Below are 72,089 nucleotides of genomic sequence, written 5' to 3' on the forward strand. Positions count from 1 at the left end.
ATTGATGGGATACAGAGATGGATCACTCTCAGATCTAATATTTATTGGGTGGCAGTTTACTGCCCGCACACTTAATGTTTACATTGTGGTCCATGATACTCTAAAAATGGAGATTGATATAAATTATTTTTATTTAAACCGAGTGATTTATGATAAAAAAAATTCATCTCTTGAATTGTTGAAATTAGAAGCTTCAGACAGTGGTGTTTATGCGATAATTCTAGAATTTACAAATAAAACTCGCTTAATTCATTATCAGACCCATATTGTGGAAGTTCAAGGTAAGGACAATTGATTTCTGTTAAGCCATATTTGAGAAACAGAACTTTCCATGTCTTCATGCTTGTAATTTATAACCTCATTACTATTTTCCCTTATTATTTGCTTTTTACTTGCCACTGTCCTGGATATCAGGTGAATCATTACTTGGGAATCACTTTCTAGTACCTGTGCCATTATGTTGGGTGATGGGTTTTATGTCAGTATGCTGGTATGACAAAATATGGAAATCGGCAGGTGCTGAAATTAGCAGCCTGCCAGCCATTTAAAACAAAAATAAGCAGTTAAGGTTCTTAAGGCTATTGACCTAATTTTATGCTGCCTATGCCATAATGCAGTAGATACGCAGAAAGCATGGACAGAAGGAGTTGATATTTCTTAACTTAAGTGCTGCAAAGGTGCAAATGGGGCTGTGCCTGATTTGAGCAGGACTGGGAAACCATGCTAGTGCTCATAATTTGGACTTCCATTAATTTCAGCATTTTGTATTCATTCTTTCGTGGAAATTAGATCGACTTGACTCAAATGTTTGCAAGAACAAAGAAAAAGTTTATTTCAGTCTTTTGCAAAGGGACCCAATACATTGGCAAGATGCTTCATGTATGGGGCACTTGATAGCTTTCACATACTCCCTTTATAGTATAATTCGCTTCCCCTTATCAACACCTGCATAACTAGAGGCCTGGAATATTCAATTTCCTTTCTATATATGGAGTTGTTTTTCTCATTTCTTGACTGCAGATATGGCAGTTTAACTTGCCTTGTGTAAGCCTGCTGTTAGATCGGTTTGCCTTTACATTTTCTGTTCGTTTTCAGTACCCCTTGTTTCAGTCAGTCCCAACTCCTTTGTTCCCCAGTGCTTTTTAGATTTCACAATAAATGTTAACTTTGCTTTACACATTCCCAAGATGATTTCATCACTGGCTAGGCCAGCATTTATTGCCCATTCCTAATTGCTCCTGAGAAAGTGCTGGTGAACTGTTGTAATCCACATGGTGTAGATATACCCAGAAAAATGTCTGACCTTCCCGCAGAATTTGGCAAGTTAGGTGGTGCAACAATCTACATTTTGCAGTACAGGATTTGTGCTGAGCATCACTGTTTGAAAGTGGGTTTACTTCAGCCAGTGACAGGCTCATTGTTCAGTCAGGAGGGAAAGGAGGAAAGCAGCTGCCTTAGATGAGCCCTAAAGTCCAGCAAGGTGAGCAACCTGATGCAGAAGAAGAGCCTGTAGAGGGGAGGTAACAGCAGGGAGACAGATAGAGGGGAAGGCTGTATCTTCCTGCTGATAATGTTTAACTAGACAAGGCAGACATACAGATGACAGAATACTGGTACCTTCCAAGACTGGCTGTCAAGGGAGACCATCATGATAATCTGTGATGTGCTGGCTGTTAACATTGCATCCAATTGTGTAGATGGACACATGGTAACAGAGAATAGAAACATAGAATCCCTTCAAGATTTTTGACCCAGAGTCCCTATAGGTCTTATCTTGGGATTTGATGGAATTTCACAGTCAGCGACCCATCACTGCACCAGGGTTGTGACTGATACTCTGTTCAGGTGTGCACATGGATTTATTTCATATACTGATGACTATGCCAATCAGGCAGAGAGAGCCAGAGGCTTCGACAGTATTTCTGATTTTGCAAGGATGCAGGGCGTAAGAGCTTGTGCTTATGTGTCCATTTAAAGTGCCTTCTAGCCAGGATATTTATAAACAGGAAGGGATGACATTCCCTTAAAGTACAGTTGGTGTATTCGTAAAGAAACATTAATTAGGAGAAAATCCTATCTGTATTTGTCTGTCAGCCATGTTGCTGTGAATGGTTATGTGGAGTCAATAAAAAATGCTATACAGAGGGACAAATCATGAAACACAATCTCCTTTTGTACAATCTAGTCCAATTAAATCAAAATATTCCTGCTTTTGAAGGGCAGCTGATAATGCACTTTCATCCAATTAGATAGCATTCTTGGAATACCAGCCAACAGCAGTGAGGAATCCATTGTAAGGAGAGACATCCAGGAGCAGAACAGAAAGGCTGTGAACTAGAAATTGGTCACAGTCATCATTTAAAGGTAATCCTAGGATGGCAGTATAGTACCTGCAGCACAGTTCAATTGGTTTAAATCTATATGACACAAATGTTACCTTCCACTTCACTGACACAGCCTGGAAACTGTCCATGTCTAACTGCATTTGGATGTGGACTACTCAATATTTGAGCAGTTGTGAATGATGTTGAACATTGAACAACCATTAGTGAACATCCTCCTTTCTGGCTTTATGACAGGGTTAAGAGGGCAGAATCAGTGAACCAAGTGTTGGCTAATCAGTTAATGGCTGCTCAGTGGCAAGGCGAGCTGATCAGTGCTGGTTAGAAGGTTTCTGTGTCCATTTGCGAATGCAATGTGGTACATTCAATGATAAAGCTAGAACAACAAGTCCCTTGTGGGATTCCCCATGTTGGGGGAGGTGATGGCCTCATGGTATTATCGCTGGACTGTTAGCCCAGAGACCTAGGTTTGAATCCTGCTATGGCAGATGATGAAATTTGAACTTAATATAAGTCTGGAATTAAGAGTTTAATGGTGGCCACGAATCCATTGCTGATTGTCAGGAAAAACCCATCTGGTTCACTAATGTCCTTTGGGAAAGAAACTGCCACCCGTACATGGTCTGGCCTACATGTGACTCCAGACCGAAGGCAGTGTGGGTGACTCTTATTTGCCCTCAGGGCAAATTAGGGATGGGCAATAAATGTTGGCCTAGCCAGTGACACCCTCACCCTGAGAATGAAAAGAAAGTCCACACACAGTTGTTTAATACCGAGTTTCATTTGTTTAGCTTGTGGTGTATTGTTTTGGATTTAGAATATTTGACATCTATTGAATGAGCTTTTCTCATGTGGACCCATCTTAGATTATGTCCTACATCCTATAAAATGAAGTGAGTGTGGCAAAAATATTTTTGTTCGAATTCCAAGTACCTCAGTAAAAATCACATTATGAGAGGCTTCCATAGCTCTCTGCCTTCAAAAGCCTGGTGTATAACATGTTTCACTTTTCCCTCCCCCTTGTTCCCATACTTCTGCTGACACTTATGATCAGATGATTTAGTTTCTTCCATTACATGATCCTCTGCAATAGCATACCCCATCTCTGGCTCACCAGATTACAGAAGGTGTAGTAGACTATGAATGATGATAAAAAAATTAATTTAATGAATTTTCTAAATTCACCTGTTTAGAGATATTATTACACACCTCTGGAGCAGGTGGGACTTGAACCTGGCCCTCCTGGTCCAAGGACTCTACCTCTGCCTCACAACAGCCCTATGATTGGTGATGCATGAGCTGGATAATACTGGAGACAGCTGCCTCCATCATCCGAGCATCACTATCTTATTTGAATGAGCCAAACAGTGGTCAGCTCAATAATGGACTTGTTCGATGTATGGTTCACATTGTAATGCATCTTAGCCTCTGGTGACAGATTTCTCACTAGAAGCATGAAGCAATACATTCAGTAGATATTCCTTCGCTCCAAGAAACCAGCCCTCCAATGGTCTTGATGGATAGAACATCTGGTAGTGCCTAAAGATGTAAGAGTTATGACTACCTAAGGTGGTAGTTGGCATACACCTTGTTAGTCATGCCTAAGTTGAACATTGATGGAAGAAAATATTTTCTGATTGACAAATGTCTTTGGCTAGTTAGTTGGAGTCTTGAGAGCCATGTGAGTATAATATATCAAACTTTGACTGTTGGGGAATCTAGCAAAAATATGAAACACCTGGATTGTTCAGCTTGACTGATATTAACATCCTCAGAGGCAAATGAGATGAAGCAATTAGCTTGCCTAACCATGACTACCTTTTAATGCAGTAATGAGCCAAAGCTCAAGGTTTACCTCTTGAGGCTTATGCCTGGAATGACCCTGATGCAAATAAGTTAGAGGCCAGCCATTGAGAATGGCAGGCATAGATTTGCTATCATTGCAAGTTGAACTGCTCTCCTCAGTCAGCAATACACAAAAGGAGGTCACTATCTCCCTCAAGAGACACCATGTGTGAAGCTCTGAAAGCCAAAGTCAATAGACTGTAGAATAGTGTTTTCCCCTCCAATTGATTGACTATTGCTGTTGCCTGTCTTGTTTTGAGCACGGTGCAGCAGCAGGGGCCTCACTTAACTCACTTATTCCTGGACAGCTAGCATTTTGTCTTCTCCTCATTTCCTCTTCATTGAGGACCTTCATCCACAGTGCTCATTTTTAATGAGAAGAATGGGTTCCAGTTTCTCATCCACCAAGGCAATCCAGCCACCAGGCTTCCTTTCCTCTCACTCTTTTCTACTTCGTAACGTCAGTCTATAAAAACTGAATAAAGTCTAAGAATAACATGTCTAACCACATTCAACAGCAGACTGTACTGCTGCAAGTATCCACAGTCTCATTTGAAGGCCTTTGTATCAACTCTTGTGTCACCTTTTTCTGGTGTGAATTGCTTCCCATGTTTTTCTCATGTGACTACTGATGTGGTGGGTGATGTAAAATTGCAGTTAATTGCTTCTTTAACAAGCTCAATAGCCTGCTGAGTTCTGCTGAGCTTTTCTGGCAATTTCTGTTTTTGCTTCAATAGCCTACTGATTATGTTTTCTTTTCAAAATAGTGAGTGGTTTCAAATTTCAGACATTGTGACAGACTTCTGCTTTACATCAGAAGAGATTGTGAGATGAAAGGGCAGTAGGATGTGAAGAGGAATTTTGGGTGTGTGCACATATACTGTCATCTTTAACAGTTTCAGCCTTACACTTCCCAAAGCCTGAGTCTTGGCCACCCGAATCGTGATGATGACCGTTGCATCTGGGAAATACAAACATGAACCTATGACTGACACTGCCTGTTAGGCTCCTAGGAAATTGATTACATCTTTTCAAATTTCCATATTCTATATCGGTGTCTCTATTACAGCATCAGAACATCTTGGAAGTCTGGTCCCTGCCATATTGTGCACTTTCACATCTTTCTCAAGTTTGCTGATAGATGTTTAGCACCTGCTCCAGCAAAAGTCCACCACATCGTCTAGAGGTCTTTATGATGTCCAGGCTGATTTTAATTTGCACTAACCTCTCATAATTTTGTTTCCTTGCTTAAGCATGCGACCATGTACTTGCATGGTGTTTGTTGTATCAGAAGCAATGTGTATGGTTTGATTGTCATCACTTTTCCTATGTTCATTTTTAAGGATTCTCAAATTTCGTACTTTTTTTGTTTATAAATTGATGTAGCATTCAATACAAGCTAGAAATCTAGCCTTGATTATCTCCCATAATTTATCTTTGCAAATATGTCCTGCGATTTCCATTCCTGGTTATTAATTGAATTTTGCTCCTGATATTTTTCATGTTGTTACAAGATAAACACTCAGTGTTCATTGCTTTCAAGTAATTTTTCTTTTTGAAACAGAAGTTTTGAAACAGCCAATAATAATTCAACATGTTGATGATGATCTGAGTACTGTTTATCTTAATTGTCATGTGGAAAGTGGGGGCGCAATAGCAGTTTGGTGGCTTAAAGAAGGTAATCGAATTCAAAGTAATGAAATACATAAACTGTCAGATGGCAACAGAACACTGATCGTGAACATTCAACAACAAATCAATTGCGAGCTATATACTTGTGTGATGAGGAATGGGATCAGCCAAAAAGAGAAGTCACATTTGATCATCGTTGATGGTATGTTTTATGTGATCCGAATTCATTTTCATGAGTTACATGCAATAGTTCCTCAGTTTTATTTTGACGTGCATAGCCAATTCGTTTCGGTGTGTGGTGCCCTTGTTTTGTTTGTGCAGTCACATGCAAATGAGGACTGTGTAATGGGTACCTTCTGCATTCATCTGCAGCTGCACATATGCAGCATAAATGGAAGATTGCTGAGGGTTGGATTTTAAGACCAATGCAAATCAGTAGTGCTTACACCAAATCCTCATCGTCCATGGGGTATAAGGTCACAAAAGTCCGATAGATAATAAAAAAATGCAAATACCCCTCCTTTTTGTCGAGCATAAAGAACTGCACAATCAAATCGGTTCAGACAATGGGTAAAAGAAATGGGATCTGGGGTTACCCTCTTGATTACACTCATCTGCTGGTACCAAATAACAGGGAGTAAGTGTATGTTTCTGAAGGGTTAAGTCCACTTTTGTGGATTCATGTATATTCCAAAATTGAGCCAGCACAACTGAAAAAAAGAACAGAGGCCGTTATGTCTGGAGATATAATCGACTTATCATGAGAAGCGTTATAGCAGCCATTAATCTCTTATTTTGCATGTCATATTAGGTTATAGTATATGAATAAAATGTTTTGCTTCGAGTCTGATATTTTGACCAATCAAATTGCATCTACAAGTCAATGTCTGGCACTCGCTTAAAATAGGAAAAGGTCGGGGTTAGGCTATCTCCTTGACTTGAGGGCTCTTGGTCTGGCCCAAAACATTTGCTTGCATTGAACTCCATCTGCCACAGCTGTAACAATTCATTTAGTCTGTCAATATCCCTTTGTAATTTTATGCTATCATCTACACTGCCTACCATGCTGTCTGACTTTGATGACGTAGATTTGGATATATGACTTTCTATGCCATTATCTAAATCATTTAATAAATATGTGAATAATTGAACCCCAACACACAACCTGTGGGACACCACTGGTCATGCTTTGCCTAGTTGAGTACTTACCCTTTATTCCGACTTATGTCACCTGCTACTCAACTAATTTTTCAGCTATGTCCATAATTTTCGCTCAACTCCATGGTCTTCCACCTTAGTTAACCGACTCTTACGTGGAAATCTATCAAATGCTTTCTGGAGGTCCATATAAACAATATCCATAGACATTCTCCTATTCAATCCCTTAGGCAGACCTTTAAAAAGAATTCAGTGATGTTTGTGAGGCATGATTTACCTGTCATGAATCCATGTGTTCTCTCTGTGATCAACTGAAAATTTGATGTGTTCAGTTATCTCATCCTTGATTTTCTCACCACAGATGTTAGAGTAACTTGCTTGTAATTCTTGGTTCTCCTCTTTTGCCTTTCTTAAAAAGTGGAGTAATGTGTGCAATTTTCTAAGCCAGAGGAATGACTCCTGTATCTGGTGAACTCTGAACGATTATAGTTAGAATGTCTACAATGTGAACCCCTAGTTCCTTTAACAGCTTCGAATGTAAATTGTCAGGTCCTAGGGATTGGTCACTCTTTAATTTCATTAATTTCCTCATCCCCTTGTTTTACTTATTTAATCACTGTTCCCAAACCAATATTAATTTCCTTGGAACATTTACTTCTGTAAATACTGAGGCAAAGTAATTTAACATGTCCGCTATTTCTTCATTAAAAATAGACAGGCAGAAGGCTGGAAGAACACAGCAAGCCAGGCAGCATCAGGAGGCGGAGAAGTCAATGTTTCGGGTATAACCCATCTTCAGGGCTGTTACAGTATTTCACTTTCAGTCTTTAGTGGGCCAACATTGCTTACAATCCTTCTTCATCTTTTTTAACATCTGATCTGTAAAAACAGTCTGTAGAGCATCACAGCTGTAACTATACAACAAAGTGTTTCCATTATAGCCTCTGAATTTTGCTACACTGTTGAAATGACTCCTTAAGAAAGTGAGGACTGCACATGCTGGAGAATCAGCGTCTAAAAGGGTGGCATTGGAAAAGCACAGCAGGTCAGGCAGCATCCGAGGTGCAGGAGAGTTGATGTTTTGGGTATGAGCCCTTCATCAGGAGTGCCTACCCCAAAACATCGAGTCTCCTGCTCCATGAATTCTGCCTAACCTGCTGTGCTTTTCCAGCACCACCCTTTTTGACTCTGAAATGACTCTTTGCTGATCAGAATACCTAGGCCATTTTGTTTTCCTTCAACCACACAAAATAGTCCCTCCATTATACTTATACCTTCCGAGGAGATTAGTTCCTTGTATCTGTGCTTAAAGAATGCAGAATATCCACACGTACCCAGAACAACACAATGTTGAAAATTCAATTGTAATCAGATCAAATCCTAAAAAACAACAACAAAAGGGTAGGAAGAATATTTCAAGTGAAAAACTGGTTTGAAGAATCTCAGGTAGTTTCTGCAGGTTTGTGATTACCTTGTTTGTAACCTATAATTTCCATGATTTATATTGAAACTGACTAATTTTTGGTTTCCTGTTTCAGAGTTAGTTTTACTCCATGAAGACTCTCTCATGGCATCTGTTATGGCTGTGGTTAGCACAACAACAACTTTCATTGCAGAAAATTTCTTAGTCTTTTTTGCCTTGCGGAAATACAGAGGTAATAAATGCACCTTCTCTGGATTCTATGATATGACAATTTTGTGCACTTAACAATATTCTTAAACTCTTTGATTTTTCAATAATCTGAGATATATCCCATCCACTTGTATTTCTAGTTCACAAGCGGCACACACAACTTACTGCTGTTTTTATGTTACTCCAAATGCTCACCTTTATCATTCTGTCGATTGCAGCCCTCTTCTGTATCTTAGATCCAGGTAGGTTTTTTCCTCTTATGTTTACACAGCAGCCCACATTTCTGATACAAACCGAAGTTTGAAGGCTGGATGAGACTGCAATGTAAGTCTTTGCAGTCCCAAGAATTATAAAGAAAAGTTTAACAATTTGTAGCTTTATAGTATCTTATAAGGTCATCAGGACATCAAACACATGTGATGTAGCCTCTGAATTTATACAAAAGTTGCAGCAAACAGAAAAATGTGTGAATGATGTTGTCATCTGTTTTAATGTCAGTTGAGAGAAGAATCTTTAGTGGTAGAAACAAACACAGAAAATGCTAGAGAAACTCTAAGTCTGGCAGCCTCTGTCAAGAAGGAAATAAATGTAATGTTTCAAGCCCAATATGACTCCTCTTCAGATTTGCTGAGTTTAGCAAATCTAATACTTGTGCCAATCTGGCATAATCTGACAGCAGGAAAACACACCCATTGGTCATGGTGAAGCGCAAGCAACAAGATGCTAAAGAGGCAAGTCACCGTGAATGATGTCCATTACACAAAAAATATAAATCTCCCCTTTGGAGCAAAAAGCGAGTTAATTTAAATGATTTTCATCAACACTAATTTTCCTAACTCGATCTAGGTCAATATAAGTCAGAGATCCAGTAAGACACCCACTTTATTATGTCACACCACACAATGCATTATCCACTAATTGTGGAATTATACGTGATTGGTATTAGAAATGTTATATAGACCTTATTAACAGTGGTCTTTTGCACTGTTTTGCTGTAGTTTGATTTCCTCTGAATGTAATTCTTTTTAACAGTACCATTCACTTATAGCAAGTCATTGAGTCATGGAGATGTACAGCATAGACACACATCCTTCGGTTCAACTCATCCATGCTGGCCAGATATCCTAAATTAATCTAGTTCCATTTGCCAGCACTTGGCCCACCGCCTTCTAAACCCTTCCTATTCATGTATCCATCCAGATGTCTTTTAAATGTTGTAATTGTACCACCCTCCTCCGCTACCTCTGGCAGCTCATTCCATACATGCACGACCTTTTGCGTGAAAAAGTTGCCTCTTTGGTCCCTTTTAAATCTTTCCCCTCTCACACTAAACCTATGCCCTCTACTTCTGGACTCCCCCAACTGAGGGAAAATACCTTAACTATTTACCCTGTCCAAGCCCCTCAAGATTTTATATACCTGAAGAAAGTCACCCCTCAGCCTCCGACGCTCCAGGGAAAACAGCCCCAGCCTATGCAGCCTCTCTGAATTGCAGAAATCCTCCAACCCTGGCAACATCCTTGTAAATCTTTTCTGAACCCTTTCAAGTTTCACAACATCCTTCCTATAAGGGGGCAACTAGAATTGTGCACAATATTCCAAAAGTGGCCTAACGAATGTCCTGTACAGCTGCACATGACCTCCCAACTCCTATATTCAGTGCTCTCACCAATAAAGGAAAGCATACGATACACCTTCTTCACTATCCTATCTACCCCTGACTCCACTTTCAAGCAACTATGAACCTGCACTTCAGCAACACTCCGCAGTGCTTTAGTTTACAGAACATCTTTCATATCAGCAGGATGTGTCAAAGTGCTTTAGAGCCAATTGGTTACTTTTTTTATTATAGTTACCGTTGTTGCGTAGTCAAAAACATCACCCAATTTATTGGATCCTTCATGTCCAGCAAAAGATGCAGATTGTCATCGGTTTTATACTTCTGAAAATCAATGTATAGAGCAACCCCTGAAGCATAACTCTGGATTGTATGTTCAGGTTCTGGAAATGGGGAATGCACAAACCTGTGACTGTGAAGAAATTAAAGGCTCACATTAATCTGAAGGTTTCCATTTCCCATTCTTAGTTTCACCTGTTCTTTATTTTGCCAATTTTCAGTGTACCCTATTGGATACAGAATTGTTGAAGGAATTGGATTTGTATTTGTTTGTACCACAAGCATTTATTTGCTCTTCCATTTTCTGAAACCTGAAAGATTTATAAGAAGATCATTTTTGATGAAGAAGGGTAAGTTTGAACAGCAATACTTCATTTGTGACTATTTTTCCAATATTTTTCCTCTCGTTAACTCATATTCTGTTCCTGAAACATTGGAAAAAGCAACCTTTCCATTCAGTGGTACTCCAGATATATGAGCCAGTCATTTATAATCAAATAATTTGGTCTGAGTCCTCATTGCAGACAATAATGATCCTGGAGTCAAGTGTTTGAAAGTGATTACAGCTTAGTAAATTTGTATTTGCTGGCCTCAAATGTATTGTCTTACAGGTTATGATAGATCAAACCTTGCTACTTATTTTCAAATGTTTCCCAAGAGCTCTCTTTACTCCTTCTATTCAACCAACTTGGTACCCTCCCTTCTGATGCCAGCTCTTCCAAGGAGACCAGTTTTGGGGTACACACAAGGGATGCTTAATTAGAGGAGAGGGGATGTGATAAACAAAAAGCCAAAAATGTAATTCCATGAATGTAGGGAATGATTGGATGCCGTGGAATTAAAGGTATAAGTATGTAATAAAATTCAGAAGCTCACAACTTGCCAAGGCTCCTTCAATAAACACCTTTCAATTCTGAGATCTCTACCACCTTGAAAGCCAAAGGTAGTAAATGGATGCGAATACCATCACTTGTATGTTCCTCTCCAACTACAACCCACGCAGATTTGAAACTCTATTCCTGTACCTTTATTGTTGCTGTGTCAAAAACCTGGAACTCCCTTCAAACATCCCTTATCTAGTTGGGCATTGAGATCCTGGAGTTCAGGGAGAAAATAACCCAGGATGGAAGAGAAGACCTGCATCACTCCCACCACCTGTAGCTTGTCATCCACAACAAGGAATTCAACAGGGTTTTGGCAGAAGACCCCACAGCCCAAGGTACTTTATCCCCAACAGCCTGCCCATGAAGACTGGAAATCTTACATAAAAGGTAAAGTGAAGATAAAGGATCCATCTACCACACAATATATGATTCAGAATCACAATGTTGCAGGTCATCTCACCCATAAAATCTCCAACAAATCCCTTTTCCATGCTGGGACTTGACATCCGATATTCAAGGCTGCCCTTGAACATTGCTGAAAACGTTCTGGCCTGAGGCTGTTTTCCATCCTGCTGGTCATGTGACTTCCCAATCCCACTTACCTCACTGCCTCCTTCCTTTATCATAAACCTCAGTGGCTCCCATGCTGAGTGAACTAGAATCCACTTTTTCAAGGCAACCTCTGGTTTGTTCATCACCTCGCCTGAGCAGGGCTCAAGATGAGGGTTGCTGGAGTATAAGGAAAGAGAGGAAGGTTGGCCAGTTGAGGAGGGAGGTATGTTGAGGGGATTAAGGAGGAGTGAGAGGGCAATGGGGTTTGAATGCGAGAGAGAGGCTGGCTGAAAAAGGACAAGAAACTGTGCAGGGAGTAAGTGGGGAGATAGTAAGAGAGCAGAGAGGGAGGTGAGAAATAATGGGGAATTGTTTTTGGTAGGATGAAAGGTTAAGTGGGGAAATAGGAACTGGGTGGAGACATTAAGGGAAAATAGAGGGGAGGAATAAAATATATTGTAAACATTAATTATAGTATCTCTAACCAATGTATTCAATATTAGTAACACAATAATAATCTCTAATTATTTGCTTAAAATAATCAGACACATCATGCAGATCTTAGAAAGAGTTCTAAGATTTGTTTTCTTGAACTAAAGAGTTTTTTTCCTTCATTGCTTCGAAGCTGAGGAATTCCTTTGTGCTTTTGTTTCAAGCTTCATTTCTTGTTAGGTGGTTTCTGATGATTACATGCCCTGCTATTTCATGACCTGTCACAGATAAGAAATATAGACGTTTAATCACTAGGCACAGTGGCTCAGTGGTTAGCAATGCTGCCTCTTAGCACCAGGGACCAGAGTTTGATTCCAACCTTGGGCGACTGTGTGGAGTTTGCACATTTTCCCTGCGTCTATGTGGGTTTCCTCCAGGTGCTCCAGTTTCCTCCTACAATCCATAAATGCGTAGGTTAGGTGAATTGGCCATGCTAAATTGTCCATAGTTGTGTAAGTTAGGTGCATTAGTCAGAGGTAAACATAGAGGAGTAGAGTTGGGGAATGGGTCTGGGTGGGTTACTCTTCAGGGGGTCGGTGTGAACTTGTTGGGCTGAAGAGCCTGTTTCCATACTTTAGGGATTCGAAAAAACACCCACCTATGACGACCATCTATCAGCTTTCAATGAAAAAGTTAACAGACATAACAAGCTCATTCTATAACATTTGGCAAAATGGATTATTAAACACAAACATGTAAACATAAGCTATTACCCCCCCACCCTTTCAATCCAAACATGGGCATGCTCATTGACAAATAAGAATGGACAAGCCAGATAATACAAACAGATTTTCAGGACTATCTGGGTAGAAAATATAGTCAGAAAGGAACAAAGTCTGTGAATTAAGAATTTAATCTATGGGGAGTGAGGGAATTGAGGTGACTATCTCACAGTTTTTTTTACTTTTTGGTGGTACCTTCATGCTGTCGTCAACTATGGTGATCTTCAATGTAGCCAGTTAATTAGACCTAGGTCTTGGAATGAGTTAGAAGTTTTCATTTTTTTTGTTTTTTTGTGTGTTATTTCTCTTCCAGTCACCGCAGAGAAAGTACACAGTTCCACTTTTTCTTAGAGTTGTTAAAAAAAACATTTCTTTTTCTTGAAGCATAGCAATTCAAACTTCAACCTTGCAGTTTATCTTTCAAATAAACTATAAATGTACTTCTTGCACACTGTTGAATGTTGTAAATGCAAGTAAATGTTTGCAGTTAATGTGGTTTGAACACTGTGAGATGTAATTTCAAGGTCATCGATTTCAGTAGCTCACTATAAGATGTCAAGCAATGACTGAGTGAACACTTTGGAATGCAGATGGTTGTAAATCAGTGCAAACAAACACTGAACTTAGAATTATGTCAACATTTTCTGCAGGGAGTTTAGGATTGAGCAGAGGTTGACTATATGTACATTCTGAAGAAATGTATGCCTGAAGTAGAGTGAAATTTATGCATAAAGGTTTAAAAATGTCAGTCCTCTGAAGTTTTGCTGCTGTTCAGCTGACGAATATAGGACTGGATGACATCACCTGTTGTGAAGCTACCTATAATGCACCAATATCTGCAGTGATTGGAACAAGGTCAGTCAGGTGGACCTCGTAGAATGAGTTCCCTGACTGGTCCAGGTTAACAGCCCAAAATAGAGCGTCCTAGCTGAGAGATATAAACAGGAATGGCAGGGATTCTGTTCATTCTAGGAACTGGCTCTGAGCTAGCTGTGTCAGTCATGTATAGTTGGTTTGGCTATAACACGTGTTTCTTCAACACGAATTGGCTTTAATAAGATTGAGAAATTTAGCCCGTTATTTGTAGAATGTGAACTTTCCTTTTCTGTATTGGCTATAATGTGATTCTGGTCCCATTAGTTTGAATGGCATGGATATTGCATGATTTTCTTGTCGAGCGAGATTGCATGAGAATTGAAATATCACATTACTATCAGAACTGACTACTATGCACATGTCAATAAAGGGTGACTTGATTAAGGGATACTGCCCTTTGGCAATGAGAGAAAAACATTCACTCACAACATAAAAGCAAATTACTGTGGATGCTGGAATCTGAAACCAAAAGAGAAAATGCTGGAAAACCTCAGCAGGTCTGGCAGCATCTGTAAGGAGAGAAAAGAGCTGAAGTTTTTAGTCTAACTGACCGTTTGTCAAAGCTGGGCTGTTGTTGGATATGAGCTATGCATAATTGCAATTGCAATTAGATGAGAATTCCCAGAAATATGCAATTAATACCATAAGGATTTTATCAATAGAGAAGACTACCTTTTGAGGTATAATCAGCCTGTGATCATCGTCCCTTGGACAATGGAGAACATTTTACAAGGTCTACCTCAGGTCGCCATTTATCTGGATGATGGGCTAATAGCCAGGAAGACTAATAAAGAGCACTTAGAGAACTTCATAGTGCTTAAATGTTTCTCCAAGGTGGGTGTCTGCCTTAGGAGGGAAAAATATGTTCCAGACACCCCAAGCCACCTATTTGGGTTGCTGAGTCAACAAGACTGGACTACACCCTTTGGAAGATTATGTGAAGGTGATCAAAGGTTCCCTGGCTCCCACATCTGTATGAAAGCTGAGGTCTTTCCTTGTGTTGGTGAATTATTACGGAAAATTGATATGTAACAAGGCCTCCATCCTGGCATCCTAACATCTGCTATTGAAAAAGGGTGAGGTTGGAAATGATCTTGTAGCTAAGATGTAACCTTTAGGGAATTGAAAAAGCAACTGTCGTCCAAGGTGTTGGCATACTTCGATCCCAGGCAAGCTGTGGTGCTAACAAGTGATGCCTCCCGTACAGTATTCAGATGGCCCAATGGAGAGGAATGCCCAATTACTTGTGGTTCCTGGACTTTAGCTGAAAATAAATAAAGCTACCCCCAGATAGTGAATGAAGGTTTGGCAGACATCTTTGATGTGAGAAATTTGCACCAATAATTTTACAGTTTTAAATTTGTGATAATAACAGACCACAAACTCTTGCTTAAAGAGGACAGAGGTGTCCCAGCCATAATTTCAGGTTGTATTTCATGGTAAGCTCTTACTTTGAGTGCATACAATTGCAAGTTGGAACAGCATCTGGGAGTCCAATTGACAAGTGTGGATGACTTGAGGCATCTCCTGCTGGCAAATACACCACCGTTCTGATTTTAAACTTTCTGGGCATACTTCTGGTCACTGCTGACAATATCAGACTGGGCACAAAAAGATCCAGTCCTGGCAAAACTAAAACAGCTGGTGGTGATGGGGGAAACAAAAGGGTTATCACAACCAGAATAGAAATCTTCTGGACCTGTTTAGACCAGATCACCATAGAGGACAGCATGTTATTATAGAGAGCTACAATGATTGTCCTGAAAAAAGGACACTGCCAGTTACTGGCTGAACTCCACCAGGGTCACCCAGGGATTTCCAAAATGAGGATGTTGGCGAAAGGTTATGTCTAGTGACTAAGGTTGGATACCAACATAGCCGTGTTGGTGGGGCAGTGCTCAGAGTGCCAAGAAGAACAAAAATTGCTGCCAACATTTATGGGAATGGCTGGGTAAACCCTGAACTCGGTTATACATCAATAATACAGGTTCTTTGATGGGCTCTGCTTTTAGTCAGCTGAACGCCCATTCAAAGTGGTTGGACATTCACGGGTTCATTTGTCAAACAAGGGGATGACGATTGAAAATTTGTAAACATCTTTTACAATACACGGACTCCCAGTGGTGTTGGTCATAGACAACAGGCCATCACTTACCAGAAGGGAATTAGAGTATTGCCTAAAATTGTGTGGCATTCAGCATGTAAGGACAGCTCCATATCATTCATCATCCTGTGATCTGGTGGAAACAGCCTACAACTTCACTCGATACCAAACATTCCCAGTTCCTGTTCAATTAACGGACCACACACCACACAACTATAGGGACAGATCTAACAGAGTTGGTAATGGGGAGAAGACTGCACCAGATTAAATCAGATATTTCCAGACCTCGGGAAGGTGAAAGGCATCAGGAATGCCATTACCGAACATAAGACTCCTATAAGTGAAAGGCAACTTACTTTGTTGGATGATGTTTGATGCCAACCACTGGAAGGGCCCTCCACGTGTGAGAGACCTTGTCAACTTGAGGTCAGGTCCTATGATATACAAAGTTTGTGTAAGAGAGGCAGTCCTAAACAAGCACGTGTACCACATGAAAGTTGCAATCTCGCAAACCGGGCAGAGCAAACATACCAAGCCCCTCATAACATCTGGCAAGACTGTCAGGACACAAGGCTTCTCCCCCTCCATCTCACCGCAAAGAAACCCCTGAGGATGAGATGGACATGGCAGATGTCCCAGTCTCGATGCCGTTACTGCCTGAAGATGATGATGAATTTTGCCTAAGAGAGAGGCTAGAATCTGATACACACCATCAGTATCTAAGGCAGTCAGAGGAACTGCACCTGGTGTAAAAACTTACCAGGAGAAGTTACAGTAAAAGAGAACAGGTCTACATTGCAGGACTTTAAAGGAGGGGGATGTAGTGATTGGAACGAGGTCACCCAGGTGGACCTTATGGAATGGGTTCCATGTTTGGGGCTGTTTACCTGGACCAGTGAGGAAGATCTGACTGCCAGACGTAAACAGGAGCTTTGAGGATGGCATGGTGGCTCAGTGGTTAGCACTGCTGCCTCACAGCACCAGAGACCCAGGTTTGATTCCAGCCTTGGGTGACTGTTTGGAGTTTGCACATGCTCCCCTGCGTCTGCTTGGGTTTCCTCCCACAATCCAAAGGTGTGCAAGTTAGATGAATTGGCCATGCTAAATTGTCAATAATGTTAGGTGCACTAGTCAGAGGGAAATGGCTCTGGGTGGGTTACTCTTCAGAGGATTGGTGTCGACTTGTTGGGCTGAAGGACTGTTTCCACACTGTAGGGAATCGAATTTAATCTAAAAAAAACTTAGTTTGGGTATAAACCAATACTTTTCAAAAAATATGAAAGAAAAATAAACGGAAGTTTTCAACAACCAGCTTGTAGCAAAGTGGCCTGGGGTAGTCCATCAGTACGCAAGGCGACTGGGACCTGGGTGGTCAACGACCAGCCTGGAGGAAAGCAGGCCTAACGAGGGTCGGTCAGTAGTATGCAGGGTGGCCAGAGACCAGAAGACCGATGACTGTCCTGCAGGAAGGCTAGCCAAAGACCGTCTGATCCGTTTGTGGTGTGGATAGGTGTCAGGTGTCTTTTCTATAGCTGTATTGGGTTTGTGTTTTATGCACTGGTTCTCATTTGATTGCACTGTCTTGTGTTTGCTACTGTTATCTTTGTGATGAATGGAAGTGACATTTGAGGTTTGTGCTCATCTCCCTGAAAACTGATTGAATGGAGGGGTTTGGTTTTGGTGCCCTTTCCCCTGCATATAGTGTTTTTTTGTGAACTGCTGCTTCTGTTTATTGTTAACTGTATTTTGTGCTGTTTAATAAAGTAACGACAAAAAACAGGAACTCAGGGGTTCTATTCACTCTAACGGTAGGTTCTGAGTGAGCTGAGTCAGTGTCATGTGTTATGTACATGCATATGCATGGTGATTTGGTGATGGGATACCAGCCTTCGCTGAGTTATTTCAGGACCTTTGGCTTTGCCACACCCTGATGATCATGTCAGAATAGTTCCTTCGTGTCCTACAGTCCTCTTGTTTTAACTTCTTTTTGTTTGGTGATTTTGTAAATTTGATCCAAGGTTGCACTTAAGCCTCAGACCTTAGTTTGTAATATTCTGTGGAATAACAAATACAATTTTTTTTTAGATTCCCTACAGTGTGGAAACAGGCCCTTCGGCCCAACCAGTCCACACTGACCCTCCGAAGAGTAACCCACCCAGAACCATTTCCCTCTGACTAATGCACCTAACACTATGGGCAATTTAGCATGGCCAATCCACCTGACCACATCTTTGGAACTGTATTTAATACAATATTTAATTCTTCTGGAAATGTCATCAAAAAATAAAGCAGGAAATTCTCAAATGGAAATTCTAGTGTTAACTTTTATGCTGTAGGAAAAAAAAGGTGATTGTGCAAGCTAGGATCAAAATGAAGCCAGCAGAATCAGTCATATCCGGAGACAAGCCAAACTCTCATGAATATACATCAGAGGCTTGTTTGCAGGTACCACTGTTTCTTTTCAATCTCTTGCTCATACTTATAATTCTAGTATTGTGGAGCAGACCACATCCTCTCAATATATTTTAAGAAGATAGCCGAGACCCTACCTTTTGTTAAAAGGCAAATATGTTCCAGATGCAATTCAACTAGTCTACTGTCATGGAAATTAAATCAACTCGACGCAAATGCTTGCAAGAGCAAAGAAAAAGTTTATTTCAGACCTTTGCAAAGGGACCCAATACATTGGCAAGACGCCTCATGTAAGGGGCGCTTGTTAGCTTTCAAGTATTCTCTTTATACTATAATTCACTTCTTTTTATCAACACCCACAAGGTTAGGGGCCTGGAACATTCGAGTTCCTTTCCATATATGGAGTTGTTTTTCTCATTCCTTGACTGTTGATATGGTAGTTCAACTGGCCTTGTAAGTCTGCTGTTAGGTCAGTTTGCCTTTACATTTTTCAGTCTGTTTGTTTGCAATACTTGCCCCTAGTTTCAGTCAGGCCCTTACTTCTTTGTTTCTCTATGCCTTTATAGATTTCACAATAAATGTTAATTTTCCGTTACATCTAAGTTGAGCAAAACACAATTTATTCAAACACTACAGGTAAAAGACAACAAAAGAGAGAAGAACTTGGAATAACTTAACTCCGTTGGAAAACTTAACAGAATAATAGATACAGTGACTATTACTAATAAACTTCCAATTTAGTAGCATCTCATAGACACACCCTGCAGTCGAGGAAGAGAATCCCCAGCTTTTGGCTGTAATCGAGAAAAGGAAAAATAGCTTCCACTTCAACACCCCAGCAGCAACTGCTGAAAGCTAACTAGAAAATCCTTGAACTATGAGAGCTTGAGCACACCCACACAGGCAACTTCTGTTGTTCCAACTTTTAAAAGAAAACCCAAATGTCTCATCTTCTCATGCACTGCTCGGCACCTGCCCCCCAATCTTTCTCTCAGAAACTAGGACAAAACACACCTCTTCTAGCCACAGTATTGTCACACTAGAAACTTAATTTTGCACACTCCTATTGGACAATATTCAGATTGGTCAGTGTTTCCTTTAGACAAGTCACTAATCTGTTTGGAATTCTATTCCTCCTTTAAGATATGTTCTGGTACTTTCTTCTTGAATTCAATTCACTTCTATGTTACCAACCATATACATAAGAACAAACGGAACAGGATGCTGTTTAGGCCCAGCATGCTGCACCATTCAAAAGGTCAAGGCCCACCTTCATTCTGACACTGTCCCCTATCATTTGGTTCCCAAAACTATATCACTGTTATTTCTGAATATATTCAGTATTTGAGCACCTACAACCCTATGGGATAGGAAAATCCGAAGATTCTCAATTCTCTGAATGAAGAAATATTTCCTCATCTCACTTGTGAATGTCCAGCTTCTGTCTTGATGTTATGACTTTAAGTTCCAGACTCTCCCACCAATGGAAACACTCCTTTAGATGCATAGAGTCATAGAGATGTACAGCATGGAAACAGAACCTTCGGTCCAACCCATCCATTCCGACCAGATATCCAAACCCAATCTAGTCTCACCTGCCAGCACCCGGCCCATATCCTTCCAAACCCTTCCTATTCATATATCCATCCAAATGCCTCTTAAATGTTGCAATTGTACCAGCCTCCACCACTTCCTCTGGTAGCTCATTCCATACACATACCACCCTCTGTGTGAAAACGTTGCCTCGTAGGTCTCTTTTATATCTTTCCCTTCTCACCCTAAACCTATGCCCTCTAGTTCTGGACTCCCTGACCCCAGGGAAATGACTTTGCCTATTTTACCCTATCCATGTCCCTCATAATTTTGTAAACCTCTATAAGGTCACCCTTCAGCCTCCAACGCTCCAGGGAAAACAGCCCCAGCCTGTTCAGCCTCTCCCTATAGCTCAAATCCCCAACCCTGGCAACATGCTTGTAAATCTTTTCTGACTCCTTTCAGGTTTCACAACATCTTTCTGAGGAGACCAGAATTGCATGCAATATTCCAACAGTGGCCAAACCAATGTTCTGTACAACTGCATTATGACCTCCCAACTCTTGTACTCCATACTCTGACCAATAAAGGAAAGCATACCAAATGCCTTCACTACCCTGTCTAGCTGTGACTCCACTTTCAAGAAGCTATTAACCTACACTCCAAGGTCTCTATGTTCAGCAATACTTCCTAGGACCTTGCCAATAAGTGTATAAGTCCTTCTAACATTTGCTTTTCCAAAATGCAGCACTTTGCATTTATCTGAATTAAATTCCACCTGTCACTTATCAGCCCATTGGCCCATCTGGTCAAGATCTTGTTGTAATCTGAGGTAACCCTCTTCACTGTCCACTACACCTCCAATTTTCGTGTCATCTGCAAACTTACTAACTGTACCTCTTATGCTCGCATCCAAATCATTATATAAATGTCAAAAAATAGAGGACCCAGCACCGATCCTTGTGGCACTCCACTGGTCCAGGCCTCCAGTCTGAAGAACAACCCTCCACCACCACCCTCTGTCTTCTACCTTTGAGCCAGCTCTGTATCCAAATGGCTAGTTCTCCCTGTATTCCATGAGATCTAACCTTGCTAATCAGTCTCCCATGGGGAACCTTGTCAAACGCCTTACTAAGTCCATATAGATCACATCTACCACGGTGCCCTGATCAATCCTCTTTGTTACTTCCTCAAAAAACTCAATCAAGTTTGTGAGACATGATTTCCCATGCACACAACTATGTTGACTGTCCCTAATCAGTCCTTGCCTTTCCAAATACATGTACATCCTGTCCCTCTGGATTCCGTCCAACAACTTGCCCACCACTGATGTCAGGCTCACTGGTCTATAGTTCCCTGGTTTGTCCTTACCAGCCTTCTTAAACAGTGGTACCACATTAGCCAACCTCCAGTCTTCCGGCACCTCACCTGTGACTATCGATGATACAGATATCTCAGCAAGAGGCCCAGCAATCATCTTCTCTAGCTTCCCACAGTTATAGGGTACACCTGATCAGGTCCTGGGGCTTTATGCACTTTTATGCGTTTCAAGACGTCCAGCACTTCCTACTCTGTAATATGGTCATTTTGCAAGATGTCACCATCTATTTCCCTACAGTCTATATCTTCCATATCCTTTTCTACAGTAAATACTGATGCAAAATACTCATTTAGTATCTCCCCCATTTTCTGCGGCTCCACACAAAGGTCGCCCTTGCTGATCTTTGAGGGGTCCTATTCTCTCCCTAGTTACCCTTTTGTCCTTAATGTATTTGTAAAAACTCTTTGGAATCTCCATATTTATATTTGCCAAAGCTATCTCATGTCCCCTTTTTGCCCTCCTGATTTCCCTCTTAAGTATACTCCTACTTCCTTTATACTCTTCTAAGGATTCACTCGGTCTATCCTGTCAATACCTTCCATATGCTTTTTCTCTTTCTTAACGAAACCCTCAAATTTCTTTAATCATCCAGCATTCCCTAAACCTATCAGCCTTTCCTTTCACCCTAACAGGAATATACTTTCTCTGGATTCTCGTTATCTCATTTCTGAAGGCTTCCCATTTTCCAGCCGTCCCTTTACTGCGAACATCAGCCCCCAATCAGCTTTCGAAATTTCTTGCCTCATACTATCAAAATTGGCCTTTTTCCAATTTAGAACTTCAACTTTTAGATCTGGCCTCTCCTTTCCATCATTATTTTAATTCTGATAGAATTATGGTCGCTGGCCCCAAAGTGCTCCCCCACTGACACCTCAGTCACCTGACCTGCTTATTTCCCAAGAGTAAGTCAAGTTTTGCACCTTCTCTAGTAGGTACATCCACATATGAAATCAGAAAATTTTCTTGTCCACACTTAACAAATTCCTCTCCATCTAAACCCTTAACACTATGGCAGTCCTAGTCTATGTTTGGAAAGTTCAAATCCCCTGCCATAATCACCCTATTTTTCTTACAGATAGATGAGATCAAACCTTATTCTTTGAAATTCCAAAAAAAATTGTTTTGAACTGTAGAGCTCTCTAAACATTTGTGAGTTGCTTCGTTATTCTATTTCATTTTAAACTTCATATATTTTGTTACCAAGGAATTTTGAGCCTGACGTCCTTCCTCTCTCCTTTGTAGAAACATACCTTTTTGATAACTAGATTTTTTAAAAGAGTCATAGAGATGTACAGCATAGAAACAGACCCTTCGGTCCAAGTCATCCATGCCAACCAGATATCCTAACCTAATCTAGTCCCATTTTCCACCACTTGGCCCATATCCCTCTAAACCCTTCCTATTCATATACCCACCCAAATGCATTTTAAATGCTGTAACTGTACCAGCTTCCACCATTTCCTCTGGCAGCTCATTCCATACACGCACCATCTTCTGCGTGAAAACGTTGCCCATTTGATGCCTTTTATATCTTTCCCCTCTCACCCTAGAGGGCATAGGGTGTCCTCAACCTCTGGACTCCCCCACCCCAGGGAAAAGACCTTATCTGTTTATCCTATCCATGCTGCTTATGATTTTATAAACCTCTATAAGGTCGCCACTCAGCCTCTGACACCCCAGGAAACCAGCCCCAGTCTTTTCAGCCTCTTCCTTCTAGCTCAAATCCTCTGACCCTGGCAACATCCTTCAGTCTTTTCTGAACCTTTCAAATTTGACAAAATCTTTCCAATAGGAAGGAGACCAGAATTGCACACAATATTCCAAACGTGGCCTAACCAATGTCCTGTTTAGCTGCAACATGACCTCCCAACTCCTTTCTTCAGTGTTCTGACCAATAAAGGAAAGCATACTAAATGCCTTCTTCACTATCCTATCTACCTGTGATTCTACATTTCAAGGAGCTATGAACCTGCACTCCAAGGTCTTTTTGTTCTGCAACACTGCCTAGGACCTTACATTAAGTGTATCGGTCCTGCTCTGATTTGCTTTTCCACAATGCAACATGTCACATTTATCTAAATTAATCTCCCATCTGCCACTCCTCAGCCCATTGGCCCATCTGATCAAGGTCCTGTTGTAATCTGAGGTAACCTTCTTCGCTGTCCACTATACCTCCAATTTTGGTGTCATCTGCAAACTTAGTAACTATACCTCCTATGTTCATATCCAAATCATTTATGTAAATTATGAAAAGTAGTGGACCCAACACCGATCCTTGTGGCAAACCACTGGTCCCAGGCCTCCAGTCTGAAAAGCAACCCTCTATCACCACCCTCTGTCTTCTACCTTCGAGCCAGTTCTGAATCCAAATGTCTAGTTCTCTCTGTATTCCATGAGATCTAACCTTGCTAACCAATATCCCATGAGGATCCTTGTCGAATCCCTCACTGAAGTCCATGTAGGTCATGTCTACCGCTCTGACCTCATCAATCCTCTTTTTTACTTCAAAAAACTCAATCAAGTTAGTGAGACACTACTTCAAATGCACAAAGCCATGTTGACCATCCCTAATCAGTCCTTGCTTTTCCAAATACATGTAAATCCTGTTCGTCAAGATTCCCTCCAACAACCTGCCCAACATCAATTTCAGGCTCACTGGTCTATTTTTCCCTGGCTTTTCCTTACCACCTTTCCTAAGTAGTGGTACTACATTAGCCACCCTCCAGTCTTCCGGCACCTCTTCTGTGACTATTGACGATACAAATATCTCAGCAAGGGGCCCAGCAATCACTTCGCTAGCCTCCCACAGAGTCCTAGGGTACACTTGATCAGGTCCTGGGGCTTGATCCAATCTTATGCGTTTCAAGGCAAGCATCACCATCACCTCTGTAATACAGACATTTTTCAAGATTTTACCATCTATTTCCCCAAATTCTATATCTTCCATGTTATTCTCCACAGTAAACACTGAGGCAAAGTACTTATTTAGTATTTCCCCCATCTCCTGCGGCTCCACACATCGGCTGCTTTGCTGATCTTTGAGGGGGTGAAAGTGAGGTCGGCAGACGCTGGAGATCAGAGTCAAGATCAGAGTAGTGTTGGAAAAGCACTGGTCAGGCAGCAACCGACAAGCAGGAAAATCGACGTTTCGGGCAGGACCCACTCATCAGGAACGAGCCTGGAAGCCTCCGGGGTGGAGAGATAAATGGGAGGGGTGATGGGGCTGAGGAGAAGGTAGCTAAGAGTGCAATAGGTGGATGGGGGAGATACTAAATGAGTATTTTGCATTACTGTGGAAAAGGATATGGAAGATGTAGACTGTAAGAAAATAGATGGGGACATCTTGCAGAATGTCCAAATTACAGAGGAGGAAGTGCTGGATGTCTTGAAATGGGTAAGGTGGATAAATCCCCAGGACCTGATCAGGAATACCCTAGAACTCTGTGGGAAGCTAGAGAAGTGATTGCTGGGCCCCTTGCTGAGACATTTGTATCATCGATAGTCACAGGTGAGGTGCTAGAAGACTGGAGGTTGGCTAATGTGGTGCCACTGTTTAAGAAGGGTGGTAAGGACAAGCTAGGGAACTATGGACCAATTAGCCTGATGTTGGTGGTAGACAAGCTGTTGGAGGAAATCCTGAGGGACAGGATATACATGTATTTGGAAAGGCAAGGCCTGCTTAGGGATAGTCAACATTGCTTTGTGCATGGGAATTCATGTCTCTCAAACTTGATTGAGTTTTTTGAGGAAGTAACAAACAGGATTGATGAGGGTAGAGTGGAAGATGTGATCCAAATGGACTTAGTAAGGCGTTCGACAAGGTTCCCCATGGGAGACTGATTAGCAAGGTTAGATCTCACGGAATACAGGGAGAACTAGCAATTTGGACACAGAACTGGCTCAAAGGTAGAAGACAGTGGGCGGTGGTAGAGGGTTGTTTTTCAGACTGGAGGCCTGTGACCAGTGGAGTGCCACAAGGATCGGTGCTGGGTCCTCTACTTTTTGTCATTTACATAAATGATTTGGATGCGAGCATAAGAGGTACAGTTAGTAAGTTTGCAGATGACACGAAAATTGGAGGTGTAGTGGACAGCGAAGAGGGTTACCTCAGATTACAACATGATCTTGACCAGATAGGCCAATGGACTCAGAAGTGGAAGATGGAGTTTAATTCAGATAAATGAGAGGAGGTCATGTTGCAGCTGTACAGGACATTGGTCAGGCCACTGTTGGAATATTGCGTGCAATTCTGGTCTCCTTCCTATCGGAAAGATGTTGTGAAATTTGAAAGGATTCAGAAAAGATTTACAAGGATGTTACAAGGGATTGGAGGATTTGAGCTATTGGGAGAGGCTGAACAGGCTGGGGCTGTTTTCCCTGGAACGTCGGAGGCTGAGGGGTGACCTTGTAGAGGTTTACAAAATTGAGGGGCATGGAGAGGGTAAATAGGCAAAGTCTTTTCCCTGGGGTCGGGGAGTCCAGAACTAGAGGGCTGAGATTTAGGGTGAGAGGGGAAAGATATAAAAGAGATCTACAGGGCAACCTTTTCACACAGAGAGTGGTATGTGTATGGAATAAGCTGCCAGAGGAAGTGGTGGAGGCTGGTACAATTGCAACATTTAAGAGGCATTTGGATGGATATATGAATAGGAAGGGTTTGGAGGGATATGGGCCAGGTGCTGGCAGGTGGGATGAGATTGGGTTGGGATATCTGGTCGGCATGGATGGGTTGGACTGAAGGGTCTGTTTCCATGCTGTACATCTCTATGACTATGAACTCCAAGTGACTCTTGGATAAGCACATGGAAGAAAGTACAATGAAAGGTATGTTGGTTAATCTGATCTCAGAGAAGGATAAAAGGCCTGCACAATATTGAGGGCTGAAGGGCCTGTACTATGCTATGTTCTATGTTAACTGTTTTTGTAGAATTTCTACTTTTGACAAAGTGTTCCTGAGAAAATTGTGATTCACAGTGATCCTGGGAAATGATTAATGATTGTTAACATCATAAATTGGAACGCCAACAAAAGAGGCCATCTGCATTCAAATAGCCTACATGTGTGCTCCAGTGTGTGCCCCACACCACTTGATAGTACTAAGTATATCTTATTCCTTCACATTAGTATAAATACTAACTGCTATGCCTGGACAGAGAAAGTAAGCAGGTGAATTTGGCTTGACATGGTATCAAATTACAATAGGAGAAGAAACTGTCCTAGGCTAAGATAACCCTCAGCCAGCTATATTCAGCCAATGTATTTATGCTGTCCTCACTTTTAATTCACAGGTCATTACATTTTTTTTCTGGTGTATGGAAGTGTTTCTATTATTATTTCAGCCATACCAATTCACAATGGACTGAAAAACAGTGAGTATTGATGATATGAAGAGCAAAATTATTAGGATTTCTTTTGTGCTGATTAGTCCTATGTGGCATTGAAAAATGCACAGCACGCAAATGATATGTAGCATCTCCTGCTTCCTTCTGCTCAGCGTAGTGCAAGTCCCAGTTGTACCCAGCGAGTTATTTCACTACCTTCAGATATTTTCCCATCTAGTTCATTGCTCAGTCTGTCTCCTTCATAGTTCATTTGGAACCTCCCTCAGCTTTCCCCTTGGTTCATGCAAAACATTCAGGCCATCTTTATCTGTATTGACAGGAAATTCATCCCCATTGTCCTTGTTTCACGCATATATTTTCCCAACTGTCCCCTTCACACCTTTACATTCGGATAGTTTTCACAGGCTCCATGTGAAGAACCACAGTTTGGGAAAGTAGCAAGACACTGTTGGCACCTATCATATTATATGTGTGATTTGTCTCCACTGTTTTATGGGTTGGAGTGATGGCTGACAATTCCCATTACCACTACAGAGTCAGAGAATAAGAATAATTGGCCTTAATATGGCCCATGATTCCTTCGCTCCAGAATTGCTGCATGTTCTGGTGTTTCAGAAAGAACCTCAGTCAAAACAGAGGTATTAGTTCCTGGTGTTTTACTCCCCATTATGCAAAGAATATCCTATTTGTATAGTATGTGTTGTGAATGATAATTTCTATTAGCATCAATTAGCCAGTTTCATGTATATTATAGACCAATTATGATTGTACTGACTAAAAAGCACACAATAACCTGTTGACAGGGCATGTTTTTGTTAGTTTCCCAATGTGTTTCATTTTACATTTAAATTTGAGACCACAATGTAACAGGCAAACTATGAAGTGAGACCATAAGGTGTAGAAGCAAAGATAAGCTCTTTAGCCCATCGAATCTGTTCTGCTGATCACAGCTGATCTCATAATCCTTAAATCCACTTTTCTGTCTTTTGCCCATAACCCTGGATTCCCTTACTGATTTAAAAATTTATTTATCTCAGCCTTGAATATACTTAACAGCCAAGCCTTTACAGTCCTCTGCTGTAAAGAATTCTACAGATCTATTCCCCTTTGAGAGGGGAAATTTCTCCTCATCTCTCTCATGAATCTCCTTACTGTGAGATTGTGTCCTCTGGTCCTTGACTCTCCCTCATGGAAACCACCTTCCTGCATCTAAGCTGTCAAATCCCCTAAGAATTTTATTTGCTTCTATAAGGTCCCTCTCATTCTTCCAAATTACAATAAGTACAGAGCCAACCTACTCAACCTTTCCTCATAACAAAATCTCTCAATGCCCATGATTACCCTAGTGAACCTTCTCTGGATTGTGTCTTATGTCAGTACATCTTTCCTTGGAGAAGGAGACTAAAACTATTCACAGTATTCTGTGTGGTCTGACTAAGTTCCTTTTATAGTTTTAGCAAGGCTTCTCTATTTTTATGCTTAATTCCCTTTGAAATAAAGTATAACATTGCATTTTCCTTCTGCATTACGTACTGAGCTTAGATACTAACTTTTTCAGATTAATGCCAGATCTTCAATAATTTGATAAACAATATTCATTTTCTATCTATAGTTACAGATTGCCAGGTTCCTGTCCATCATCTTTTAGGAACTATCATGGTTATAGTGGTAATTTATGTATTTGCTGTAGGGGTACCATTTTTCATCCTTTTCAAGTCCAGTAAGTGCTGATTTGTTTGATATTATCAATAATAGAATGAGGAATTTTGATGCTTATGTTCATTATTTTATTCTTACTGTTACAATTCTTTTCAATTTGTATCTGCTTTTTTTCTAATATAAAATCGACTGTGTTTTCAGTAAGAAAATTAATTCATGTGTGCTTTTCATCCATTAAATATTTATCCATTTACTCCTTACCCTGTAATTTTGTCATGAAGCAAGCTTCCATCTGTCGAACCACCAAAGTTAAACTTTCTCCGTCACTTTCCAGCAATTAATTCTAATAGTTCAAATTCCTGAATCAAATCAGTTACCATTCCAGTTAAACCTTCATAGTTATTTATAAACATAGAAAATAGACACAGAGCAGGCTCTTCAAGCCTGCTCTGCCATTCAACATGATCATGACTGATCATGCAACTCATTTGTAACCTGTCCCTGCTACCTCCCCATACTCTTTTATCCTATTAGCCTTAAAAACTGTATCTAACTCCATTTTGAAAACATTCAGTGTTCTGTCTCAAATGCTTTCTGTGGCAGAGAATTCCACATTCTCTGGGTGAAGAAATCTTTCCTCATGTCAGTCCTAAATGGCGCTTCCCATTTCATTAAATCATGACACCTGATTCTGGACTCCCTGGTTATTGGAAACATTCTTTTTATATTTATCCTGTTTTGTCCTGTTCAAATTTTAAAGGATCATATTAAATCCTTCTCATTCTTCTAAATGTAGTGCCAACCAATCCAATGTCTGTTCACAAGTCAGTCTTACCTTCCTATGTGTCAGACTTGTTGCACTATCTCCATAACCAAAAGATCCTGCTTTGGATAAGGAGACCAAAAGTGCACATGATGCTCCAGGTGTGGTCATACTAAGGCCCTGTACATTTGCAGGAAGACATTCCTGCTCCTTACACAAATATTCTCACTATGAAGGCCAAAGCATCATTTGCCACCGTCACCATTTTCTGTGTCTGTATGCTTGCTTTCAGTGGTGTACAAGAATACTCAGGTATCATTACACCTTTCCTAATCAGATAATAATCTGCTTTCTGGTTTATGCTAACATAGTGGATACCCTCACATTTATCCATATTATATTTCATCTGTCATACATTTGTTCATTCACTCAACCTATACAAATCACATTGAAGCATCGCTGCATCCTTCTCTTAGTTCACTCTCCCATCCATCTTTGTACCAACTGTAACTTCGGCATACTACATTTCGTTCCTCCTACAAAATCATTACTATATATTGTGAATAGCTGGGGTCCTAATACTGACCCCACTGGTTACTGGCTGCACCTCAAAATTTCCATTTATTCCTACTTTTTGTTACGCATCTGCCAACCAATTCCTCATTTATGTCAGTATGTTACCTCATCCTTACGTGGGATCTTATTGGAAGCCTTCTGAAAGTCCAAATAACCCACATCCACTGGTCCCTCCTGGTCAACTCTACTAGTTACGTTCTTCAAAAATTCCAGTGCATTTGCTAAGCATGAATTCCCTTTCATAAACAATACTGATTTTTTCAGATCTTATCCATGATTTCAACATGCTTTACTATTATATCTTTTATAATGGTCTCCATCTTTTCTACCAATTGTCAGGCTAACCAATTTTTAATTCCTGCATTTCTCTATTTTTCTTTAAATAGAGGGGTGACATTAGCTACCCTCCAATCCATAGGAACTGTTCCAGAGTCTATAAAATCTTGAAAGTTGACCATCAGTGCATCTACCATTCTTTGGGTCACTTCCTTACGTACTCTGGGATGTAGATTATTGGTCTTTAATCACATCACTTCCCCCCACACCATTTCCATCCTAATACTTCTTTGTTAAACCTGATCAATTATTAAACTTTGAAGACTGTCCATGATGAGAAGAACCATTGTATAGATTTTCTGCGACCAGGCGAGCTGATCATGGATAGAGTGAGTGTAGGAGGGAAACTGTCTTAGAGTCCTCTTTAGGGAATGCAATGCTTTAACAGTAGAGGCATCACCAGCCCGGAAGGAGCGTGATGAATTTTTGTTTTCGTGACTGGTCGGATGTGGGCACTGCTGGCTGGGCCAGCATTTTATTGCCCATCACTAGTTACTGTTGAGAATGTAGTGATGAGTTTCCGCCTTGAAGCCCGTGTGCTGTATATGGACTCACAATGTAGTTTGGAAGGGAATTCTAGGATTTTAACCCGTTGACAGCAAAGGAACAACAATTCTATTTAAAATCGGGATGCTGTGTTTGTCCTTATAAATGGTAGTGGTTGTGGGCTTGGAAGGTACTGTGTAAGGATCTTTGAATTTTTGCAGTGTATCATAAAATTATAGAGCTGTACAGCATGGAAACAGGCCCTTCGGCCCAACTCAGTCATGCCAACCAAATATCTTAAATTCATCTAGTCCCACTTACCAGAATTTGGCCCATATCCCTCTAAATCCTTTCTATTCATATTCTCATCGAGATCCTTTTAATGTTTTAACTATACAAGCCTACACCACTTCCTCTGGCAGCTCATTCCATACACGCAATAATCTCTGCATGAAAAGGTTGCCCCTCAAGTCTCTTCTTAAGTCTTTCTTCTGTCATCTTAAACTTATGCCTTCCAGTCTTAGATTCAGTTACCCTGGGGAAAAGACCTTGTCTATTGCCCCATCCATACCCGTCAGGATTTTACAAACTTCTAGAAGGTCACCCCTCAGCCTTTGAAACGCCAGGGAAAATAGCCCAGCCCATTCAGCCTCTCCGACATCTCAAACCCTCCAACACTGGCACCATTCTTGTAAATCTTTTCTGAACCCTTTCAAGTTTCACAACTTCCTTCCTATTAGTAGGGAGACCAGAACTGCATGCAGTATTCCAAAAGTGGCCTAATCAATATCCTGTACAGCAACAACATGACCTTCCAACTCCTACACGCAATGCAGTGACAAATAAAGGCAAGCATACCAAATACCACCTTCACTATCCTGACTACCTGCTACTATATTTGCAAGAAACAATGAACCTGCACTCCCAGGTCTCTTTGTTCAGCTACACTCCCCACGACCTGACCATTATGTGTAAAAGTACTACCCTGACTTACTTTTCCAAAATGCATGACCTCACGTTTATCAAACTTCCATCTGCCACTCCTCGGCTCACCAGCCCATCTGATCCAAGTCCCATTGTACTCTGAGCTATACCAGCAATTTTGGTGTCATCTGCAAACTTACTAACACTATCTCCTAAGTTTACATCTAAATTATTTACATAAATGAAAAAAAGCAGTGGAGTTCTCCCTGTATTCCATTTGATCTTACCTTGCTAACCAGTCTACCATGTGGAACCTTGTTGAACACTGAAGTCCACCACTCTGCTTTCACCAAGTCTAATTATGACTTCTTCAAAAAACTCAATTAGGTTAGTGAGATATGATTTCCCACATACAAAGCCATGTTGCCTATCCCTAATCAGTTTTGCCTTTCCAAATATATTGAAATACTATACCTCCGGATCCCCTCCAACAACTTACCCACCACTGACATCAGGTCTATAGTTCCTTGGCTTATCCTTACCACTGTTGTTAAATAGTTGTAGACACTGTACACAGCTCCTACTGAATGTCCATGTTGGAATGACTGAAATGTTTATGGATGTGGTACCAATCAAGCAAGCTTTTTGCTCCCAGATGTTGAAGACAGGCATCTGTGATGCTGGAGATCTCTGGAAGAGGCTGAGATGAATCATCCTCTTGGCACTTCCGGTTGACTATTGTTGTGAATACCTCAGCGTTATCTTTACACTGATCTGTTGGGCTCTTCCATCATTGAGGATGGGGGCTATTGTGGACCCTACTCCAGCAAGATGCTAAATGTCTACCGATATTTAAGACTGGATATGGTAGGACTTAGATGCAAATCATTAGTTGTGGGATCACTTGGCTCTATCCGTCACTTGCTGCCAGTGCTGTTTGACATGCAAGTGTCCTAATGTAGTAACTTAAATGTAGAAAATCGGCAGAAATATGCCATTTGCCCCTTCGAGCCTGCTCTGCCATTTATTATGACTTTAGCTGATCATCCAACTCCTGTTCCTCATTTTCCCCTCCATCCTTTGATCTCTTTAGCCCCAAGTGTTACATCCAATTCCTTAACACTAATTGTAGTGTTTTGGCCTCCATTGCTTTCTGTGCTAACAAATTCCATAGGCTTACCACTCCCTAGTGAAGAAGTCTCTCCTTACTATCAGTCCTAAATGGTTTATCCTGTATGCTTTGCTGGTAACTCCTGATTCCCAGACTACTTATGGGGCCTGCACTTTAGGACCAGAGCTGAGCAGGAGCAAGTGGAGAGCAGCCTGGGAAGGTAAGAGCTTCTAAGGAGAAATTGAGAAGTGATGTTACAGGAGGGTTGTGATTTGGTTGGCTAATAAGGAGTCTGCTAAATTTGAATCTGTTAAATTGAATCTTGTTAATTTATTGGTTACAACTTACATGGGCAGAGATACAAAAACATTTAAAATTTAAAAAAGCAAATTCAAAACTAATAAAATAAAATAAAAATGAAGGGTCAGGTGATGTGTTGTTTCTGCATGACGTGGAAGCTGATGGATCCCATTGTGGTTCCCAGTGACCATGTCTGTAGTAAATGCTGTTGCTGGGAACTTCAGCTCAGAGTCGATGAACTGGAGTCTGAGCTTCAAGCACTGTGATGCATCAGAGATTGGAAGAGTTAGCTGGATGATGTTTTCCAGGAGACGGTCACACCCCTTAGACTGACTAACTCAAATTCAGTCAGCGGTCAGGGACAGGAGTGGTGGCTATGGGTGAGGCAGGTAGAGGATTCAGGAGGTAGAGTTGTAGTAGCCTCAGCCCCTGTCCTTGTCCAACAGGTTCAAGAGCTTTGCTCCCTGTATGGATGCGAATGGGGACTGCAGGGAGGATAAGCTGACTGACTGCAGCACCGTGGTGCAGGGAGCCATTCAAGTGGGGGAGAGAAGACAAATATTAAAACCATAAGACATGGGAGTGGAACTAAGGGCATTCGGCCCATCGAGTCCACTCTGCCATTTAATCATGGCTGATGGGCATTTCAACTCCACTTGCCCACACTCTCCCTGTAGCTGTTAATTCCTCGCAAGATCAAGAATTTATCAATCTCTGTCTTGAAAACATTTAACATCCCAGCCTCCACTGCGCTCCGTGGCAATGAATTCCACAGGCCCACCATTCTCTGGCTGAAGAAATGTCTCCTCATTTCCATTCTAAATTGACACCCTCTAATTCGAAGGCTGTGCCCACAGGTCCTAGCCTTCCCGTCGAACGGAAACAACTTCACAGCTTCCACCCTTTCTAAGCCATGCATTATCTTGTAAGTTTCTATTAGATCTCCCCTCAACCTTTTAAACTCTAATGAATACAATCACAGGATCCTCAACCGTTCATCGTATGTTAAGCCTACCATTCCAGGGATCATCCATGTGAATCTCTGCTGGACACGCTCCAGTGCCAGCATGTCCTTCCTGAGATGTGGGTTCCAAAGTTGGACACAGTATTCTAAATGGGTCCTAACTAGAGCTTTATGAAGTCTCAGAAGCACATTGCTGCTTTTATACTCCAACCCTCTTGAGATAAATGACAACATTACATTTGCTTTCTTAACCATGGACTCATCCTGCAAGTCAACGTTTAGAGAATCCTGAACTAGAACTCCCAGATCCCTTTGTACTTTGGCTTTATGAATTTTCTCACTGTTTAGAAAATAGTCCATGCCTTTTTCCCTTTTTTTCCAAAGTGTAAGATCTTGCATTTGCTCGCATTGAATTTCATCAGCAGTTTCCTAGACCACTCTCCTAAACTGTCTAAATCCTTCTGCAGCCTCCCCAACTCCTCAGTACTACCTGCCTGTCTGCCCAGCTTTGTATCATCGGCAAACTTCGTCAGAATGCCCTCAGTCCCTGCAACCAGATCATTATTATATAAAGTGAACAGCTGCAGTCCCAACACTGAACCCTGCGAGACACCACTTGTCACTCACTGCCATTCCAAAAAAGAACCTTTTATCCCAACTCTCTGCCTTCTGTCAGACAGCTGATCCTCAATCCATGCCAGAAGCTCACCTCAAACATCATGGGCCCTCACCTTACTCAGCAACCTACCTTGAGGCACCTTATCAAAGGCCTTTTGGAAGTCTAGATAGATAATATCCACTAGGTTTCCCTGGTCTAACCTACCTGTTACCTCTTCGAAGAATTCTAACAGGTTTGTCAGGCATGACCTCCCCTTACTAAATCCATGTTGACTTGTTCTAATCCGACCCTGCACTTTCAAGAATTTAGAAATTTCATCCTAAACGACGAATTTTAGAATTTTACCGACAACCGAGGTTAGGCTAATCGGCCTATAATTTTCCATCTTTTGTCTTGATCCTTTCTTGAACAAGGGGGTTACAATGGAGATTTTCCAGTCATCTGGGACTTAGCCTGACTCCTGTGATTTTTGAAAGATCACAACCAATGCCTCCACTATTTCCTCAGCCACCTCCCTCAGAACTCTAGGATGGAACACATCGGGGCCAGGAGATTTACAAATTTATAGATCTTTTAGCTTTTCTAGCACCTTCTATCATACTCAACTCTGCCCCCCGACTCTCCTTAATTGTTGAGATATTGCTCATGAAGACTGACACAAAGTACTTATTAAGTTCTTCAGCTATTTCCTTATCTCCCATCACGAGCTTTCCTGCATCAATTTGGAGTGGCCCAAATTCTACTTTTGCCTCTCATTTGTTTCTTATCTATTGAAAGAAACTTTTACTATCGTTTCTAATATTACTGGCTAGCCTACCTTCATACTTCATCCTCTCCTTCCTTATTTCTCTCTTTGTTATCTTCTGTTTGTTTTTGTAGTCTTCGCAATTTTCTGATTTCCCAGTACGCTTGGCCACTTTATAAGCTCTCTCTTTATAGTTGATACATTTCCTGATTTGCTTTGTCAGCCATGGCTATCTAATTTCCCCCCCCCCCACCTAATTTTCTTTTATTTGGGATGAACCTCTGCACTGTGATCTGAATTACACCCTGAAACTCCTACCCATTGTTACTCTACTGTCTTCCCCACTAGGCTCAGCTTCCAGTCGATTTTCATCAGTTCATCTGTCATGCTCCTGTAATTACCTTTATTTAACTGTAACACCATTACGTCCGATTTTGTCTACTCTTTCAAACTGCAGACTGAACTCTACTGTATTATGATCGCTGCCTCCTAAGTGTTCCCTGACTTTAAGATCTTTTACTGAAAAATGTGTTGCTGGAAAAGCGCAGCAGGTCAGGCAGCATCCAAGGAACAGGAGAATCGACATTTCGGGCAGAAGCCCTTCTTCAGGAATGAGAAAGGTGTGCCAAGCAGGCTAAGATAAAAGGTAGGGAGGAAGGACTTGGGGGAAGGGCTTTGGGAATGCTATAGGTGAAAGGAGGTTAAGGTGAGGGTGATAGGTCGGAGAGGGGGTGGGGGTGGAGAGGTCGGGAAGAAGATTGCAGGTCAAGATATAAATGTCGGGGGATCCAAGATGGCAGCGACCCAGCAAGTCTGAGTCTACAGTGCTCCTCCCAAGACTTGGGTAAGGTGGGTCACCCACCCCCACCACACTCACCAAATCATTTAAAATAGCTATTTAAGTTAATTAGTTGCTTAGTATTAAATTTAAATAATCTAATCTTTAGTAAAAATGACCAAAGGGAAGGGAGCCCGCAGCTCTCAGCAAGTAGGAACCCCTCCCCCACCCTCTCCAGCTGCAGCAGAGGCGTCCACAGCCGCCTCAGGGGACTTACCTACAGTGGCAAGCCTCATGGAAATCATCTCCAAACTGGATGCAAATATCGGCTCTTTCATCGAAGAATCCCGAAGTCGATGGGACTCACTCTCGGCCGTGCTGCAAATGCACGACCGAGACATTAAAGAAATCGAGCGCCGAGTCGGAGGGGCGGAGCTAAAGGCCGCGACCTCCGAAACTACAGCGCAATCGGCCGTGGATCAGGTCCAGACCTTAGAGAATCACATTATATTAGTTTGCTGGGCCTTCCTGAACGGGAAGAGGAAGGCCAGCTTACAGCGTTCCTTGAGCAGTGGCTGCCACAGCTTTTAAATCTGGAGGCTGGATCAGGCCAGGTAAGGGTGGAATGGGCCTACCGGGTCGCAATACGCGGGCCCAGCTCCCTAGGAACCCTCCAACCACAAGGGATGAATGCAGATTTCTCCAGCTTCCTCATTTCCCCTCCCCCCACCTTATCTCAGTCCCAACCCTTGGACTCAGCATCGCCTTCTTGACCTGTAATCTTCTTCCCGACCTCCCTGCCCCCACCCCCTCTCCGGCCTGTCATCCTCACCTTAACCTCCTTCCACCTATTGCATTCCCAACGCCCCTTCCCCAAGTCCCTCCTCCCTACCTTTTATCTTAGCCTGCTTGGCACACCTTCCTCATTCCTGAAGAAGGGCTTATGCCCGAAACGTCGATTCTCCTTGGATGCTGCCTGACCTACTGCGCTTTTCCAGCAACACATTTTTCAGCTCTGATCTCCAGCATCTGCAGTCCTCACTTTCTCCTTTAAGATCTTTTATAAAGTCTGGTTCATTACATAGTTCTAAGTCCAGAATAGCCTGCTCTTTTGTGGGCTCTATCACAAGCCGTTCCAAAAAGCCATCCTGTAAACATTCCATGAATTCCCTTTCTTTGGATCTACCGGCAACATTATTCAGCCAGCCCATTTGCATACAGAAATCCCCCATGACCTTGACTTTTTGACATGCCCTATCTATTTCCTGAAACATCTTGCTCCCCTGGTCCTGACCACTGCTGGGAAGTCTGTACATAACTCCCATTATGGATTTTTGCCTTTGTGGTTCCTCAACTCCACCCACACAGACTCCACATCATCTGACCCTATGTCATTTGATGCCATAGATTTAATTTCATTCTCAACGAACAAGGCAACACCGCCTCTCTGCCCACCTCCCTGTCTTTTTAATAAGTTGTAAATCCTTGGATGTTTATCTTCCAGTCCTGAACCCCCTGCAACCACGTCACTGTGATGCCTACCACATCATAATCGTTCACGATGATTTGTGCTGTTAATTCATCTACTTTGTTACAAATACTACGAGCATTCAGGTAAAGTGCCTTAATGCTAATTTTCTTATCCTCATGATTTCCAACATCTCTAGTAATATGTCCTAAGTTATTGTTCCTTTTTGCTTCATTCCTAGTCTGCCTTCAACTTAAATCCTGCACACATGCTATACTGCTGCTTATCTTTCTACTTGACTCTGTACTCCCTGTAGCTTTCCCTTTTCCTCCCTCCGCTGACTCACAAGCTTAAAGTCCAAGTGACCACCCTATCGTCAGAACACCGGTTTCAGATTGGTTCAGGTGGAGACCGTCCCATCGGTCCAGATCGCCCCGGTTCCAAAACGGAAGCTAATTTACCATGAAATTGAATCCCTCTTTCCCACACCAATCTTTGGGCAAGTGTTTACTTCCATAATTTTCTTATCCCTATGCCAATTAGCAAGTGGCTCAAGCAGTAATCCAGAGATCAAGGACCTGTTCTTCAATTTTCTTCCTAGTGCTTGATACTCCCCAAACAGATTCTCCTTCCTAGCCTTGCCTATGTTGTTAGTGTCAACATGGATCACTACAACTGGATGTTCTCCCTCCCACTTCAATATCCTTCTAAGTCAGTCGGAGATGTCATGCGCCCTGGCACTGGGCAGGCAACACACCATGCGGGACTCCTGATCTCGCTCACAAAGGATATTATCTGTCCCCCTAATAATAGAATCCCCTATAGCAATTACTTGTCATTTTTCTCCCCCATCTCAAATGGCCTTCTGCACCATGGTCAGCCTATCCACTGCCCTTTTCCTCATGCATACAGGGAGCAAAACTATCTTACCTGTTGGACAAGGTCAAAGACTGAAGCTCCTCCACTTCTGAGCTCAGAATACCTGCCTCACTTAAGGTTACATCCTGTTGTTCCTGATCACTAACTGAATTTGAATTACTTAATCTATCAGTGTGACTGCCTCCTGAAACAAAGTGTCCAGGGAACTCTCCCCCTCCTGGATGTGCCACAGTGTTTGGAGCGCAGATTCCAGATCATCAATTCTGATCTGGAGTTCTTCCAGCAACCAACACTTGCTGCAGATGTGGTCACTGTCATTCACAATGGGATCAGCCAGCTCCCACATCATACAACTACAGCACATCAGCTGTCCAGCCATTTCGACTTATTTAATTAATTTATACAAATTTATGAGTTAAATAGTTTCTCGTACTTCTCTATGGTCTTATTCAACTAACCAACTAATAATAACCTTTTAATCAATCACACAACACACAAGAAATATTAATTGAAATGCTTTACCTTACCAACACATGGAGTTCCTGTTTTTTGGTTAAAGGAGGAGGCATGTAGTGTCTCGGGATTCATCTGCTGCCCAAATATATACTGAGCTGTCCTCTGCACCTAGCTGCGACCTCTCCCTCTGCTGCTCCTTTAAAAACCTCACTTACCCACATACTCCAACTGCCGATGAGGAAATGAAAAACACTGAACTCCCGAGTAACGTTTTTATATTTTAAAGTTACCTTCCCATTGGGCCTCTGTAATTGTTGTTGTATTTGCGTATAGTATTGTTAGAAGTATAGACAGTGTTCTTTGTGACCAGGATTGAAAGTACTGAAGGATGTGTTGCTTGGGTTCTGGATATCTCATCTGCAGAAGAACTTGGAGTTGGAAGGGGAAAGATCCAGTGCTCATGGTCTACATAGGTCCCAACGACATAGATAAAACCTGAGCAGTGGTTCTGCTAAGGGAGTATGAATAGCTAGGAGTTGAATTAAAAAGCAGAACCGAAAAGGTGGGTGGCTCACTGGTTAGCACTGCTGCCTCACAGTGCTAAGGATCCCGGTTCGATTCCCACCTCAGCCCACAGTCTGTGCGGAGTTTGCACATTCTCTCCATGTCTGCATGGGTTTCCTTCGCGTGCTCCAGTTTCCTCCCACAATCCAAAGGTGTGCAGGTGAGGTGAATTGGCCATGCTAAATTGCCCATATTGTTAGGTCCATTACTAAGGGGTAAATGTAGGGAAATGGGTCTGGGTCAGTTACCCTTCAGAGGGTCGGTGTGGACTTGTTGGGCCGAAGGGCCTATTTCCACACTGTAGGGAAACTAATCTAATAATGTTTGGATTACTACCTGAGCCATGAGCTAATTATCATAGGGTCAATAAGATTAAGCAGGTAAAAGCGTGGTTCAAAGATTGGTTTGGGAGAAATTGGTTTGGATTCATGGCGCATTGGCATCGGTACTGGGGAAGAAGGCACCTGTCCAATGGGATGGTTTGCATCTGAACTATGCTGGGCCCAGAGTCCTGCCGAATTGCATAACTAGGGCTGTGAACAGGGCTTTAAACTAAATTAGGTGGGGGGCTGTGGGGTGGATTTGGGGAGTGTTGAGTTATAGAGGAAATTAGAAAACCCAAATTAAAGGAGAAGATGAGAGTGCAGAACTCAGGAGAAGTTATTAAAATCTCCAGCACAGAGACAAATAGGACAGAGTGTATGGAAAGGGTAAGCAATCAAATTTCAAGCACACTGGACAAACGAATGATAATGAGAAGAGGGACAATTAATACAGGACTGAAGGTATTATATCTGCATGCACTCAAGATAAGGAATAAGTTAAATGAGCTTGTGGCGCAGATCGAAATTGGTAGGTATGATGTGGTGGGCATGATGGAGATGTGGCTGCAAGGGGATCAGGATTGGAAGCTGAATTTTCAAGGATATATACATTCTTTCGAAAACATAGGCAGATGAGCAGAGGGGTTGGGGTTACCTTATTAGTAAGAAATGAAATTAAATCAATAGTGAGAAATGAAGTAGGGTCAGATGGTGTAGAATCTGTGTGATTAGAACTGAAGAACCACAAAAGTAAAACAGAACATAGTTGGTACAGGCCTCCAGCTAGTAGTCAGGAGCTGGGTGAGGGAGGTAAGATAAACAAGGAGAGAGAAAAGATATGTAGAAAAGGCAAAGTTACAGTGATCTTGGGGAATTTCAATATGCAGGCAGACAGGGAAAATCAGGTTGGTATTGGATTGCAAGCAAAGAAATTTGTGGAATGTCAATAAAATGGCTTTTTGAGCAGCTTGTGGTGGAGCCCACTAGGAAACAGGCAATGCTGTATTTAGTGTTGTGTAATGAGGCAGACTTGATGAGTGAGCTTAAGATGAAGGAACCCTTCAGAGGCAGTGATCATAATATGATTGAATTTTTTTTCTTCTTTTGTGGGACTTGGGCGTCGCTGGCTGGCCAGCATTGATAGCCCATCCCTATTTACTCTTGAGAAGGCGGTAGTGAGTTGCCTTCTTAATCACTGTAGTCCACTTGCTGTGGGTTGACCCACAATATTGGTAGGGAGGGAATTCCAGGACTTTGACCCAATGACTGTTAAGGAACAGCGGTAATTTACCCTGCAGTTTGAGAGGGAGAAAATAGAATCAGAGGTAATGATATTACAACTGAATAAAGGCAACCATTTAGGCATGAGGGAGGATCATGATTGGGAGAGAGGATCCCAGCAGGAAAGACAGTGGAACAGCAATGGCAGGAGTTTCTGGAATAATTCAGGAGACACAGCAAAGATTCATCCCAAGGAAAAAGAAGCCTCGCACAAGGAGGAGCTGATGAGGGAAGTCAGGGATAGCATAAAAGAAAAAGAGAAAGCATATAATGTGGTAAAGGGCAGTAGGAAACCAGAGGATTGGAAAGCCTATAAAGACCAACAGAGGGCAACATAAAAAGAAATAAGGAGGGAGACAATTAAGTATGAGGGTAAGCTAGCCAGTAATATAAAGGAAGACTCTGTAAAAGTTTCTTTAGATATATAAAGGGCAAAAGTGGACATTAGGCCACTAGAAAATGAAGCTGGAGAGATAGTAGTGGGGAACAAGGCAATGGCTGAGGAACTGAATAAATTACTCTGCGTCAGTCTTCATGGTGGAAGACACAGGTAATATCCCAAAGATTCAAGAGAGTGAGGAGGCAGAGGTGAGTATGGTGGCCATCACCAAGGAGAAGGTGCCAGAAAAACTGAATGACCTGAAGGTGGATAAACCACCTGACCCAGATGGACTACACCCCAGGGTCTAAGGGAGATAGCTGAAGAGATAGGGGAGGCATTAGTGGTGATCTTTCAGGAATTGTTAGAATCAGGGAGGGTCCCAGAGGACTGGAAAAATTGCTAACTTGACACCCCTGTTCAAAAAGCAAATAAGGCAAAAGATGGAAAATTACAGACCAATTAGTCAAACCTTGATTTGGGCAAGATCCTGGAATCCATTGTGAAGGATGAGATTTCTGAATACTTGGACATTTATGGTAAAATAGGGCAAAGTCAACATGGGTCCATCAAGGGAAGGTCATGCCTGACAAAATTCTTTGAGGACGTAACGAGCAAGTTAGACCAAGGAGAGCCAGTGGATGGTATCTACTTGGACTTCAACAACGCCTTTGACAAAGTGCCGCACAGGAGTCTACTGAGTAAGAGGCAAGGTGCTTGCACGGCTAGAAGCTTGACTGTCTGGTAGAAAGCAGAGAGTGGGGATAAAAGGGTCTTTCTCAGGATAGCAGCTGGTGACAAGTGGTGTTCCGCAAGTCTGTGTTGAGACCACAACTTTTCACTTTATACATTAACGATCCACATGAAATAACTGAGGGCATTCTGGATACGTTTGAGGACGAAACAAAGATGGGTAGACGGACAGGTAATGTTGAGGTGAGGTGGCTGCAGAAAGATTTGGACAGGTTAGGAGAGTGGGCAGTGGCAGATGGAGTACAATGTTGGGAAGTGTAAGGTTATACACTTTTCTAGGAAGAATAGAGGCATGGGCAATTTTCTATATGGGGAGAAAATTCAGAAATTTGAAGTGCAAAGAGACTTGGGAGTTCTAGTTCAGGATTCTCTCAAGGTAAACTTGCAGGTTGAGTCAGTAGTTAGGAAGGCAAATGCAATGATGGCATTTATTTTGAGAGGAATATAAAAGCAAGGATGTACTTCTGAGGCTCTATAAGGCTCTGGTTGGACCACATTTGGAGTATTGTGCACAGTTTTGGGGCCCTATATATCAGGAACGATGTATTGGCCCTGAAGCATGTTCAGAGGAGATTCACGAGAATGGTCCCAGGAATGAACAGCTTAACATGCAAGGAACATTTGAGGAGTCTGGGTTGATACTTGATGGAGTTTAGAAGAATGAGGGGGAATCTAATTTAAACATACAGACTACTGAATGGCCTGGACAAAGTAGATGTTGGGAAAATGTTTCCTTTGGCAGGAAAGCATAGGGCCCAAGGGCACAGCCTTAGAATAAAGTAAAGATGTTATAGAACAGAGATAAGGAAAAATCTCTTCAGCCAGAGAATGGTGAATGTATGGAATGTATTCCCGCAGAAGGTTGTGAAGGCCAGATCAATGAGGATATTTAAGACTGAAATAGATAGGTTCTTGAATATAAAGGGGATCAAGGGTTATGGGCAGAAAGCGGGAGAATGGGTTGATGATTGAATGGCAGAGCAGACTTGATGGGCTGAATGACCTAATTTGTGCTCCTGTGTGAATGGAAGTGGCCCCAGAAATAGTGGATGCATTGATGGTCACCTTCCAAGATTCTGTCAACTCTGGAACAATTTCTGCAGATTGGAGTGTAGCTAACAAAAAAAAAATTACTTTAGAAGAGAGGCAAAGAGGAAATGAGAATCATAGCCCTGTTTTGTATCATTAGCATGTGGATCGCTCTTTAGGTATGCCTAATGCTGCTCCTGCTCTGTTCATTGAACCATGGTTAATAATAATGATAATGACAGTGGGGAATAAACTGGGGCATGAGGTTGCGGATTGTTTTAAAGTACATTTCTGCTGCTTCTGATGCTTACATTGTATCATGGATGCCAAGTTTTGAGTTGTCAAATCTGTTTGAATTCTGTGTCACACAACACAATATTATCAATACGAAGTCAGCATTTTGACTCTATAGGAACTGTGTGGTGGTCACTCCTAGTGATTCTCACATGGACAGGTGTGGTGCTGGAAAAGCACAGCAGGTCAGGCAGCATCCAAGGAGCAGGAAAATCAAGGTTTCAGGTATCAGCCCTCCATCAGGAATGTGGGTTTCTGATGAGGGGACAGTTGGTCAGGATGAGGCCAAGTATGTTTTTTCCCCTGTTGTTGATTCCCTGTCAAAGGCCAAGTATAGCAGCAATTTGCTTTAGGACTCAGCCAGCTTAATCAGTAGCATTGCTGCTGAGCCACTGCCAAGACATTGAAATCCCCCAGTCAGAGTACATTCTGCACCCAAGTGTTGTTCAACATGTTCATCAGCTGAGGGAAGACAACATGTGGTAATCAGCAATAGGTTTCCTTGCCCATGTTTGACCTGATGCCATGAGACCACATGATCTCCAGAATCAACTCTCTGTTCCGACGGTAGGTCACTGTACCAACTCCTTCTGCAGAGCCTGTCCTGCTGATTGGACAAGACATACCCAGGGATGGTGATGGTGGTGTCTGGGACATAGTCATACTCACAGATCATATGTTATAGCTTGGACAGTTTTCCCAGTTTTGGAACTAAGAGGGACTTTGCTTGGCTGAAAGGACTATTTTTGCACTTGTTGTTTCTGGTCCCAAGGTCAATGTCAGGTGTCTGTCTTGTTTCTCTTTTTTAAGATTTTGAGGCGATTCTTACAGCTGAGTGGTTTTCAGGTACATTTCAGAGAAACAGTTGAGAGACTCATCTCTTTGGTCATAGGAAGGCCAGACCAAGTAAGGATAGTAGATTTCCTTCCCTGATGGACATCAGTGAGGCAGATGGGTTTGTCCTGAAAGTTGATAGTAGTTTCATGGTCATTGTTAGACTCTTAATTCCCATCTACCATAGCAGGATTCAAACCCCGATCCCTGGAACATTTGCTGAATTGCTGGACTAATAGTCGAGCAAAAACATCACTCGGCTACTGCCTGCCGTACTTGTCTAGATGAATGCTGTTCCAATAGCAGTCAGGTACTTCATCATAGGATATAGTAGGCTGTTTGGTTGGTATCCCAGTCAGCTTATACATCCACCCCTTCCACTAATAGATTGTTCATGACCTGCATTTAACTAACTCACCATGACTATTTCAACATCAGCTTCCATACCCATAATGACTACTTTTTGGAATACAAGGGCGACAGGGTTGCATGAAAAGACCACTACCTTAATTCTTTCCAAGTCACACAGCATCCTGATTTGGAAATATATCACCATTCCTTCATTCTCAAAATCCTGGAACTTTATACCTAACAGCACCGTAGGAGTATCCTCATTATATGGGAAGCAATGGTTCAGGAAAACAACGTATTATTAGATTAGATTACTTACAGTGTGGAAACAGGCCCTTCGGCCCAACAAGTCCACACTGACCTGCCGAAGCGCAACCCACCCAGACCCATTCCCCTACATTTACCCCTTCACCTAACACGGTGGGCAATTTAGCATGGCCAATTCATCTAACCTGCACATTTTTGGACTGTGGGAGGAAACCGGAGCACCTGGAGGAAACCTACGCAGACACAGGGAAAATGTGCAAACTCCACACAGTCAGTCACCTGAGGCGGCAATTGAACCCGGGTCTCTGGCGCTGTCAGGCAGCAGTGCTAACCACCGTGCCGCCCACCTCCTATTATCGCCTTCTCTAAAATGATTACTGATGGGAAATTAATCCCCCGATTGAGGAAAACCTCATTGATCTTCCTTCAGTCTCGATCAATTATGTTATCCATTAATTCTTCCTGATTTGTTGTTTAGCAGTCAGCATGTATCATTAAACCACAACTATTGGATACCAATCATTAAAATATTCATTGACATTAACCCTCCATCTTTTAAACCATTGCTCATTAATCTTTCATCAATTAAATCCTTACCAAATAGTAACACTAATTTTCCAAAACTAAACTTATCGCTAATTATCTGTCCATTAAATGTCTATCCAATGAGACTGCACCCATCAGTGAACTTCTTTTGTTGGATCCAACCAATTACCTCTGTTGTAGAGCCCCTAACTGCAGGTTCCAAATCATCCTTGTATCATTAAAGCTTTTCTCACAATAATTAGAAGTTTCAAACTAAAATGTTACTTTTTTTCTGTTTGAGTCACAAATGTGGAGAACGCAGAGACTTTATATGTATAGGTTAGCAATTATCCAACTGCCTTGATTCAATCGTGCCCATTTTTCCATCTTCAGAAGTCAGGATAATCCAGTCGTGTCTGTTCATAAATTCGAGAAATGCTAAGTCAGACTTACTTTCCTTCTAGCCTCTCTCCTGTTTGTCTTCTTCATCAAGTCTCTCCAACACAACTGCACATTTCGATTTCTGCATCTTTGCATTTGTACCAATGTTACCTTATATTGTAGAAAGTCAGAAGTCACACTACACCAGGTTATAGTCCAACAGGTTTATTTGAAATCACAAGCTTTCATGGTGCTGCTCCTTCGTCATGTGAAGTGAACTTTGTCCACCCTAGTCCAAGACCGGCAACCCCACATCATAGCTACCTTATACTGTAAACCATTTCGCTGTCCTTACATCAAGGCACATATTTCAAACTGCACCAGTTGAAATTAGTTGTTGATCTGTGTTCAACACATCTTGTAAACATTTTAGAATATTGATGTAAAAGTGAAAAAAATGTCCAATAGTTCATGCTTGTTTAAGGCACCAATTCTCTCCCATCACATCAATCATATAATTATTTCTAAAATTCAACAATCTAGTCAGTCTAGTTGCTAATGATGTACCGTTTCAACAAACAGTCTTTATTAAGGTAACAGTAGTTCTCTCAGATCTGATGCCAAGAAGTTTAGAGAAAAGTGCAGCTTACTTGTATATTAATTAATGTTTTATGTATGTTATTTATAGTGACATCATGGACTGAAAACCAAAGGCTTACAAGACTTCAATCAAGATGAATGTTCCTACAATTGGAGCTCTATATACTGTTGTGAGGTAAAATAGAAATTTAGTGATAGTCTTTCCTTGGACTAAGAGTAATTTTTAATTGTTTCAAAATGCCGTTTTGGTTAATGGCATTGATTCTGTCATCAAATCATGTCAACCCATTTTACAGAAAGAGCCACTGGGAAGCAATCACATGCAGGAACCTGGCTGTCATATATTTCCAGCCACTCCTATCTCATGGGCAATCCTGTTTCATTTCACCAATGGTTAAAGGGTCCAATGCACTGAAACCCAATGCTATGTTTTAGAGTTTCGAAATAAGATTCTAGCAGTCTACGCTACGAGAACTTCAGTTTACTTAATATAATTTATATCCTGTGCCATAAAGACTGAAATTCAGAGGGCTGTGCTCTTTGGCCATGTCAGTTTACAACAGTGGATGAGCTGGTGGTCACAATGAGGCTTGTTGCCACCATCCGTTTTCAATACAGGAAACAATGGGTGTGCTTAAGTTGTGTGGTGGGGAAAACCACTTCCTAGTCTATTTAGAAGGGTTTTTTGATCTCAAGCTGTTCTGCCCGCAAGTCCATACAATATTATCATAGTGGGTAGTGTTAATGGCAACCCTCAGTAATAACCTTCCCAGATTTATGTATGCAATTTTCTTGAATCATTTTTAATATTATGCATTTTTCTATATAATTACAATTATCTCTACTCTATCCCTCCCAAGGCTCTCTACAAATTCAGTTAATCTGGAGGTTTCACTATTCTCCCGAAAAGTGTTCTTTTTGGATTTTGAAGATGGGTACTTTTCTGGTAGGAAGACCATTGATATTGATTCTCTTTCTGGCAATCTGATGTTTCCAGTTCTCTTTAAATTGGAGGGTCATACATTTTTGGATTTCCTTCAAGGTAAATGTTCTGAATCCGTAATTTCTTCTTTGCATTATTCAGAAGATGTTTAATCTTTTGTACTTTCTTTGTGTAGTAGGTTTTTTCTGTGCAATGCAGTTCATCCTTGCAATATTCTAAAACTTCAAAAAGGCAGTTTTCTCATTGAAGTATCGTCAAGCAATGGACACTGGCCATCCTTTCTCATTGGTGGCTTTCACAGAGTTTTCTGCACCGCATCTTCAATTTGTGTCAGCAGATTTTTATTTTCATTCTTCCTGTAGATTTCTGTTGAAGCACGTAAATAGTTTACTTTGAATGTTGATTGGTTTGGGTGCTCTCATTAACACTCTCTGATTGCATTATGTTGACCTCCTTAGTCTGCTATTTGAGGGTTGGTTCTGGTTTGGAATGATCTCTGTCATAATTATGGACTCAGAGTCATGCAGCACGGAAACAGAACCTTTGGTTCAACTGGTCCCTGCCAAACATAATCCCAAACTAAACTAATCCCACCTGCCTGCTCCTGGCCCATATCCTTCCAAACCTTTCCCATTCGTGTACTTATCCAAAAGAATTTTAAATGTTGTAATTGTGCCCACGTCCACCACTTACTCAGGAAGTTCATTCCGCCCGTGAATTACCCTCTGTGTAAAAAAACATTTGCCCCCATGTATTGAAATCCCCCATCTGAGTGAAAATACAACTACTATTAATTCTATCTATATCTCTCATGATTTTAAAAACTTTTATCAGGTTGCCTCCAACCTTGTACGCCCAGTGAAAAAAAGTCCTAGCTTATCCAGCCTGCCTTTATAGCTCAAACCTTCCAAACCTGGCAACATCCTGGCAAATCTCTTCTGAACTCTCTCCTTCCTATAACTGGGCAACCTTAACTGCACGCAGTACTCCAGAAGATGCCCCGCCCAATATTCTATGCAACCTCAAATTCCTATACTCAAAGGATTGAGCAATGTTAAACACCCTTATAACCACCTTGTCTTTTTGTGACACAAATGTCACAGAATTAGGTACTTGAACTCATAGGTCTGTTCTACAACAATATCCAAGACCCTTCCATTAATTCTAAAAACCATATATTCCCTGTTTGTTGTAAATTCCTCACATTTATCCAGATTGAACTCCATCTGCCATTTTCTAACTCATTGACTCATTTGATCAATGTCCCTTTGTAATCTTAGAAAGGTCCCTTTGTAATCACATTCACTATCTACTATGCCACTAATTTTGATATCATCCACAAACTTACTAGTCATGTCTTCTATATTCTCATACAAATCATTTATATAAATGACATTTATTAAAGCCCATATAAACAATGCCTACTGTTCTGCCCTCATCAATCTTTTTTGGTAACTTCCTCAAAAAAGTTCAATCAAGTTTGAGACACACCATTTTCCTTACACAGAACCATACTGGCTATCCTGAATCAATTGTTACCTCTCTAAATGTCCATAAATCCTATCTTTTATAATCACCTCCAACAATTTACCCACAATCGAAATCAGACTCATTGGTCTATAGATCCGCAATTTCTCTTTACAACCTTTCCTCAACGAAAGTACAACATTAGCCACCCTCCAGTCATCAGGGCACCTCAGCTGTAGCTATAGATGATCCAAACTTTTCTGCAAGGGGTCTTGCAATTTCCTCCCATCCCACAACATTCTGGAATACATTAGATCAGATCCCAGAGATTTATTCAATTTTATATTCTCTAAGACCTCCAGACTTCCTCTTCTGTAATGCGAATTGTTTTTAAGACATCAAAATGTACTTATTCGCTATTATTCCTGGAAAGGTATAGAAGTCAAATATTATGAGAGTAACTTGTTCAAAATCACTTCAAGATTGAGCATTAGACTTGAATCTGCCACAGCTATTTGTTCAACAAGCTGTGTTTCACTCTGAGACAAATATTCCAGGTTTGTCATTTAGCTCCAATAGGGCATGCTGTTCATTTGCTATCTCACTGCTTGTTTATTCTTGCAAACCTTGCTGCTCTGCATTCTGAGCACTTCTCAGTGTTGATAGAATTTTAAAAATAGTGCCAACCCCACAAACCCACCAGATTTTAATCTCATTGATAGTATGAAACAATTTTCTTATAACAGAGCAACTAATTTCAGAAAATCCTGTACTTGTTTGTGTTCTGCCATAAGTGAGTGATCCTTATGAAATCTCAGCTCTCATTTGACTGGTTCTTCCTTAATCAACTATTCCTTGATTGTGTATGGTTTAACTCATTTTATCATTTGAAAAAAAGATTTGGGTAAAAGCATGCCTTCCTCCGAAAGAGTGAGAATTCCTGATTGTGAAGCATGCATAGATTTTCTACTGTACAGCATCTCCAATTTCGGAACTTGCTTGTAGCAAACCTTTAATCTTAGATGCTATGTCTCCTGAGCCATGTTGTTCCACTGTTGGCTGTGGACAGTGTTTCCTTAACAAGGAGTAACTCTCTGGACATTTGGTGACACTTTCCCGAGTTTATAGCTTGAAATGGAACATCTGTTCTTGAAGATGACCACTGAGATAAATATCAGTTAAATATTTTGAATCAGCCTGGTTTAAAATGTTGAGACATTTCTAGTGCAGATGGGTCTTAAATCTAGTCTTCATAGCCCAGAGATGTGGATAGTACCATTATCCCACAAAGGTAGACCACATATCTGTGGATCTGGAGTTGCATGTCGGTCAGATCAGATAAGATGGTAGATTTCCTTCTCGAAAAGATACTAGTGCTAGATGATGTTTTACAAAAATCAACATGATTACATGATCTCCATTAGTTAGCTTTTTATTCCTCACATTACTGATATGAAATTTCATTATCTGCCACAGTGAGCTTCAACCTCATATCACTGATTAATAGTCTGGGAAGGTCGACTATTAGGAGATAGTGAGGACTACGGATGTTGGAAAGTCAGTCGATAAAACGTGGAGCTGGAAAAAGCACAGCAGGTCAAGCAGCACCAGAAGAGTAGAGGATTTGACATTTTGGGCAGGACCCTTCATCAGGTTTGGGGAGGGGGAAGGGAGCTGGGGAAAGGTAGGTGGGATGGTGATAGGTGGATGCAGGTAGGAGGTGAATGAGATTGGTCAGTGGGAAGGATGGAGCAGATAGGCAGGAGGGAAGATTGACAGGTTAGGTCAGGTCAAGGGAGTGGGTTGGAGAAGGAGGGCTGGACCTGGGATGAGATGAGGAAGCTGGTGAATTCTATGTTGAGGCCATGAGGTTGTAAGCTCCTAAGGTGGAAGATGAGGTGTTCTTCTCCAGTTTACACATGGCCTTAGTTTGACTGTGGAGGAGGCCCAGGATGAACAGGTCATTTGGAGGAGTGGAAGGGGGAGTTGAAATGGCTGGCAACTGGGAGATGGAGTTGATTGGAGCGTGTGGATCACAAATGTTCCCTGAACTGGTCCCCAAGCTTGTGCTAGGTCTCTCCGATATAGAGGAGACTACGAGTCCAGTGAAATCACCACTATTCCATCTGCAACTTATATAATGGTTTTGCTGCTTAATCATTAAGACCACCCTTGACTCTTGCAGACCTGGGTCTTCCAGGCATTGGATAACCAAAAACGGATGACTTAGCAATACTAAGCATTTCATCTACTGAGAAAGTTACTTATAAATGGACACAGGCTTGAATCTCAATCAACCACTCATTTAGATTGTTGCAGCACTCCATTAGTCAGATGGTTGGTTACCTTTGGAAAGGTCAAGTCCTTAGAGAATAGTAACTAACTTCAGGAAGTGAGACTGCAGACCCCTGCAGTGATAATGGAAGGACTTTTTTCTTCCCTGTTGGGTTTAGGACAGGTAGGTTAAACATGTAAGGCCCACATTCCAGCGAACCCCTAATAAAACCTTTCAGCCCCTTGGTGATCTGCTTTAAAAAAAACATTAGAAGTATCTGTTTCCATAGTCTTTTGAGAAAGAGAGTTCCAAAGACAGTCAACTGACTGAGAAAACATCTTCATCTGTCTTAAGACAATGACTTTCATTTAAACAGTTATCTTTAATTCAAGAGGAACCACCCTTTCTACATCCACCCTGTCAAGACCCCTCAGGTTCTTCTATATTTTAATTGAGTCTGCTCTTGTTCCTCTAAAACCAGAGAATACAACCTGTTCAATTTTTCCTTCTAAAACAAACCATGTTGTCAACTTTAATTGTTCTAATGTTCCATTTACACAGCTGTTAAATAAGGATAACAATACTGTGCAAGGTACTCCAGATGTGATCTTACCAATGGCTTGCAATAATTGAAGCAAAAGCTCTGTTTTTTGTGCTTTTGTGTTCAGTTCCCCTCAAAATAAATGATAACATTTAATCAGCTTTCCTAATTGCTGTACCAGCTTTTTGCAATTTAAGCATTAAGTTATCCAGATCCCTTTGCACCTCACACCTCAGCAATCTCTCCAGAGTAAGTACTTTGTATTTTCCTTGTCAAAATGGATAATTACACATTTTCTTATATTTCCCACTCACCTAACCAACCCATATCAATTTTTAGACTCTTTATGTTGTGGTTCTGTTCGCCGAGCTGGGAATTTGTGTTGCAGACGTTTCGTCCCCTGGTGACATCCTCAGTGCTGGGGAGCCTCCTGTGAAGCGCTTCTGTGATGTTTCCTCCGGCATTTCTAGTGATTTGTATCTGCCGCTTCCGGTTGTCAGTTCTAGCTGTCCGCCTGCAGTGGCCGGTATATTGGGTCCAGGTCGATGTGCTTATTGATTGAATCTGTGGATGAGTGTCATGCCTCTACGAATTCCCTAGCTGTTCTCTGTTTGGCTTGTCCTATAATAGTAGTGTTGTCCCAGTCGAACTCATGTTGTTTGTCATCTGAGTGTGTGGCTACTAAGGATAGCTGGTCATGTCGTTTCGTGGCTAGTTGGTGTTCATGGATACAGAGTTTGGGTTGAATTTGCAGTAAGACTGTTTGTTCTAACCTTTGCATTACCGCTTCTGCTATGAGTCCAGAGATGGGCTCACCAGTCAAACTCATGTTGCTTGTCATCTGAGTGTGTGGCTCACCCATTTCTGGACTCATAGCAGAAGCGGTAATGCAAAGGTTAGAACAAACAGTCTTACCGCAAATTCAACCCAAACTCTGGGTCAGATATGTAGATGATACCTTTGTAATCATTAAAAACACAGAAATAGAGAACACACACCGGATCATCAACGCCACACTCACACGAATCCGATTCACTAGAGAGGAAGAAAAGGACAACCAACTCTCATTCCTAGACATGATGGTACAGAGAACACCGAACGGAGATTTCACCACAATGGTATACAGGAAAGCCACACACACAGACCAAGTCCTAAACTACGAAAGCAACCACCCCAACACACACAAAAGAAGTTGCATCAAGACACTGTTCAAAAGGGCCACAACACAGTGCAGTACACCAGAACTGCAAAAAGAGGAAGAAGAACACCTATACAATGTATTCGCCAAAACGGATACCCCCACAATTTCATCAACAGATGCCTAAGGGAAAGACAACGGAATGAGGACATGCCACAACCCAAAGGACTAGCCACACTACCGTACATCAAAAATATTTCTGAACTAACAGCCAGACTACTGCGACCACTAGGATTCATAACAGCACACAAACCAACAGCTACTCTCAGACAACAACTCACCAGGACGAAGGACCCGATACCCAGCATGAGCAAAACCAATGTAGTGTACAAAATTCCATGCAAGGACTGCACAAAACACTACATAGGACAAACAGGAAGACAGCTAACGATCCGCATCCATGAACACCAACTAGCCACGAAACGACATGACCAGCTATCCTTAGTAGCACACACTCAGATGACAAGCAACATGAGTTTGACTGGGACAGCACTACTATTATAGGACAAACCAAACAGAGAACAGCTAGGGAATTCCTGGAGGCATGGCACTCATCCACAGATTCAATCAATAAGCATATCGACCTGGACCCAATATACCAGCCACTGCAGCTGACAGCTAGAACTGACAACCAAAAGCGGCAGATACAAATCACTATAAATGCCGGAGGAAACATCACAGAAGCGCTTCACAGGAGGCTCCCAAGCACTGAGGATGTCACCTAGACAGGGGACGAAACGTCTGCAACACAAATTCCCAGCTCGGCGAACAGAACCACAACAACGAGCACCCGAGCTACAAATCTTCTCCCAAACTTTGAACTCTTTATGTTCCTCTTCACAACTCACTCTCCTTCCTATCTTGGTACCATCAGCAAATTAACTACACTTTCGATCCCTTCATCCAAATAATTTTATAAATTGTAAAGAACTGAGATCTTTGTGGCACACAACTGCCACAAAGTTACATTTTGCAATACAGAAAATGATCCATTTGTGAATATGGTTTTCTATGTCCTAACAAATCATCTATCCATTCCAATGTGTTATTCCCTAAAACATCAACTTTTGCTTTCTGAAATAACCTTTGATGTGAAATCTTACCAAATGCCTTCTGGTGGTTATCTCTGTAAGTGACCAGTCACGATGCATCTGTAAGCTTTGCCAGGCTTCTTGAGTATGACATTCTGAAGGGACCATTTTTTTCCTGCTATTTGGCCCACATTGCAACAATACTTAATATGCCTTCCCTGTCCATTGTGTAAGCCAATGTTAGGCAGCATCTGCCCTTTTAACTCCCCCCTTCCAACAATCCAAGGTCCCAAATATTCCGCCAAGCAGCATGTTCTTCTTTGTTTGACATATAGTATCCCACCAAGGTCCACCTCACAGTACTGCAGCTGCCCACTTGCTTTGACACATCTAAACAGACCTACATGATCTCTCACCACTGCTACCTTCACAATGACATTGGCATCCCCAATGAATTTCAGTGATTCCTTGACACAGTGCCAGATCTCTGCCTTTTATAGAGCCATAGAGATGTCCAGCACAGAAACAGACCCTTTGGTCCAACTCGTCCATGCCAAGCAGATATCCCAACACAATCTGGTCCCATTTGCCAGCAGCTGGCCCATATCCCTCCAAACCCTTCCGATTCATATACCCATCTAGATGCCTTTTAAATGTTTCAATTGTACCAGCCTTCACTCTTCCTCTGGCAGCTCATCCCATGCACGTACCACTCTCTACGTGAAAAAGCTGCCAATTGGGTCTCTTTTATATTTTTCCCTCCTCAGCTTAAACCTATGCCCTCTAGTTCTGGACTCCACCATCCCAAGGAATTGACTTTGTTTATTTATCCTATCCATGCCTCTCATGATTTTATAAACCTATATAAGGTCACCCTTCAGCCTCTGGCGCTCCAGGGAAAACAGCCCCAGCCTATTCAACCTTTCCCAACCTCTCAAATCTTCCAACCCTGGCAACATCATTGTAAGTCTTTTCTGAACCCTTGCAAGTTTCACGACATTCTACCTATAGGAAGGAGACCAGAATTGCATGCAGTATTCCAAAAGTGACCTAACCAATGTCCTGTACTGCCACAACATGACCTCCTGACTCCTATACTCAATACTCTGACCAATAAAGGAAAGCATACCAAATGCCGCCTTCATTATCCTATCTGCCTGCAACAATTTGTGATATATACTTCAGATTAAAAACAAACCAGCTAGAGACAACATTTAATGGAAATTTTACTAAAACAAAAAGACATAAGATACTAGAAATACAGGGTCAGTAATGTATGCAGAGAAAACAAAGTTTTGGATGCGGATCTTGCCTGAACAGTTTTAAAAAGGCAAAAACAGAAATTGCTGGAAAAACTTAACAGGCCTGGCAGCAATTGTGGAGAGAATGCAGAGTTAATGTACAGGTCCAGTAAGCCACTGGAACTCACTGGGCACAAAGTGTTCAATTCATTGTATTTTGTCTGTCAACTGCATGGCTTTGAGTTTTAACTTCCTTCTTGTGAGCACTGCTTCCAAACTAAGGGTCACTAAGTCAAACTGGACCAGCATTTCTTTTTTTCCAAGAAATCAACAGTCATTTCCTTTATTATTGATGCAAACTCTTGAAGTTATTTTCAAATGTACTCAGAAAACAAAATTGATGTCTTGGACATTTTAAGGAAGTAAGACATTTTCCTTGTTGTAATTTTTTAGGACAAAGGTTGTCAAATTTGGGAGATTGAGAAAGGGAAGACTGCATGAGATATTGTGAAAGGGAGAGGTAGCATGTGAGAGGAAAGTAGAACTAGTGTGGGAGTAAACAATGGATAGAAGAATCCATGGGGGAAAGGTGTATAGGTAGCCTGTGAGAGGTGATGAGGTGAAGGATTGTGTGAATTAGAAGCAGAAGTAGGCCATTTGGCCCATTGACTATGCTCCAATTTATAAGATCATGGCTGATCTGATTACTTGACAGCCCAATCTATCCCCCAACTCTCTTTCAATCCCTTGCTTATCAGGAATCCATCTACCACTGCCTTATAGTCAAAGTCTTTGTTTCCACTGCCTTTTGAGTAAGAGTTGCAAAAATTCATCATCTTTTTGAGGGAACCATTTTCTTCTTGCTGCCCTTGCTGGCCCCTTAAACATTCTCTTGCTCCCACCATATTTCATACTCTCTTTTTCTCCCTTCTCTTTCATTCTATCTCTCTCTTTCGCCTTCCCATCTCTCTCGTTCCCTCTGTCTTGTTACTTTCACTGTCTTATAATCCCCCTCTCCTGCCCCCACTCTCTTGCCCTTGCTCTTTCTTGCCACTCCCATGCTCCCTCAACTCCGCCCTTCCTATTGCTCACACTCCCCTCCCTCAATATGTGACCTGGGCAGCCTAGCTTTGGGACTGCTATCACATGACATTGCTAATGAGGGCTACGCAAGATTGCATGTCCAGGTGCAGAGGGTCTTTCAGATATGTCACAGATTCTAGAGTTGCTGGTGCTTTGGATATCCACTGAATGGTGAGTTTATGGGAACAGCACTTGGTATGGTGGGATTGGAATCTGATGGTAAAGATGCCATATTCGAATGGGGGTGGTCAGGTACTTCAAAAGTAGAAATTGCTGGAAAATCTCAGCAGTTCTGGCAGCATCTGTGGGGAAAAATCGTTTATTGTTTCAGGTCCAGTGACCCTCCCTCACAATAAATGCAGTTCTGAGGAAGGGTCACTAGACCGGAACTTCCAATCTCATGGCATCAACATCGATTTCACCAATTTCCTCATTTCTCCTCCCCCTACCTCATCCCAGAAACAATTCTCCAACTCGGCACTGCCCACTTGAACTGTCCTATCTGTCCATCTCCCCATCCCCCAAAAAATCTGGTAAAGGACCCCATGCCTGAACTGTCGATTCTTCTCCACGGAAGCGGCCTGACCTGCTGTGCGTTTCCAGCACCACACTTTTGGACTCTGATTTGCGCCTACATATGCTGCCAGACCTGCTGATTGTTTCCAGAAATTTCTGGTTTTGTTGCTGATTTATAACATCTGCAGTTCTTCCGGTTTTTACTTATAAAGATGAGTTTCATAAGCCTTGCAGGAGAGGCTTCAAGAAAAGTGATACAACTTGGACTTAGCCAAAAAAAAGAGATGCAGCCCAGAATAAATGTCAATTTTGTTGCCTTGTGCATTATGTATCCACCTATTCCATGAGATTAAGTTTCTTCTCCAAAATGGTTAAGACCTTGGTAACCACTTACCATGTGAGGCACGTTGCTGCTTCAACATGTCAGGAAAGGTGATCCCATGTCCCTCTGGGGATGACGTTTTTGGGTGTCCTGCCCTTCAACCATTGTCTTTGCAAAGCATTTGCATATGTGACTTCCTTGTCGGTTACCTTGCTGTTCCTCCTTAAGGGACTATCTTGTGAATATATCCTTTAAGACACTAGTGTCTGTGGCTCAGTTGCCATGCCAGCTGTAGTACTGTCACCCAATGCAGGCTATCAATAATTTGAGTGTCTCCTCTCTGACAGCATCATTTACTTAATGCTAAATCAGTACCTATGCAAGAGCTGACCTTGCTCTTTATGTCGTTTTATTCTACTGATTGAGTATTATTTTCATGAGATAATGGCTGACGCAGCATGGGGCATAAGCAATGCTCATTAAATTGAATCTGCACATAGATTAGTAACAGGATTAGGTTATTTGGCCTCTTAAACTGCTTTGCCATTTGGTAAGATTATAGAAGGATCTGTTTGTGGCCTCAACCCCTCAATCTACTGCCAGAAAAGTTGGACTCATTTGTTATCCAGAGAGCAATAGATTTTTGACTTTAAAGATGTTCAGTGACTCGACCCCTACAGCTTTCTGTGAGATAGAGTTCCAAAGGCTAATCACCCTCTGAGGAAAACAAAAAATTCTCCTTGTTTCGAGCATAGATGAGAGACCCCTTTATATTTGAACTATGTCCCCTGGTTCTAGTCTCTTGCACAAGTGGACTGTCTAACAAGTTTTGTGAGGATCTCTACCATTTCAGTAAGTTACAGGGAGATGGTGGTGTAGAAATACGTCACTGGACGAGCAGTGTAGAAACCCATCTTGTTGTAAAAAGACAATCTGGTTTACTCCTGTCTTTTAGGGAAGGCAATTTGCCATCCTTACCAAGACTGGCCTATGTCACTCAAGACCCACAGTGATGTGGTTGACTCTTAAATACCATCTGGTCTATTAGAGATGGGAAACAAATGCTGGTCTAACCAGCAATATGCACATCCTGTGAACTAATTAAATCACCTTTCATTCTAAACATTCAAAGGTTCATGTATAGTCTATCAAACCTTTCCTTAAGTCAATTTTCCCAATGTGGGTATTCATTGAGTGATTTTTATTGAACTGCTTTAATGCATTTATCAATTTGTTTTTCAATAACCTGTTCAGGGATGTTATGACAAATCTTTGGAATAGGTGGGACTTGAACCTGAGCCTGGTAAAGTCACTGCCGCAGAACCACAAATACATTTATGTTGTTTCTTAAATGAGGGGATCAAAACTGCACTATTTTAGGTGTGGCTTCACCAACACTACAACTGTAGCAAAACATTCCCACTCTTGTATACCATTTGTCTTGCAATAAACAACTTTCTGTACTACCTCAATGCTAACATTTTGTGATTCACGATCCCCCGAGTTCTGAAGTCTCTGTTCATTTCAATAATATGCTGCTTTTCTAATCTTCCTGTCGGAGTGGACAAAGTCATACTTGCCCACATTATATTTCGGCTGCCAATTTTGTTTTGCCCATTTATGTAACCTGTTGTTCTCCTTTTGCTGATGCCTCATAGCCTTTCATAACATGCAATCCCATCTATCTTTGTGACATAAGCAAATTCTGCAAATATGTATATGTTCCTGTCATACAACGTCTTCTTTCCCCAGGGTCAAAGAGTCTAAAACTAGAGAGTATATGTTTATGATGAGAGGAGAAAGACTTAAAAGGGACCTCGGGGGTAACATTTTCATGCAGTATGGTGTTTAAATGGAATGGGCTGCCAGAGGAAATAGTAAACGCAGATATAACTACAACATTTAAAAGACTATTGGACAGGTACATAAATAGGAAAGTTTTAAACAGATATGGGCCAAATGCAGGCAAATGGGACTGGTTCAGTTTAGGAAATCTGGTCAGCATGGATGAGTTGGGCCGAAGGACCCTGTTCCATGTTATATGACTCAATATTCATGTAGATTGTACATGTTTGAGGCATCAGTGCTAATCCTTTTGGCATGTTACTCATTATACCTTGCTAATCCAGAAAAGACCCATTTATGCCTACCCTTCATTTTTTGTTCGTTAATCAGTGACAGTGAAGGATTGGTGATATTTTTCCTCAACAGGATAGTGAGTGGCTTTGAGGGGAACGTTCAGATGGTGACATTTCCATGTATCTGTTGCTCTTGTCTTTCTGAATGGTTGTGGTCATGTATTTGGAAAGTGCTGATCCATGATAATTCCTAGATGTTGATAGATGATTCAGTGATGCTAATGCCATTGCATGTCAAGAGATAATGGTTAGATTTTCTAACCATTGCCCTTGACATAAATGGTCATTACTTGCTGCCTGTGTGGTGCAAATGATACTTTCTGCTTTTCAGTCCAAAGCTGCATATTGTACAGATCTTGTTACATTTCGACTTTGGACTGCTTCAGTATCTGAGGATTCATAAATGGTGTTAAAAATTGTACAATCATCACCAAACACTCCCACTCCCACACCAAACAGCCCATATCTGACAATATTGGTGAAAGAAAAATTGATGAAGCAGCTGGAGATGCCTGAGCCAAAAAACTACTCTCAGGAACACCTGCATGGATGTTTAGAGCTGAGATCATAGAATGATGAAGGATCATTTATGATCTAATCAGAGGACTGACCTCCACCAACCACAACCGTTTTCCTTTGTGTCGGTAACTACCATTTCTGGGTCGGTAAGATTTGTGATCAAACATTCCTACTGAGATTTTTTTATCACTTCCCATTCTCAGGTTGGTTTATTATGCAATTATCCATTGGATTATTCTTGAGTAGATATGATTGTTCATTTTCAAATGGGTATACTATATGACCACTCATTTGTGGTGGGTACATAATGTGATTGTGTATGTTCCAGCGGTTATCTTGTGTAACCCCCCGTTCTTAATTATCGAAATTAGATAACTGCCTGAACTTGAAGGGAGGTGCAACGATGCTTAATAAAAACTGTAAGAACAGCAGATGCTGGAAATCAGCAATAAAAACAGAAGCTGCTGGAAAAGTTCAGCAGGTCTGCAACTTCTGTTTTTGTTGCAGCAGCTACTTACAGGGTGTATGGAGAAGGGTGCGTTCTGGTTGTCCACTTTCAAGTATGTATGTGATGTGGCTGCCGGAACTCTGGTACATGCATGACATGATTTGGTGCTCATGTTTTTCTTGATAAAATATAGAATGATTTCCACTGTGTAACTGGTCCTTACCCCTAGTTTTGCATTCATCTGCTCAGATTAATTTCATTATGGTTATTTTGGAGGATAAATTAGATGTTCTTTCTGTCCATATCTTCGAGTACTCTACCATAATAGATGCATTAAATAAATCATTGTAATGTAATATTTGATTATAATTCACTGAAGACATTCAAGTTTTTCTGTAGTTTATTTGCAGGTTTTCACATACAGCTGTGTGTATAAGCATTATATTGCTACAAGGTTTTCCTCTGTCATATGGATGCAGAGGTGGATCTGTTTCAGACCTAATTTCAATGGATTGTGGTTTATTGATTGCGCTGAGAGCTGTGTTGTTGTGCACCACAATGTTTGATTAAACCACGTTGAAGTAACTGCATTTTATCTACGACAAGTGAATTACAACAAAGAGAACACTTCTATTGAGTTCTTGAAAGTGGATTTATCTGATGCTGGAATTTATGATGTACTCTTAAAATACACAAACATGTTCCACTCCAGTACTTTGTTGCATTCCACCATGGAAGTACATGGTAAGGGCTGCTCATTTTTACTCTACTTTTTATCACTTATCATTCTAGACTTTTTCAGGCTCACTTTGCCTATTGCTTTTAACCTGGTTTTTCATTCGTCATTATTTATCTTTTGACTGTCGTTAAATAAAAAATTGTCCTTTAGTACAATTACTTCTGAAAGTTCTGAAAAAATTGCTAACAATTGATTTTACTCCATAAGACTATCAATTATATGATTCTATTTGAAAATAATCCACATTTTAATGCAGAAGACATTTTCAAAATCAACAGTGCACAGAGACTGTAGCAAGAATTAAGTTAGCAGGGTAAATAGAGCTTCTCATTCCCTAGTTTGTAGCAGTCTCTTAAAAAGATTGGTGTTACCACAGAGTGTCTACATCAAATAGGAAAATGCCTGTATTTGAATGCATTAAGAATTCAACCCACGGCTTGCAGTCACAAAAGCAATTGAGCCTAGAGCCATTGGTCCTAGACTGAGGTTAATGTAAGTGAGGAGGTTTAGATGGGCTTAAAAGTGAACAGATATCTCGGTCCAGATGAGTTGTATCCATGACTGCTGTAGGAGACAAGGGAGGAAATCACACGGGAATTTGTAATTCCTCTCTGACTATGGTGGAGGTGCCAGAGCATTGGAGAGCAATAATGACATTACACACTTTATCATCCTTCTTGGAAAGAGAAATCAGGGAATTACAAGCCAGTCAGTCAGTCTCACATCGGTGGCAGGGAAATTATGTTGGAGGCATTCTGAAGTCTCAAATTAATCTCCATTTATAGAGACAAGGGATCATCAACATGTCAAAGGGAGGTCATTCTTACCAATTTTTGAAAGAGGTGACCAAGTATGTAGCAGAGGATAGCATAATTGATGTAGTTTATATGGATTTCAGCAAACTCTGTGATAAGTTCTCACATAGGAGACTGCTAATGAAGAAAACAGCACAGGTAACTTGGCAAGTTGGACCCAAAATTGGTTTAGTGGCTGGAGACAGGGTGGAGATAGAAGGCTGTTTGTGTGAGGCCACTGTCCATTGGCGTATCACAGGGATCGATGCCAGGTCCCTTTTATATGAGCAATGTACATGCAAATAAGTGGGTGACACAAAGAATGGCTGAATGATAGTGTGGAATAGGGTATTGGGTTGCAGGAAGATGTAGACATTGGTCACATAAGCAGATCAGTGGTGATGGATAAAATCTAACCCTGATAAGTAACCGGACAAGGCTATTCCGGTCTCCACACTAGAGGATCGATATGATTGCACTGGAAGGGGTGTAGAGAACATTCATCGGGTATTCCCTGACATGGATTGCTTTAGCTATGAATGGACGTTGATTAAGCTTGGGTTGTTTTCCATAGACTGGAGAAAGTTGAGGAGGAAATCTAATAGAGTTGTACAACATTATGATGGGCATATACAGAGTGAATAAACATTCCCCACAGTTGAAGTGTCAATGGTAAGGGGGCATAATTTTAATATGAAAGGCAGGAGATTTGAAAGAGATTTGGGGAAAACGTTTTACAACCAGAGAGTGGTGGGGGTCTAGAATACATTGCCTGGGAGTGTAGTCAATGCCGATAAGCTCACATCCTTTAAAAAATACTTGGATAATCAGTTAAGATGTCATAACATTCAAGGCTGTGGGGCTAATGTAGATTTAGTATCGCTTTGGTTTCTTTTGCACTCTGATTTTTGCAACTAAGTCTGGAGGGCTGAAGCTTCTATAATATGCTGACTCATTGAGCATAAATGTTCCTGTCAAGATTAGAGTGGTGCTGGGAAAGCACAGCAGGCCAGGCAGCATCCGAGGAGCAGGAAAATTGACATTGTGGACAAAAACCCTTCAGCTCTTCCTGATGAAGGGCTTTTGCCTGAAACATCGATTTTCCTGCCCTTCGGATGCTGCCTGACCTGCTGTGCTTTTCCAGCACCGCTCTAATCTTGACTTTAATCTCCAGCATCTGCAGTACCCGCTTCCGCCTGGAATTTTTCCTGTGTCAAGGATATGGACAGTGGTGAGGAGGTTTGTAATATTGTGGAGCAAATAACAAAGACGAGATTCCTGATGTAAAGGGAAAATTAAGGCTTGAGTGGTGGGAATAAATTAGGTGGGAGTCTTGCTGGTAAGCTACAGTGATTCTATTTATATTTGTTAACATCTCATTATGACCTGATCTCGCCTTATTTATATGCAAGTTGTGGCCAGTATTTCTCAACCTTTAGAGCGGGTTTCATGGCCACTACACAGAAGTCAGCTTTGGCAAATTAACAGCCTCACCACATCTTCATGATGGCCTTTCAGACTAACTTGTAATTCAGTTCAGTACTTCAGTGCTGCAATTAGGAACTAACTGACACTGGACATTGCAGTATTGCTGGTAGTTCACTTTGCAGTCACTGTTCTTGTGCATTGGAACATGATTTGTGTGTTCTTTGGTTACTTTCTTAGGTTGCTCATTTTGCAATAATTGGATACTGTCTGCATCTCTGCCTTGCCTTTTAATGCAGACAGAAAGCCAGGTGCCTTGTTATTGTTGCCTGGTCTGAACAGCGAAGAGGTGCACATGTTGCTGTATGGTACCATGCTGCATCGGTGTCATACCTACAGCATATGCCAGCAGCTTATGTGGCAAATGCACTGCATGTGTTTCAATCAAGTGGCCATGTCTGAAAGTTGAAGAGAATTACGTCCTTACTCCTGCCAAGGGGGCCTATGATCAGTGAAGGGTTGCAGTCACAGTCGTCAACATCATCATCTGATCTCAGTCTAAAAGAGTTGGCCACTCTCCGGCACTTTGCGTAATCAGGATCTTTGGATCCACACCCTTACAGCTGAGAATTGGGCAAGACAACAGGACCCTAATTACACCAAGAACACAAGGATTTGGAGCTGTTTTCCTCTCATTGAACTGTAAGTGAGTCAGAACATGTTTTTGTCAGAAATGCTGCATTTATTTGGGGTGATCTGATGGTGGAGGGACAAGGTGTCAGTAACTCTACCCCAGTTATAGATAGAATTTGTGTGCCATGGTTTGTGTACCATTCATCTGAATCAGTTCTGGTGTTTCAAGAGGTCCACGTAGAAGCATTCCAACCCCACCTTGTCAGTGGCCTCTGAGACCTATTGTATCAAGGAATATAGCAAAGTCTCATTTGTGTATGCTGCAACTGCTGGCAAATCACATTACTGAGGAACACTTTTTTTGTTGCTGATGCTCCCCATTATAGCATCATTAGAACTGTCTCCAGCTGGAATATGATTTTGTGATGTGCAGGGATGGGTTGCCATCCTATCCCAAGTTCATCAAAATGACAATGTTTCATTTTTAGTCAGTTTGCTGCTTCCAAGGATCCATTAGTGACCTATGTGGGTTCACTTAAACCTCAGCCCACACGTTAACAAGGCTGTTGTCCACATAATGTGTGCAAGATCACACCACTTCATCTTGTTTCCCTGTGAGGTGATCAGTACTATAACCTGGGCCACAGGCCTTGTCAATCTTTCTTAGGTCTGAGGTGCTGAAGACTATAATAATTGAGTACGCCATGTCATAATGCAACTGGCTTCATTGACCAAAGGGAACTTCTTTTTATTAGTGTCCACATTACCTGTGACCCTCATCTGAGAAATCTGCATGAGGTACCATGAGTTTGCAATGATGCCTGTATATTTGTCAGCTTTACTGTTTCTGCTTCATTCCAGTGGTCAAATACGAGGGTGGCTGCTGAGCGTAAGAGTTATCCTGTCCACCTGTGACTGATAACTCTGTTACAGAACCTCTGGTGGATGGGAGAAGATCATGGCTGTAAGATCTGCTCTTGGTTTTTTTTTTCAGTACTCATCCCCCCGCACCCCTTCCCACATCTCTACCTCACATCCCAGCCGATGTCCCCATCTCCTCTCCTATACCTACTACCCTCTACCACAGTACAGCCAACCCTCACCCACCACATGCCATCATCCTTCACCCCTCTCCTTCTTCAGCCCCCTCAGGGCCCCCTCAAAACCCCCACCCAAGCCTTGCCACATGTTCACTAACTGCGCTCCCGAGCTTGAACTCTCTCAGGCCAAATGGTCTGCCCTCAGGGAAGGGATTATGTTCATACCCCTCCAACCCCACCTCAACAAATTCCAGATCCACCATGATGTAGAGTTCTTCTTCTGCTGCCTCTGCATTCTTTGACAAAAACTCCCAGTCCCACTCAGAGGACCATTTCTACTGCCTCCAACATTCTTCCACCATTTGGTCACCACCCACCAGCCTTGTACTCCCACCTCCACCCCCAGAGCTCATCATTGCAGACTGTCAATGTGACATTGGCTGCCTTGATTTCTCCACCCCCCTCACCCACTCCAACCTCACCCCCTCTGAACATGCTGCACTCCACTTGCTCTGCAATAACCCCCAGTTCACCATCAAAACCACTGACAAAGGCAGAGTAGTAGTAATCTGGAGAATAGACCTTATGTCACAGAAGCTGAATGCCAACTCTCCAACACCACACCCTACCTCCCCCTTGCCCACAACCTCATCGTGACCCATCAGGCCAAACTCACTGGCACTTTCCGTGCTCTCAGTGCCTCAGGTGATCTCCCTTCCACTGCCTCCAAACTCATAGTCCCCCAGCTCCGCACTGCCCGGTTCTACCTGCTCCCCAAGATCCACAAGCCCAACCACCCCAGCCGACCCATCGTCTTAGTATGCTCCTGTCCCTCCAAACATATTTCGTCCTACCTCGACTCCATCCTTTCCTCCTTAGCTCAGGCGCTTTGCACCTTCTGCGACACCAACCACATTCTCCATTCTCTTCAGCAACTTCCAGTTCCCTGGCCCCCAGCGCTTTATCTTCACTGTGGACATGCAGTCCTTACAAACGTCCATACTCCACAAGGATGACTTGCAGGCTCTCTGCTTTTTCCTCTCCAACAGACCCATCCAGTCCCCCTCCACCAATACCCTCCCTCTGCCCAGCTGAACTGGTCCTCACCCTGAACAATGTTTCCTTTAACTCCTCACATTTTCTCCAAATCAAAGGGGTGGCCATGGGCACCTGGATAGGCCCCAGCTACACCTGCCCCTTTGTTGGATATCTCGAACAGTCAGTCTTCAGTACCTGCACAGGCACTGTGCCCCAACTCTTTCGCTATTACATCGATGACTGCATTGGTGCAGCATCCTGCACCCAGACTGAACTGGAGCGGGTCATCGACTTTACCTACAATTTCCACCGCACTGTCAAATTCACTTGGTCCATCTCAGACAACTCCCTCCTCATTTTCATCTCCGGCGTCAGTCTCCAGACAGGCGTTTACTACAAACCCACAGACTCCCATAGCTACCTGGACTACATCTCCACCCACCCATTATCCTGCAAGAACTCCATCCCATTCTCCCAACTTGTCTGCTCAGACGAGCATCCTAGGTGTCTACCTATTTCAAACAATGTCCTTTCCCTCCCTCTGTCATCCAGACAGCCTTCCGCTGCACCACCTCCATTCCCTGTTCCACTGCTCTAAACCCCCACTCCCAACGCAAAAAAGATAGAGTCCCACTTGGCCTTTTCCATCACCCCACTAGTCTCCGCATCCTACATATCATCCTTAAACACTTCTCCAAACTCGATCTGGACCCGACCATCAAGAACATATTCCCCTCCCCACTCCTCTCTGCCTTCCCCAAGGACTGTTCCTTTTGACAGTGCTTGGTTTGCGTCACTCTTCCCACCAAGCCCCCGTTATCTTCCGTTGCAACTGGAAAAGATGCAAAACCTGCTGGCACACTACCCCCTCACCTCCAACCAAGGCCCCAAACAGTCCTTCCAGGTGAGACAGAGGTTCACCTGCCTCTCTTCCACCCCAGTTTACTGCATCAGGTGCTCCCAATGTGGTCTTCTCTATATTGGGGAGACGGAACATAATCTTTGGGAATGGTTCACCGAGCATTTTAATTCCCATTCCCATTCTCTTTTCGATATGATACTTGGCCTCCTCTATTGCCACAATGAACCAAACTGCAAATTGGAGGAACAACACCTCATCTTTCACTTGGGCAGCCTACAGCTCAGAGGACTCAACATTGAGTGCTCAAATTTCAAATAACCTCCCTTCCCAGTCCACCCATCCCCAGTCCTGAAGAAGAGTTACACCTGAATCGCTAACTTCTCCACCTTCTGATGCCGCCTGGCTCGCTGTGTTCTTTCAGCCTCCTGCCAGTCTATGTTAGTTCATATGGACTTTAGCAAAGTGTTCGAAGTTCCGTATGGTAGACTGGTTAGTAAGGTTAGATCACATGGGATCTAGGGGAAGGTAGCCAATTGGATATAAAATTTGTTTGAAGGTAGGAGGCAAAGAGTGGATGGTAGAGGGTTGCTTTTTGGACTGATGGCCTGTGACCACTACACTGCCACAAGGATCAGTACTAGATCCACTGTTTTTCATCATTTTATATAAATAATTTGATAGGAGATATGATTAGTAAGTTTGCAGATTATAATAGACAGTGGAGAAGATTACCTAAGAGTATAACAATGCCTTGATCAGATGGACGAGGAGTGGCAGATAGAGATTAATTTGAATAATTCTCCAACAACTTGCCCACTACCGATGTCAGACTCACTGGTCTATAGTTCCCTGGCTTTTCCTGACCATCTTTCTTAAATAATGGCACCACATTAGTCAACCTCCAGTCTTCTGGCACCTCACCTGTGACTATTGATGATACAAATATCTCAACAAGGGTCCCAGCAATCTCTTCCCTAGTTTCCCACAGAGTTTAAGAGTACACCTGAACTGGTCCCAGGAGTTTATCCACCTTCATGCATTTTAAAACATCCAGCACAACCACCCTTGTAATATGGACGTTTTACAAGATGATTTGGATGTGAACATAGGAGATATGGTTAGTATGTTTGCAGATGACACCAAAATTGGAGGTGTAATGGACAGAAAAGATGGTTACCTCCGGGTACATTGGGATCTTGCTCAGATGGGCCAGTGGGTTGAGGAGTGGCAGGTGAAGTTTAATTTAGATTATTGTAAGGTGTTGCATTTTGGAAAGGCAAATCTGGGCAAGACTTATATGCTTAATGGTAAGGTCTTGGGGAGTGTTTCTGAACAAAGAGACACTTGGAGTGCAGGTTCATAGTTCCTTGAAAGTGGAGTGTCAGGTAGACAGGGTCGTGAAGAAGGTGTTTGGTATGCTTGCTTTTATTGGTGAGTGCATTAAGTATAGGAGTTGAGTGGTCATGTCACACCTGTACAGAACATTGCTTATGCCATTTTGGAATACTGCATGCAATTCTGATCGCCCTGCTATAGGAAGGATGTTGTAGAACGTGGAAGTTTCAGAAAGGATTGACAAGGATATTGCCAGGGTTGGAGGGTTTGAACTGTTCGGAGAGGCTGAAGTCTGGGGCTATTTTTCCTGGAAAGTCAGAGGCTGAGAGGTGACATTTATAGAAGTTTATAAAATCATGAGGGCCATGGATAGGGTAAATAGACAAGACTTTTCCCTGATTTTGGGGAAGTCTAAAACTAGAAGGCTTAGGTTTAAGGTGAGAGTGGAAAGATTTAAAAGGGACTTAAGGGGTAACATTTTTACGCATAAGGTGGTGTATGTATGGAATGAGCTGTCAGAGGATGTGGTGGAAGCTGGTACAATTACAACATTTGAAAGGCATCTGGATGGGTATTGTCGGACTTTGGCTCAATCTACCAACTTACTTTCTTCTATGTGTGAGCCAAGTCCTGCGTGTACTTTAAATGAAGCAACAGGAGAAGATATTCGGTCTCACACTTTAAGTTTATTTTAGCAGTAAGTGGATAAAGCATACAGAGCTCTGGGTCTCGACCTTTCTGTCCCTGACAAACTATATAGTGTGTCAGTTCAGAAAAATACACACACTTGACTCTGACCCAGTCTTTTTATATAATAAAAAGCAACATGCAATCACTAAGGTGGGATTATCTTCTGATTGGTTGTTGATCTGACTCCATTCTCCGCCTCCTTGGTTTCCCGGATGTTCGATCCCATGTGACCCTGTTTTGCCTGCGAAATGGAGAACCACGTGATCTCGCTGCACGCCTCCGGCGCGTGAAACAGTGCATCACGTGACTCCGCTGCACGTCTCCGGCGCGTGAAGCAGTGCATCACGTGACCCCGCTGCACGCCTCCAGCGCGTGAAGCAGTGCATCACGTGACCCCCGCTTTGGAACGGAGCGAAGCACCACGTGATCTAGCTCTGCGCATGCGCATAACGGAGCATCTCCAAAGGCTTCCGAATATCGAGTCTATTCACAGTGGCAGCCAGCCATATATTTACAAGTCCCCCTTTTGGTCTCATGAAAATGAGACCAACAAACCAATTTTATCCATCACTTTCGGTCTCCGCTGCATAGTTGACCTTCCTTGCCAAAGCCATGGTTTCCATCTCCATCTGTGGCATCTGGAAGGGCGGAGGAGCCTTCCCTTCAATAGCTGTAATGATTACTCGGTTCAACAAAGATCTAATGCAGGGGATGCAACAACATCCACACAACACTAAAACAATGATCATACCAACGAGGGACAGAAACACAGACACAATTAATCCTTTCCATTTCCCAAACCATGAGTCGAACAGTCCTCCTAGAGGGTTGTGAATACCCGAATGTTCATGCATTTCTTCAGACAAGATCCTTAGTCCCTCCAAGGCTCTGGTTACCGAACCATCAGGTGCCGTATTGTTTGGAATGAACGTACAACATTGATCTCCAAACATAGAGCACACTCCCCCCTTTTCTGCTAGCAACATATCTAAGGCCATTCTATTTTGTACTGTCATCAATGATGTCGCTGCCAATTGTTCAGAGAGTCCCGCCACCCCATCCCTAGTTCTATTGGCTAGCCTGAGTACATTGTAATGTACATAATTAATTCTGTCAACGTTTTTATTCGGCGTGACTGGGAATAGAGCACTGATAAGTGGAAGATTCTCAAATCCTGCTGCTATCTGGTCCACCAATTTATATTCATCAGGTACGCCACGGGGAACACCTATTGCATCTATGTAAGTGGTTGATCCAGAAGTGACATCAAACAAATCCCTACGTGTTCGTATATGCGGAATTATTCCCTTTTGTCGTTCTCCTAAGAGGAATAAGGGTACTCCCAGCCGGACCATCGCACAAGTGCCAGACCAATCTGGAGGTAGACTAACATGTAATGTTCTATCTCCACAGTACCAAAAAAGATCAGCTCTGGCCTAAACCATTGAGCTAGCATTCTGCCAGCCAGTTACATCAATCGTGGCCTGACACCGGTCAGCGGGGATGTCTCCCAAGATTGTATTAGATCTCCGAGTGAAACAAATGTAATCGTTGACTCTTGGGGTAAACACTAGAGGTAACGTGGAATTCTTTACAGGCGGGAAAATAACACTTAAGGTAGTACAATTTGGAGGGTCCGCCTGCATGGTGAGGGCCATCATGCAGTGAAATCCTGCTGGGTCTACATTAGGGAACAATGGGGCTGGGGTAGTAAATAGGGTTGGCCTAGCCGAGGAACACGCTACGCAATTACTCATATTCATTGAGGTTGCAGTAGCTGTCATCCAGTCCAGCCACGTGTTCCTATCACCATATCCGGTAGCTAATCTATTAATGTCATCTCTCGTAATGTTATTGGAATCTATCACCACAACTCCTGAACTTTGTTCTAACCCCACGTTTCCAGTTTTTGGCTGGTGGAGAGGAAGATCTACCAAGGTTACCTTCACTAGTCCCATGGCATCCTTTCCGGATTGATCTACACCTATTACAAAGTAAAAGCTATTATCATGGATTCCGCACTGCTTCCGTACTCCTTCGGGACCAGGGCTAATGGTAAATCCTGTCAGGGTTAGCAAAAGTGGATTTTTCATCTCTGAGGAATGATCAAGTTGCCCCCTAGTGAGGCTGACATGGTCTCGAGCCTTCCATCTATTATCTGAGGATGGCGACTTCTTGGGCGTCCATCTTACCCCAGTCCATGTTAATACATGATGCCACGTTGGGCACCATCTATAGTAATTGGTATGGACGCAAAGGTATACATCATACCCCCTCCAGTTTCCTGGATTGTGGCCACAGTGAATTACTTCGCATAAGTCAAACTGGTATGTTATATCATGGCTTTTATCATGTCTGATGTGTACCTGGCTCCCCGCCTCCCTTAAACATTTGTTCACCCCTTGCCCCATTGCTCTTTTGCGCCTGGGACTATCTGCCTCGTCTGTGAGTTTGTTCCTCGTGGTTAATATCCCTATTAATAGTGACATAACACTTATGCATAATAAAATAGCAAAAACTCCCAACCCCCAGAGGTGAGGGTAATGTGGGCTTCTTACAAAGATAAACATTATATCTGTTACACCACCTGCCTATATATTTTAAAGAAATTCTTTTTGTGTTCCGATCCCGTGTTCACTTCTGCTCTCCAGAAAAGCCTTTCTTCAAAGACCTTAAGAATCTAGTTGCCTTCTTTCAGAATCCTCTTCCTGGAAGAGACAAAAGTGTAAAACTCTTTTAGTCTTTTTCTGTTCTTATTTGCGCTAGAGTTCTCGTTGGCGGTTCCGTAGCTGCACACTGGCTCTAATGGTACCAGCTTTCTCCTTTCCCCTGTAGTCTGACCGCATGAGATGTCCTCTCCACAACCTTATAAGGTCCTGTCCACCTGGGCTCCGACCATTTCCGTTTGATCACTTTCAACAGGACCCCAGCTGTGGTAGATGGCGGCTGGCTCTGTAAGACCCCCTGTTCCGATCCAACCTGTTTGGAGAAAGCTGACACCAAAGCTGTTAGTTGGTCATAGTAAGGTTTGTACCTTAGGGAGGCTTCACCTCCCTCTAAGATCTGTAGTCCGGCTCCCGGTCCCGGGAACTGCTGCCTTGTTGTTACCTCATACGGGGTAAATCCCATGATGGAGTTTACTGAACTTCTAATGGACAATAAAGCTTAGGGTAGGGCATCCACTCAGCTTAACTTTGTTTGGGCACATACTTTTCCTATTTTCCCTTTTATGGACTGATTCATTCTTTCCACTTTTCCCTGTGACTGAGGCTGATACACTGTTCCAAACGCATGTTTCAGTCCTAAAGCTGCTTCAACTTCTTGCAGGTCTTTATTCTTGAAATGAGTGCCATTATCTGAC

General features: G+C 42.1%; 1 protein-coding gene across 1 annotated transcript in view; it reads right to left on the bottom strand.

The window, feature by feature from the left end:
- Positions 1-71,530: 71,530 nt before the first annotated feature.
- Positions 71,531-72,089, bottom strand: part of LOC122564284 (uncharacterized protein K02A2.6-like) — a 982-nt gene continuing 423 nt past the window's right edge. Inside the window, 1 exon segment of the mRNA XM_043718961.1 lies at positions 71,531-72,089. This exon segment is cut by the window's right edge and continues 423 nt beyond it. Within this exon segment, the coding sequence (XP_043574896.1) occupies positions 71,531-72,089 (559 nt within the window).

Source organism: Chiloscyllium plagiosum, chromosome 29, assembly GCF_004010195.1.
Source record: "Chiloscyllium plagiosum isolate BGI_BamShark_2017 chromosome 29, ASM401019v2, whole genome shotgun sequence".
NCBI classification, from domain to species: domain Eukaryota; kingdom Metazoa; phylum Chordata; class Chondrichthyes; order Orectolobiformes; family Hemiscylliidae; genus Chiloscyllium; species Chiloscyllium plagiosum.